General features: G+C 40.0%; 2 protein-coding genes across 3 annotated transcripts in view; both read right to left on the bottom strand.

The window, feature by feature from the left end:
• Nucleotides 1-3,733: 3,733 nt before the first annotated feature.
• Nucleotides 3,734-56,041, bottom strand: LOC119426975 (collagen alpha-1(XII) chain). Of its 2 annotated transcripts, XM_037694547.1 has the most exons (66): nt 55,879-56,041; nt 54,905-55,011; nt 51,788-51,904; nt 51,568-51,711; nt 49,434-49,487; nt 48,042-48,305; nt 47,781-47,945; nt 47,384-47,557; nt 46,999-47,289; nt 46,307-46,909; nt 45,095-45,373; nt 44,742-45,017; nt 44,384-44,656; nt 39,842-40,111; nt 38,499-38,765; nt 38,173-38,365; nt 37,948-38,072; nt 35,951-36,100; nt 35,748-35,867; nt 35,489-35,653; nt 35,267-35,413; nt 34,242-34,381; nt 33,119-33,248; nt 31,630-31,775; nt 30,381-30,510; nt 30,152-30,288; nt 29,242-29,371; nt 29,023-29,162; nt 28,752-28,884; nt 28,540-28,572; nt 27,705-27,844; nt 25,652-25,781; nt 25,403-25,542; nt 25,182-25,311; nt 23,615-23,757; nt 22,267-22,396; nt 22,030-22,172; nt 21,780-21,909; nt 21,517-21,636; nt 21,265-21,411; nt 21,069-21,185; nt 20,820-20,972; nt 20,580-20,654; nt 20,358-20,497; nt 20,123-20,246; nt 19,887-20,030; nt 19,503-19,667; nt 19,318-19,356; nt 19,093-19,231; nt 17,123-17,265; nt 15,793-15,902; nt 11,811-11,969; nt 11,528-11,605; nt 10,822-10,908; nt 10,333-10,386; nt 9,867-9,962; nt 9,487-9,540; nt 8,724-8,777; nt 8,389-8,442; nt 7,763-7,834; nt 7,634-7,669; nt 7,487-7,553; nt 7,217-7,399; nt 6,136-6,213; nt 4,495-4,665; nt 3,734-3,953 (listed from the first exon to the last, which is right to left on the bottom strand). In XM_037694547.1, the coding sequence occupies exons 2-66, from the start codon at nt 54,972-54,974 to the stop codon at nt 3,943-3,945; spliced, it is 9,222 nt and encodes a 3,073-aa protein (XP_037550475.1). In that variant the 5' UTR covers nt 54,975-55,011; nt 55,879-56,041; the 3' UTR covers nt 3,734-3,942. The 2 variants fall into 2 exon arrangements, with proteins under 2 accessions (XP_037550475.1, XP_037550476.1); XM_037694548.1 differs by lacking the exons at nt 28,540-28,572; nt 37,948-38,072; nt 38,173-38,365; ... (11 more) ...; nt 51,568-51,711; nt 51,788-51,904.
• A 4,716-nt stretch (nt 56,042-60,757) lies between these two features.
• Nucleotides 60,758-72,089, bottom strand: part of ldlrap1b (low density lipoprotein receptor adaptor protein 1b) — a 24,303-nt gene continuing 12,971 nt past the window's right edge. Inside the window, exons 4-9 of the mRNA XM_037695288.1 lie at nt 69,941-70,055; nt 69,093-69,165; nt 65,863-65,958; nt 64,142-64,275; nt 63,833-63,867; nt 60,758-62,000 (exon numbers count right to left, since the gene is read on the bottom strand). Coding sequence (XP_037551216.1) covers nt 61,853-62,000; nt 63,833-63,867; nt 64,142-64,275; nt 65,863-65,958; nt 69,093-69,165; nt 69,941-70,055 — 601 coding nt within the window. The 3' untranslated portion in view covers nt 60,758-61,852. The remainder of the gene's footprint in view (nt 62,001-63,832; nt 63,868-64,141; nt 64,276-65,862; nt 65,959-69,092; nt 69,166-69,940; nt 70,056-72,089) is intronic.

Raw genomic sequence — 72,089 nt, forward strand, 5'->3', positions numbered from 1 at the left:
CTGGTTTGTGTTAAGACTTCTACATTCTTTGTATCATCAAGTACCAAGTTTGAAGGTCCTTTTTCTAGGTTATGTTACTTCCTTGCCAAGGATCTAGTTGTAAGATTTCAAGTTTCCAGAGCCACCATGTTATCGTTTCAACACTCTGATAGCGCACATTAATCTTTCATGTGTTTTGGGTCAAATCTGAATCATTGCAACTTATTTCAAATAAGTTGGGTAATTTATTTTAAATAGGAGCAAGGCTTTCCAACAACTACAGGAAAGGTACAAGTAGTTATAAATTCTTTAGTTTTTAGGGTGCTTGAAAAGATATGTTACCTTTGGAAGGTTCTGTGTTCAGTCTGACCTTGGTTAGAGTATTAAAAAGCCCGTGTATTTATCCCAAACCACTAATTTGAGCCCTTGGCATGTTTGCCTCACTACAAAATGTGATAGTAGATAGATGTGAAAGTGGCATGTGTTTTCTTTTATAACATTCAGCCTTGACTAAAATGTCAATCTTTTCTCAATTCTTTTTTCTTTGTGGTGGGAAGTAAAGTCTTCATATAATCCCTAACAGCTTAATCCACTGCTGCAGACGATAACGCGTCACCACTGTTTCATAACGACTGGAGATGAAGCAGAAACTAAATTAGGTCTGCAACAACTGAAGTCTAGCAACCTACTTGAAACTCTTAATACAAAGTGAACGCAGATGCACCCGGAATTGTTCTTGAATAAATATTCCTATATTGAAACCAGACATCAGTACATAAAGAATGGTGTCGGGTATCAATAGACATTTTTCTGTGGCTTTGAAAAGCATTACTTGATTTGGCTCCAGAGGGAAAAAAAATACTTATGGGCCTCACTGCCTTAGGTAACTCCATATTGACATTTCAGCAAAAATCAGAGCCTGATGTTGAGACATATGAACAGCCTTTCACATATTTCAACAGGGTCAATAAGTCTAAAAGAAGAGAAGAGTGGGGTTTTAAGTATTTTTTTAAGCTGGCTAGGCTTTACAGAAAAAAAAAAAAATCATAAAATATGTACCAAGTCTAAGATAGTGGATTTATGTACTCCTATACTGGAATGTACTTCTCTCACACTCAGACCCATTCTATCTCTTTGATGATTGACATATACCAGCTGCTCACGCACTCATCTCCTACTTTTTCAAACTTCAATGAATGAACTTTGATTTGTTTTCTATGGGTGCTTCACAATTTCTTTGTGGACATCAAGATATAAGGATAAAACATTAAAGTGTTTTTTTTTTCTCAAAAGGAGTTTGTGCACGTCTTCTTGTTGTAGTGATCTTGACCTCAGTGCCTCACTCCCAGCTGTAATCTCTGGCATTTGTGCAGAACTCCTCAAAAATCTTTTGCTTTCATCAAAATAAACAGTTTGTATTGCTTTTATTGCACCATTAGACATGCTCAATGAGTGCAAATATCTATGCAATGCTAGCATCGGCTCAAATGCATATGCTATCTTTGGATAATCAAAACTTGATGGGACAAATTCCAAGTGGTTGTTATGTAAAAGTCTTGATGTTGAAGTTGTTCTCAGACTCCCTACTGTTCCCCTGTTTGAAACAAAATGGCTTTCAGCAGAGCACACATGTATTTAGCTGTCAAAATAAATAAAAGTTAGGACTTCAAAGCATTTTTCTCCCAGACGTGTTGAGAAGAGTTGGTTTTGTCGCTCGTCACGAATCAAACTCGTCTGTTGGCGTTTAGATCTGCAGCTGGAGGTTTAACATTGTGATGGTCCTGCTTACAGAGCTTCGGCTCTACACACAAAATGCTATGCGCATAACAGTTTAGTTCATCATTCCACGATAAATTTAAAAAAAACAAAATACAAAGCAAACATTTTCAGTAGTTTTATTGAAAAATGCCTCTTCCGTTTCAGAAATAAATAAGAAAATAAGGCTGTGTGTAATTCACAAATTGTGCAGTTGAAACATGAGAAAAGCAATCCTACATCAATAGTTTTGCCACCAAATCCAAACTGCTTTGATAGAAAACAACAACTATATTCTGACTTCAGTAAATATACAACACAATCATGCAATTTAACCTTTGGTAACAAAGCTAAAACAAATGTGATTTGTTACAGATAGTCAGATTACCATATTGCTTACAGGCAGCACAATGAAGAAATATTTAGGCATGAAATTGTTTGTTTGTAACCAATAAAGAAACAGACTAACATTTTGAAACAGGACAAAAAAAAAACACCATTTTGTTACTCTTAGGGAACACACATATTGTACTGGTTTGCACATATGCTTTGCTGGTTTTCACATGATTGGTTCTTTACAAACTGGAGCCTGATAAACACCTGCAGTTATATTACAAGCAGACACTGAAGGGAAACATTTAGCAAACACACAGGTTTGTAACAAAGCGTTCTATTCATCTTGCTAAACTTTCTCATGTCAAAAATATATAAATGTTCAATAGAGCCAGAGGTATCAAACCCATATAAGTAATAATTTTGTTCTGATTATCATCTCAAGTGTTAAAGTCCTATTTTAATAGGAGAGCTTCTGATTGTAGCTATGATGCTAGTCTTCCTGTATTGTCTTGCAGTGATCGTTTTCTTCGCTGGCCTCTTGATTGCAATGGCTCAACCTCTCCCACTGGCTCCACAGGTATAGATGCTACATCAGGTTCAGGCAGGTAGTGGGTGGCTAAAAACGTATTTGGCCAATCAAAAAAATGGTTTGCTTCAACATCTATTCTTGTGTACAATAGACATATAGTTGCACTGTAGGCTAAAACTTCTTACAGGTTTTTTTATGAGGTTTTGTGGAAATGTAATACTGATAGCTCTTAGTTTAAAAAATGGTTTGATTTTGTCTGAACTGATCAGCTAATGGCTATTTTGAGCAAAGCCAAGATCAAAATGTATTCCAGCCATCTAAAAACAACTCCATTCTCCATAATTTCATAGCGGTTGCTGCAAACACTATCTTATAAACGTTTATGTCATTCTTATTGTATTATGCACTTATACTGGCTGGCAATGTATCCTATTTTTGCGGGAAATGCAGTTTTCTTTTTTAAATTGGAGTCATTTTAATGCTAGTAAATCCACGTTGGTCTTGGCCCTGCAGGCCAAGCATTAGCTTGTCATACCTGTCAAAACAGTTTATTTCTCCAAACAGATATTGTTTAAAGAGCTATAGTGTATTATTCGTTCATAATCTTTCCACAGAAGCCCACTTTAAAAGAGCTGAAATATTGCATTAAGTTCCAAAACTCCCTACAGGTAATTTTGATATAACATTTAATAAGCTGAAGTAAAAATTGATCAATTGATAACATAAAAAAAACATGACAAGGGAAAAAATTGCACTGATTTAGCCAATGTAATCAAAGACCATAACTAAAAGTACAAATGAAACATGCTTCAGTCTGGACCAGAGCTGTATGAGTCACTTAGGTGTTGTAAAAAAAGAGGTTATGCTGATGGTAAGTAAGCAGTGAGTTATGAGGCACAAGCTCAATAAAGATGTTAACATGATTTTTAGTGAAACATCCTGGTTTGGTCATTTACAAGGCAAAAAAAAATTAGTTTTATTTACACATATCACCTCAACATTAATGTACTGAGATCCTCTCTGTTAGTAGTTGTGTTGGCTGGTGTTTGTACATGCTGCTTCCTTTGTAGAAATGCTCAGTCTCTGTTTTATTATTTCCCAACGGTTTGTGGTTCAAGATGCAAACAGGCCAGCAGGTTGCCATCATTGTAGCTTGTAGCTGTGATATATTAGTGCCAGTACGCTCCATTCCATTTTTTTTTTCTTTTTTGGCTTTCAAAATGTTTGTTTTAATGTTCAGCAATTATGTCCATGGTGATTATCCATATAAGCCCCAAAGCAAACGGGCAAACATCTCAGAAACAGGACTTCAGAGTGTAAAGCGGCACAGATGACAAGGTTTACTATGCCAAACCTGGAAACAGTTCAAAAAGAGTGTGAGATTTCACTGTGGGAAAAAGTTATTAGCTTTTTAATGAATGTGAAGCATCATACATTAATAGCTAGAATGTCTTCATGCAACTTTCAAAACTTTAACGTCAAATGTATGGAGGTGTTAAATGATAGTTGTCCATGAAGTCAAACACACCATCCCCAAAACAGCTGCTGTGAAATTTCGCCAAGGCTTGACCTTATTCACATTTCGAAATCGCACATGGATTCCGGTTTAACCTTGTCCAAAAACGTACATTTGGTGTAAAATATTGATTAAACTTTATACGAGGTGCATTTGTTCCCTTTTTTAAGTCCTTTTTGGTGAGGACTTACGCATTTGCACTGTGTCTGAAAAGATTGAAACAACTCTGTCCAATACTAAGTAGGAAAACCTACATTAACATCTCCATACATTATCAATAACCTTAAGCAATGAGTTGAACATACATGTAATTAGTGTGCATACATTTAGTCTATTTTCTCATGTCAACCATGCAGGACTTGGATATTGTTGAGTATACCTGTGTATCCCTGTCCATTGTAAGGAATGCCAACACACTGAGAGGAGTCGCAATATCCTGGGGGTCCTGGTGGTCCTCTCACACCTGGAGTACCCTGACGACCTGGTGGGCCACGAGGCCCAGCGGAGCCAGAAGGACCTGGGGGACCACTTCTTGACTCTCCTGCTGGTCCTGCAAATGAGAGTGAGCCCAGTTGAGGAGGGGAGACCCTTGGAGTTCAGCTGACATCACTTGTATTCCACTTCTGTGGAAACAGCTGGGGTCATCAAGCAGCAACTTCAATTTTTCAATGGCTCAATTAAAGAGCTTGACTAAGACCAAAAAAAGGAGATGCAGTCTGTGGTTGTGTAGAGTTACCCCCGGCCCGTCTGTCTAGACGGCACAAACTCAGGATGGAATTTCCCCCCAACCCTCCACCGCCTGTTTTTTTTTTCTTCTCCCCTTAAGTGAGTCCATGTGTCGTCAATGAAGCCACCAGAGAAAGCTCATTCTACAACCGTCTGAATCTCACACACAAACACACACTTAGTCAGGAGAATGGACTTCCTCCCACTGGTACTGGTTTTTTCACTTCATTGAGAAACAGACTTGTCAGTGTTTGGTGTTGTGGAGCAGAAGCTTCCTGTTGCTCTGTCATCAGTTCCCAAAGAAAATGAAATCTTTAGACAAAACGCTTTAGAAGCTGCTTAAATATCAGCATTATGGCTTTGAGTCATGATGGATAGAAGGCTCTTAACTCTACTTCCGAATGACCATAAATGCCTCAGAGTTTCAGGCAGTATTAGTTAAAAGCGGGACAAACAGCTGACATAAATCTTTGAGAAAGAAAAACAAATGGGACTTGCTTGGAATCATGCCAAAGCATTTATGTTGTGCAGCTGCTCAAATTAATGTAATTGAGTCCCATATAGTGCAGGAAAACTAAAGCCCAGGCTGGAACGTGTCATTTCTAATTGGACTAATAGGACTCTGCATCACTATGAGCACCACAAAAGGTGAATAGGAAGTCAAACTTTAAATCACTTCTTGGTCTGCTGCCTTCATACATCTCCTCGTAAATGTCTCTGCGTGAGTGCAGCTACAGCGTGCGCTCTCAGGACATTATTACATGGTGTTTCCTCAATGCGGACTGAACTTGGCAAAAGGGCCTTCTCCTACTCTGCTCCTGTTTCCTGGAATATCTTGCAAAAAGATCTTGACCTTGACCTCTCTAAGTGACTTTAAAAATCTGTTGGACTCCAGGCAAGAACCAATGCTATCATGTTCCTGTTTTTAGCTTTCTACAGTCGCCTTTTAATCTAGCTGTTTTTGCTACTTTTTTTGCCATCTTATTTTAATTTGTAAAAATAATAATAAAAATCTGTATCCCTCTTTTATGATTGTCTATTGTTTTCATTGTTGTCCACTGTTGTCATCATTCTTTGTTGAAATCAGGTCTCTCTTGTAAATGAGTCCTCGAGGCTCAATGGGATTAACCTGTCTAAATAAAGGTTGATTGTTATAGTGTGTGGATAAAATCTTATGACAGGAGTTGGATATTACTGGATCTTGCTGCTGGAAGGCAAGATTTATCACAGAACTTTAATTTGATTGAGTTATTGGGCCTGTTGCAATTGAATAACCAGCTATAAAATGTGTTACCTGGTGGTCCAGGTGGGCCTCTTTGTCCTCTGATACTATCCCCGGAAGATCCTCTCTCTCCCTTATCTCCTGGCAAACCTGAAAATTCAGAAAATTGGAAAATCAGTCAAAAAAATTAGGTTTTAGCATTAAATATTAATATCTATAAATAAATAAACATCTAATGAGTAAGTTGGTTTACTAAGTGTATTTGTTTTTGTTTGTTTGACATCTCTACCCATTTTCTCTCAACAATTACATTTTTCTAGTTCATGATCAATGTGTAACAATGACATGGTCAGGACTAAGCTATCCAAGGATGGAAAAATAAAACAAATAAATAAAAAAGCATAATTTCTGTTGTTTCTAGTGCAAGTACCATTTTGCAAAGCAATTGTTCAGAAATAAGCTGCAATTTTGTTTCCCTCCAAGTAGGAAAGTGTTATGTTCAAGGTTCAAGGTTCTTTATTGTCATTTGCATCACATGTAATACATGAGGTGGAATGATATTGTGTACACAGGGTCCCCTATGTGTTGTCATCATTGTATACATACAATGATGAAATTGGTTCTCTGCATTTAACTCATCACACCTGGGATGCAACCAGGTGGAGCCGTGGGCAGCTATTAAGCGCTCAGGGAGCAATTAGGGATTGGGTATCTTGCTCAGAGACACCACAATGTGGGAATGGCTGGGAGTCAAACCTTGACTTTCTGGTCCCAGGTCGGCTGCCCTACCTCTATCCCCATCCCCGCCCCATAATCTCCATTTGTAAAGTACATCAGAATCTTTGATGTATTCTTAATTTATTGTTAATTATTTTTTGTTTGTTTGTTTGTTTGTTTGTTTTTACCAAAATATCACTTGCATGGTAAGGTCAAGTGTAAATGTAGCAAAAAGTTTATGTTTAGTAAAATACCTTTGTTAGCATGAAAAGGGCCTGAATAATGTTTAAAACCTAAAGTTTAAGTATTTTGTATACAGTATTGACTTTGCTTTAGATTTTATGGATTTTTTTACATATAGATTTATTTCTTACATTCCTGCCAGCTGAATTTTAACCCTACCAAACATTTCGTAGATGAGGGGAAAAAAATGTACCTCTTTCTCCTTGACTTCCAGGTAATCCTGGGTTTCCAGGGAAACCGGGCCTACCGGTTTGGCCAGGCTCTCCTCGGGCTCCCTGGGAACCAGGGGGACCAGGAGGACCAGGTTGCCCTGGAGTGTTACTGCGATATCCAGAAGGTATCTGGTTGAGCAGAACATCAATTCTGCTCATTTGGCCTGCAATCACAGAATCAACAGATTTGGGTTATCTGTCTGTTTCAAGGACATTAAGATGTCCAGAGGCTCAAAAAATGTTTTTCTCACTGTTCACAAGCTGTTCACAAACTTGTCTGGCAATGGAACGCATCATGTTCTGGGATGCGAAGTCTCCCTGGGAATCAAAGACAGTTTCATGAGGAGATTAATCATTTTCTCATTCTTGATATACGTAAAAGTCTCATTACAACATACCCTCTCTCCTTTTTCTCCTTTAGGGCCAGTAGGTCCCTGTTGACAAGACAAAAATGGTTAGATCCAGTTTTGACTTTTTTAAACATTGTTATGATCTTATAGCCCTGCTCCTCATAATTTAATACATACTGGGTTTCCGGTGTCCCCTGGTTTCCCTGGTTTTCCAGTAATTCCGGGTACACCCGGATTTCCAGGGCTTCCCTAAAAAAAAGGAACAAAATTCTCAGAATACATTCTGTTTATGCAATTAGCACTCAGGGAGAAAAAGTAACTGCAGTGTTTGACTCCTGTTCTCAGTTAATAGTTGTAAAACAAGCATCGACGTTTGGATTTGTGCTTTGACATCTGCAGAGGAGGGGGGGCCAAACGCTGCCAAGAACAGTAGAACAAAGATGGAAACACATGCACAACAGCAGTACAAGCAGGATGCATGTACACTCCAACACAAACCATCACTCTAATGGCTCCTGTAGCAATCATGAAGCTATAGACTACCCATTCTCTATACTGGCAGGTTGCCTGTTAACATGATGGCTGGCTTAAACAGAGTCAGACCTCCGCAAACCACAGAAAAAGGAAAATGAGGGATGCATGCATCATTTTCGCAACTGTGGGGGACCCGGTCTGGTTTTTATATGCCGTTCCAGTAGAGTGGAAATGTGGAGCCAGAGGAGTTACTGTTGCAGATATAATGTATCAGAAAAATAAAGCACACTTTTTTTTAGCATATTTCTTTAGTGCTCATAGACACTCACCATGGGCCCTGGTGGGCCTCTGGGTCCAGCTTGTCCCTCCTTTCCTGGTGGCCCCTAAGTAGAAACAACATGCTGTCAAACATGAGTTAAAGCTCCCAGGAGACTATGTTAGAGCAATATATCATTGTCAATACTTAAGTTTGGTTTTGCCTTAATTCTGTCTTTTCAAATTAAGCAATAGCACCATTACTGAGGCTGATAAAACAATAAAACATCCAAACCAAGATAGCTGTATTTTCAAAAGGAAAATCCCATTTAAGACATGAGCTGGATCCATTTTAATGGCTTTGAAGTTTATGGTATGTACTTTGTGCAAGTCTAGAGTTAGAGCTTACCCGTGCTCCGCTTGGTCCAACAGGACCCAGTGGACCGCGTGGCCCAGGAGAACCCTGGGAAAAAAGCACACATACTTTATCAAATAGAGAGCATCAAGAACTGGACATTTATGTAGTTCCCTAAAGCCTCTATTGACTTTAAACATACAGAAAATAATTTCCAACCTTTTTGGCCAAATATATTAACAAAGCTTGCTTGTAAAAACTGGACAAAAGGTCTCTTGTGTCTCATATGTTTTAAATATTATTGCATTTTTCCATATTTGATCATTCTGAGCTCAGAGTAATCAGCTGGTGCTGATCCAGCTGAATGGTGGGAGTTGGGTGAATGACATCAGCGAGATAGCTTTGTAATACCCTCCCACATCAAAAAATAAAAAAAATTCCTTCCACCAAATAATTCCCACACATCGTAAAATTGTTCTGCTTCATTTGAGACACTGATACCAAGAAAGTGAAAAATAAATCGAATAGAAAGTGAATGATGTATTTTGTGATGGAAGTCAAAAACTTTAGTCTTCTTTGTGGATTCATCAGTGACATGAGTCCATGGTTTATAACAATTTAACTGCATCAGTGCCTTTCTATCGTTTGTCAATCAACAGGGTGGTTTTGGAGTGTGGGTCCCCCGATGATGTTAAACGACCAACCCCCCAGTCTGAGTGTGGTTTCAGTCTGGTTATTGGACTCAGTTCAGGTTCCAGAAGTAACACTGCTCTTCCATTTCCTGATCATAAACCACAAATGAGAGAGGGGTACGTACTTGCAGACCAGGAATGCCAGAGTCTCCACGATCTCCCTTTGGTCCTGGGTGCCCCTGAGAATAAAAATAGAGGTTTGGTCTTCTGTTTTATCATTCTCACATTGTTATTATGATTGATGCCATATTTTCACAAGCAATATAAAGAAACAATGATAGAGTCTAGTCGGCTTTTTGAAGGAAAAGGGGAGTGAAATTTGTTTTGACGTTAGTTATAAATCACACTCGATGGTGTAGCAGAGATTAAATAATCCATTCTAAAACTTTCAGACAAACGACACTCCCACATCAGCACATATAAGCACTAATCAGAAGGCCAGACAGGGGACTGTGTCTGTAGCATCAAAATTAGTTGAACACTGATGGTATACATTTTTACTTACAGCTGGTCCAGGCAGAGATAGTCCATTAGGGCCTTGGGGACCCGGTGGTCCTATTGAGCCTGGAAGTCCTGGTTCACCACGTGGACCCATTCCACCCTACAGCATTGAACAAATCATGAGCAAGGTGTTACAAAGCTACAACTTTTAGAGAAAATGGAACAACAAAAAATAAACCTAATCAATCCTTTGTAGAAACATCTTTTCACAGTAAAGGTTTTGGGAATAGAGCCTTTTGAAGCATTTGGCATGAGCCTCCTCTAAATCTGGTTGTGGGAAAATATACAGTCAATAACTGATTTCAGATGTGTGCAATTTGCAAACAGAGCAGCAATAGCTGCTGTCATACCTAAATCCCAGAGTTGGACCTTTATCATTATCTAATTACTCATAATAGATTATAAGAACTTGTGAAAACAAAGCCTGTCATAGTTAGAGCAAGATATAAGTGATAAGATATTTGACTCACAGGGTTGCCCTGTGCTCCTCTATCTCCTCGAGGTCCTTTAGATCCTGGTGAGCCCTGGAAAAGAAAGAAATGGAGTAAACATAACATAAACAGAGCCAAAAAACCCTAAACCTCCATAAATAATAAATCCCAGCAAACCTATGTGAATTTTCTAAGTATGCATATTCCAGACTTCGTCTTTTTATTGTTGTTTTTCAACAGGTATGGACTTCTTGTTATGTCTCCCCAAGCCCATATTTCTGTGCAGGATGTTGGTTTGATCCGTAACTGCTCTTTCCACATGGGGAAAAATAAACTCTTCCTTTTCAAGGATCATCTTCTGCCTCTTTAAGTTCAAACTGCACAGCAACGGTAAAACCGTGGCTTCACTGTAACTCTAGACTACAACAACATGGCTTTATCATTATCTTCTTCATTTTATCCAAGGCCACTGATAAAACAGTTTTATTAGGTGAAGACAGACAGTAGGCGCTGATATCTGTATTTTACCGAAGGTCCAGCGGGTCCCTGGGGGCCAATACTGTCCTGTGTGCAAGTACAGGAGTGGGGAAGGGATGGACACTTGGCTTCATCTCTCTGAAAAGGAAAAAAATATGATAAATTTACATCAATGTAAATGCAAAGTTCAGTATTTTTGTTACCATTGCAAAAATCCCAGGGGAACAAAAACAGTCTAAAATGTGATTGCAATAAGACGGAGTAGCTGCAGACCTCAACCACATTTCCAAACAAGACTGATTACCATAATGAGATACAATACACTGCAATCATTAATGTGATGTATTCATATCTGCAGCAAATTACAGATGAATTGCTTGTAATTGGCTAAATTAGCTGGCATCCTGTATTTATCATACAGAACTTGAATGAATGATGTTTACTGTCTGCCTTCGGAGCACGAAAAAAGACGTATTCATGCTGAAAATGGACATATTAGCAAAATTACTCCAGAAACAGGATTCTTTTCAGTTCATTTGAGATAAGATTTTATGAATCCATTGTCTTGTTTTCACTTAATAACCACATACCAGCACATGAACTACAGGTTGAAGTGCAGTCATAGCTATTTTAAATAACAACTAAAAACTTTAACCTTTTTTTTTTTATATAGGTAAAGAATGTGGTATGCATCCGGTTAAAACATCCCAGTGCTGAATCTATTCTGGCTAGTCTTTCAGTCTGAGGAGAAACTTACTGTGGCTGGCAGCTCGCAGCATTTGTCCCGGCTGATCCAGCTCAGGCTGCAGACAATATCGAACATCTGGAGCTGGAACTACACAGTGGAAAACGAGAAAACGTTGAAAAGTGCCACAAACCGATTCTCATTTAACATGAAAATGTGCAGAGTTGAAAATAGGAGCCTTGAAGTTTTCTAACTTTCATTCTTGCAGCAGATTTAATTGTCAAGAGGCTTTAGATGTTCGTTTCATTCATTTTCTACAAGCATTTTCAACAGGTTTGACTTCTCTGATGCTTACTGTTGCAGATGTCTTCTTTGAACCTGCAGATTTGACCATCTTGCCAAGTACTTCATAGCCCTCCACCGTGATGTTGTTGGCCTCCTTGATGGGCTTCTCTGCCACCTCTTGGCAGTCCATGTAGAGCTTGACTTTCTCAGGAGAGACAGTAATGTGCATCTGGAGGAGGGAGATAATGGGGAGAGGGGTGCTTTTAACAAAACATTCTTCCATTTCTGCCAAATTTATTGCAGCACAGTTGTCTGGCAAACGGTGCAGAGAACATAGAAAACTTTGAAAAGATGTGTTTGGTACACAGAAGAGGAATGCTTGCACTTACAAAGAGAAATAGTTATTTTTAAAAGTGAAGCTATATGCAGAGTTTCTTTTATGTCCAAGAGCTCAGAAGTGTTAAGCTTTGGCGATATTAGTTAAGTACAGACTTTAATATAACTCAAGTGATGGCTGATTTGGCAAGTGATCATTTTTATCTCGCTACAGATGCTGAACCATAAAAACGGAAATATGCAACAGTTGTCTTTCCAAGGTAGTTGGTGATTATATAACAACAAAATCCAAAAGGGCCAAATTCTTAGCTTTCCTGTGAAAAGAACCCCATTCCACATCTTGAAATAATATCTTTTGTGGCTTGCCATCAAACGTCCTATACTTTCCATACTTTCCTTTTGCAGTTGCAAATTTTCCTCTGCTCAACAGTCAAACAAACTTTTCTTTATGTCAGGAAAAAGCAAGCTACCATTTTTTTTTCTTTCTAAAAGTCTCCACCAACCACAGACTAGGCCATAGTTCCTGGCAACCATTCACAAAATTACAGTCTACTTCCTTGGCAACAGAACAAACTATCTGGTGGACCACAAATGAAAAGGGTGCCATTTATCAGAGGGTCCTGGCAAAGATGTCAAATAAGATGATGCTCTTGAGGGCTTACCGAAACAACTTTGGATGATACATTGGGGTGGTAAATTATGATTGTGTATATATTACTTCACTGACCAGTAAGTAAACCCAATAAAAACACTTAAGTCAGTGGAAAATAAAGCTTTGGGAAAACTAGCTTTAAGAAACTACTGTTCCCTGGTTGTTATGTTGGAGCTGATCCAAAGTGTTGACAATATACAACTTTTATTAATCATATTGGTGCACTCTACAAGGTTAACACCATCGTTTGAAGTATTTGAAATCTTTGTATGATTTTAATTTAGTAACATTTCATTGACTCGTCCTGCCTTTCTAATAACCCTGATCCTCGAAAGACTTGGAGCCTAAATAAGGTGGATTTCAACAATTAGATTCAGGCCTTTCTACAATAAATTTGCAAAAACATTGAAGATTTATTTTGTTTTTGTTAAGGGGAAAGAGAAATGAATGATGAGAATGGAATCCGAGTTATATTAATATTAGAGCAATGAAAACAGATAAGTTCTGAAATTTCAGCCTCATTTATTTCCTTGAAAGGGAAGCTTGTGTTTCTAATACGACACGTGCAAACAGACAAGACAATTGGTAGGAAAAATAAATGTATAATTTCTTGTATTATCATCATAAATTGTAGCTACAAAGAGTACCGGTACTTGACTAAGCTAAAAAAAGGTGATTTAAGTATTGATTAAGTTGCCAAGATAAAGAGTAGGAGTGTGGTCAGTGAGCAAATTGGCTACAGAACCATTAAAACAAAAATAACTGAAAGCGATCGTCTTCAAGAAAGCACTTCACTATCTGCTTTCATCTCCCCCCTTTGACCTAATTGAACTCTTTTTAAAACTTGAGATAAGTAAAATATTGTTTTTTTTTGTCATTCTGCTAAATATAAGTGGAACTGACTTGGTCAGACTTTCTGCAAATGTCTATCTCTGAACAAAGCAAGCAAGTCATCGTAAGAACATTTCTTGTCATTTTGGTTTACAGGAATGGGAGAGGATTCCCCATTTGGTCAGTGATTAGGCAGCAGCAGACACATCTGAGAGCTTTCCAACATGTCATAAGTGGCTGTAAACCACAAACTTTCCAGCCTTGGTCACTCTAACTAGTGATGGAGGGAAAATGTATCTAGATGTCCTCTCTGACCTTACATTTTGTAATATTTAAACAGATATTTGTTAGAAGTTATTTCAGGGTTAGCCATCAGAGAAAGCATTAACTTCAGATACTTTCCGTGCAATAGAATTCTTTCTTTAGCAGAAACTTCTGTTTTGGACACCGCTCATCCATATCGGTGAGATCTCAGCACAGACACAACACTGAGGTCACTCACAAAGTTTCAGAAAACCACTGACAACATGTAAACTCACACCATCACCGCAGGCAGCGGCGGCACTTACTGAGCAGACCAACAAATAAGCAGCTAGGTAGACCACTGCGGACTCGCCAGCTCAACTACCGCACCACAAAGTAGCCACCCAGAGCACATTCAGACTACAGTCTCCACGGTGGCCGCAAGCTGGTGGAACACAAACACACCAAGATCTGCTCTCCAACTAGATCAGCATAAACAAAATGATGTCATTTACATCTAATGCTGAGTCAAAGTCTTCCAAAGGCTTTTGAATTCATGCAATGACCTCAAAATTAGCTGTGCAGACGTTAAATGGTCAAACTGGAAACGTGGTCTGGTTTGTTAACCAGTACTCTAAAATCAGCAAGAGACAGAGCTTTGATGTTGCTGATTAAAAAAGGGGTCATTCATTTCAATAACCATGGAATTCGAGACCAAAATGGTAGCTGTTCTTGGTGTCAAACCTTAAATATAGTTTTGTGAAATATTATTTTACCACAAGACATTCCAAGCCTGTTTGAAATATACTGAGCTCTATTGTTCTACAGTCCTCACCCCGCTGGTTGATACAAAACAAAAGATGTTTTATACTCTCTGCCTCTTTGCATTGTACATGAAGACATTTGATGACTCAGTTTACATCTAGTGGGAAACCACAGTGCTGCAGATTATGAACTGGGCATAAGGGTCTAATAAAGTGATTTAAAGGACAATGAGAAACAGAAGTCTTTAAAAGAAATCAATACAAGCAGAGGCGAATGACCAGTAATATTTGTTATGAATATCGCTTCTAAAAATTAACATAGCATTCCTTGATGAAATGCATATTGCTTACTTTGTGTGCCAATGTTTTAAACAAAGATCTTGTACTGTTTGTTTGTGCTCAAATTATGTTTTGAGGATGTCTTAACCACTACCAAAACCAGGTTTTAGCTCAACATTGGTAAAAAAAAAAAAAAATGGCTGAGTTAAAGCCCTTTTTGTGTTTGCTAAGGTCACCAAGCTGCAGTGGCATCCTTAATCAGGTGGACTTTAAAAAGTAATCAGTTGTGGAGCATGCATCCTGTTAAAACTTCAGCGTTGCATTCACATCTGTCCAGTGGTTTGGAGATATTTTGATAATAGGCACACATTCAGACAATTACATGATGCAAATACCTGCATTCAATATTTAAATTTATTAGGAGGAACAGTTTCTCTCTTTTTGACATGAAAGATGTGAGATTTGAAATGAATGCAGGATTTTTTTTACGACCATTTTGATTTTTAATTCACTAAATAGCTACCAGAGCAGTATGCTGTCTTCAATCAAACCATCATACCAACGAGGCATTGGTTTTCCTCCCATCGCTCTTTAAATTTATTTATGACCTTTAAAGCTCATTTATCACATTAAGTGCCTGAACTAAACAAAAAAAACCTTAAATGTCAAATCATCAGGCTGACACTAAGACTGAAAGCAGAGACCGGTGAAAAGAAATGTAATACAGCCTCATAGGAGTGTTTGTCAGAAGTTCACTTTAAAGGATAAGTCAGACGGATTAAATGAGGCGGAAGAGCCACACAGAAACATATCAAAGAAAGTAAAAGAAGCATATGTGAAAGAAGGAAAAATGTAAGCAGGATATAAAATCCTTCAATTGTCCACAGAGAGTGAACCTTTAAAAATATCAAATAATAGACCCTTTATTAGTCATGCAGTTTGTTTACCTTGTGGAAGCTGCCATGGAAAACTCGCTTCACTTGCGCTTCATTAAACACAGCTTTCTGAATCTCTCCTCGGGTGTCCTTGTTGTAGAACGTGACTGTTTGACTGGAAGCTGAAAGAAGAAATATTTGATGAATCCCCGACAGCGTCTAAAGATGCACACAAAGTTCAGCCCTATAGGGAACATATACAGTACTTCTACATAAAGGGGGTGCTTGCAGACTTTAGGACTAGTTACATAAAGTTTTTTTCCAACCAGCTCCTCTGTGTGGAAGCACAGACTTTAAACAAACATTTATTTAAGGATTGCTACAAAAGGATAGTCAAAGAATATTATATTTTAAACTGACAGCAGTGGATTAAAGTCAGTCATTGTAGGAGTTCTGCTCTGCCAGCTCCTGCACCCACAGCCAGACTCTAATCAGCTGCACCTGTGGACTTTATGAACACGAGGTTCATAAAAGGCTGCAGAAGACATTCAGCCAGTGCTGGAGCATTACCGCCGTAGTCTTGTTATAACCTTTTACTTGTGTCTAAAAGCAAGTATTAACTATTTGTATTTCTTTCTGTAACTCCAGTGAGTTACTCTTGATGTCCTCCTGTTTCTTGAATCCTCCTCTGTAGACATCGAGCTCCTCTGTGCCTCATCAGCTGCATCCACGCCTTCCTACTACTTGCCTAACCTGCACCTCCCTTGCCTGGAACCATTTGGGTCAACCCTCCTCACGTCTGACCCCGACCTCCATTGTAAAGAAAATCAGCAACAACATTATCACCCTTGACTACAAGAACTCTAACCCTCTTTGCTCCTCAGGGTTCCAGTTCCCTCCCGGCTTATTGAACTATTTCTCACTTTGTGAATAAACACTAAATTTCATTCTGAGTACTGGTCTCTGTTCTCATTGGTCCTTATCTCTGGGAATAGCCACAGTCATTACAGTTATGTTTCCTTTTTTAATCCACTAACAATACAACTGACAAATGACCATTAGATAGTGCTTTTTTGTACATTAAGGGCTAGTATTTTTTTCAAGGAATGCATATCGTCTGCCGCCTTTCATGCCAGAGTTTTAAACATGGATCACTTTATGCTGGGAAATGACAGAGTTGTAGCCATTTTGATAAAGTTGTGAAAATAACCTTTGTGCACAAACTCAAGTCACAAGATGTCATGTATGTTTTCCAAATTATGCTCATCTTCTACAACATGATAGCACAATATCTTTAAAACTGATTGTGTTTTAGCCATTGTTGCAATATGTAATTTAAGAAATGGTGTTCGTGTTGACTCCCCTTTACAAATTTACCCGTTAGCTAATGAAGGAAACTTACGGTTCATAGTAACCCCAACCTCAGGGTTGTTGTTTTTATCAGCAATCTGCCAGATATCAAACGATTCAGACGGTGTATCAGGCAGGAGGCGGAAGAGCAGGATGATGGTGTAAGATGGTGGAAGACCATCTGGATGGATCTCCCTATTAACATTAGAAACATATGGTCAAAACAAAGATCTCATCACATTATTAGCTGTAACATTTTATTACAGGACAAACATTAGATCAAACATTGCTGCAAAGGACATAATTCAGTTAGTCACACAGGCTGAAAACAATTCCTACTCGACTGCCTAAATTGCACCCATACGGGAAAAGTTTTCTACCTCCTGCGGATTTTAGTTGTCCAAGTGTTTCCATTTGTGCATTTGATCAACTGCTTCACTCACACATGCTAAATTTGCATCAATATAAACAAAACAGTTCAGCTTTGTCAGCAGCATATGACATCATTTGAATGTGAGACAAAAAAAAAAAAAAAGAGGCAAAATCTTTTTTTGTGTCCAGTAAGAAAAATATGTGTGCATGTTTCAAAAAAAAGAAATATACAGTAGTCCCTCGTTACTTCGCAGTTCGACTTTTGCGGACTCGCTCAATCGCAGTTTGTCAACGCACATTAACTTTTTGTTTTTATTGTACAGGACGCATGATTGTCAACTTTAATATTACTCACCTGATTGGTACAGTACTGGATACAGTATGGTACAGAAAAAACAGAAAAATAAAATACTTGGGACAGGCACCACCATTTTGTAGTTTTCTCTCAGTAAGCCAATAATACACTGTATTCCCACTCAAATGACCACATTTCCCAGAAGCCTACAGGGCCCCACCCAGAAGCCTTATTTCCTTCTGCTGAAAAACTAGAGGGAAAGTTTTGATCTAATCAGAAAAAGTTTGGCACTTATCATAGTGACTTTGGTGTCCAGCGGATGCAGAGAGCCGCATGGAACCCACAGAACCACATTAGAACCAGAGCAGAACCAGACCTCCAGACCCATCGGTGAATCTTGAGAGTTCCTATCCAGCCTACGAGAACTTCCGAGCTGGACACGTGCTGCCGAAGGTCTGGCGCTGTTTCCGAAGCTCATTGGGACTGTTTTCATCCAGACTTGGACTCAATCGACCACCTCTGGAACATGCCGGCCACCTGAAGGCATGCCCCCCAAAATGCACTTCAGCGCTCAAGAGCTGCACTGAACCAGACCAGAACCGGACCCCCAGATTCAGTGGTGAACCTGAGAGTTCCTAGATGGCCCACAAGGACTTCCAAGTAGGACGCGCACTGCCGATTGCCTGGCGCTCCATCTGGAGCCCACCGGGACTTTTTTCATCTTTTTCAACTGGCCCACATGGACCTCCGAGCGGGGAAGTGCTGGTCAATAAAATTTAATAGCTAAATAAAAGTAGGTTGTTAAAATTAGCAGGTTTAAGAGTTGGGAACATTGATTGTGGCTTCATCGCTGCAGGTACGTCTGCAGAAACGAAACCAGAGTCAGACCGGAACCGAGAGCTGTTGCTGTGTTCTGCAGAGCCTGGTAAGTAAAATTTAGTAGCTATACTTATACAATACTGTGAATCTGTTGTTAAAATTATAGATTTAAGAGTTTAGAGCATTGCAAGAGTGTGGGAAGGGTTTCTAAAGCCTTAAAATATATAAAAATACTGAAATAAATATAACGTCGCTACTTCATGGATTTTCACTTGTTGGGCGGGGGGGGGGGGGTGGAACTAACGCCCACAATAAGCGAGGGACTACTGTAAATACTACTGATTCTTTTGTTTTCCTGCAAAAAGCCTTATTTTCTATATGCTTCAACAACAAACTGAGCTGTGGGCTTGGTGCCACAATATAAATCCCTCTCAAGAGAAAACTTCTGTGGCATGAGGAAATGGAGAGTATGCACAATGCCAAAGTCGCACTCCTTTAATTTTCCCCTACAAATACAATTTGGCCTCCATTCTTACTTGGTGGGCTGGTTCAGGAAGGAATCCTTGTGCAGCCTGTAGGCAATGTAGCTGTTAAAGGAACCAGTTTCCATGGACACACCATTCATTCCAGCGAATGTTCGGTCTGTGATGTTGAAAGCATCCAGCATTCTGACACCTAAAAGGAATAAACAAGAGTCAAACCGAAACGAAAAAGGACAAAATCCTTTGAGTGAAATCCATATAATGAAGTCATGTGCTTACCAGGTGTGGTGAATCCATTCATGTAGATTAAAGGACAAGCTGGAAGAAATTTGGAAGGGTTGGAAAAACATTAGGCTTTGAATAAAGTGACTCACGTCTGTTTAATCTTGAGAAGTTCAGTAAGCTTCCTCTAATAAACCAGTCGCTAAATGACAAAATCCAACCCATATTAGCGTCTGTCTTACTGGATGTGGCCGTTTCACAGATGAAAGTGATCAGGTTGTCCTGGATTTTGTCAAAAGCGTCGTAGTCGTCGACGACAAACACGTGTCTCTCACTGGGTTTGCTGCCAATAACTGTCAGCTCTCTCATGTCGACGTCAGCCACGCCGACTACAAACACGCTATAGCCTGGAGGCAAAAAAATACAAAATAAGCTAAATAAACAAGGACTACTGTTGAGCCAGAAAATCACAGAAGGTTTGATTAAAAATTTGAATGGGTTTAACAAATAATCAGCTTCAAGCTTCAACTCTAATGTAGACGAGAAGTTGGAAGCTATTTTTTATTGTTATACTGAGCCATGGGCACAAGGCAAAGGCAAATAAATATGCATAATTCCACACACACCAGAGTGCTGCAGTTTCTCTGCACTCTTCTTGACATCATCTTGGGACCGTCCGTCTGTGACAACAACCAGCACTTTGGGGACGTTTTTCCTCATGCCAGCATCTGACGTGAACACCTTCTCGTAGACGTGTTTCAGAGCAACACCTGGATGAAGGATGAAGACCGAGAACCGTAAATCAGATCAAACAGCTTATTGCATTCATTTGCTAAGATGCTAAGCATACAAAGCGGATTACCGGTCTTGGTGTTGCCTCCTCTGTAGCGGATTGATTTCACAGCTGAGAGGACGACGCCCTTGTCGTGGTACGTGTTTAGTTTGAACTCAGTCTTGGCGTCGTCGCTGTATTGCACAAATGCAGCCTATTTATTAAAAACAAAAATAATAAAAGAAGGATTATAGGTAAATATCACATACACTGAAAAATGTATAGGTAAAGAAACATTATTATTGTCTCAAAGCAGTATCCTGACCTGCATGCCACTTGGACTGATTACATCAAATGCTGAAGTCATGCTTGTAACAAACTGGATGACTTTGTTGAAGCTATCATCTCCAATACTCCAGGAGCCATCAATGAGGAAGACCACGTCTGCCTTGGCACCTTTACAAACTGTTGTACAGATATCAGCGTTACCGGATGATCTTGTCTGGGTGATTAGAAATGGAAATAAATAAATAAAAATTCTCTTCACCATCCAAAGCAGGTGGGACTGAAGCTGGAGGTGGAGGGGCGGGAGGCTCAGTCGGCTCCATGGTAGGTTGGATCACTGCAGTACCAAATCAGATGCAGTAAGTACAAAATACATTTTGAACATGAGAAATGGATAGTTACTTCAGAAATTTTAGGATTTGTCTGCTTTTTTTAAATAAAATTAATTGTCTGAAAAGGTCTTGTAAATTAGTACTGAACATCCCAGAGGATATTTTCTTACATGTTCTCTCCTTGACGCTAACTCCAGGCCCCTCCATGCTGGGGGTTTGGGTGTACACGGTGGCATTGTAAAGGGTGTCGGGACTCAAACCATCAAAGCAATAAGTATTCTCTGAGCCTCTCACTGTGACCTCTTGAGCTCCTCTCTTGGAAACTTCAAACGAACGAATAAGAGAAACAACATCAGGACTAAACGGATCTATGAAAGAGAAATTAAGCACTAAATTGTGAAAATGAGTAAAGCTCTTACCGTCAAAAGGATTGACTTTGAGCCTGTAGGAGGTGGCTGCTCGGTGAGGGGCCCATCGCAGGCAGAAAGAGTCGAAGCCAACGTTGTAGGTGGTCAAGTCGGTCACATTTAGGTACACTAGATTTAAATAAGAGCTCCATCAGTACATCTTTTTTCTTGCTTCCAACATGAGCAGGTTATAAGGTTACCAACTTACGTGTGGTTCCTTGACCAATCAGAGGTGCGCTGACTCCTGTGCTGTACTGAGCCAGCACCTTCACGTCATAGGTCGTTCCAGGGTTCAGGTTGTTCAGCTGGTGCGAGGTCACATCTCCAACGAACACCTCCATAGATTCATCAGAACCTGAAAAGGCCCAGGAAAATAATTAAAAAAGTCAAGTCTTTGAATAAATTATGATCCTAGAATATTTAAAGAAACTTAAAAAGCTAAACAAAATCTTGTTCATACCCTCAGGCTGGTAGATAAGCTTGTATCCATCAACTCTGGAGGGGGCAGGGTCCCAGGCCACCTTGAAACGAGTGTACCACTCATCAGAAACACGCAAGTTTCTAGGTCCGAGCATTCCCACTGCAGGAAACAAGTCAGGACAGTCAACACAGTGTTGTCTATAGTTAAGAGCTCTTTCTGACAATTGAAATGTGTGATATTGGTGCCATGGTATGGTGATAAGATGTGCAAATATTTAGTTTGAAAAGCAAAATTAGGCATACATGTGCGTCCATCCCTCTCCAGCTCTCCTCCTAGCCCGCCATCATAGAGTGCAGCCACGTTGACATAATAATCTGTGTCTGGATCCAGGTTTTGCAGGATCAGGTTGGTCTGGGAGCTTGGCACTACAAGCTGCAAGGTATTTGACATTGTGCCATTAGAAATTGGGTTGTTCCCATTGTTCAGGGCTGGAAAATGGCTCTTAGTTGGATAACTTCTACTCTAAAAGGAGAATATTTATAAAATGCTCACGTATTTCTCTTCCTCATATCCATTCTTTGGCCTCCATCTAATGCGATATTGCCTGACAGGACCCTGTGCAGGTTCCCAGTTAACGGAGAGAGTGGTGGTAGTGGGATCGTATACACGCATGTCCCTTGGGCCACCACGAGGCACTGAGAATAAAAATATGTAAAAACATACATCATTATAATTTACAGTCTGTCTCAGTCGAACACTGTCTTTAAGCACTCCATCTCAGAAACTTACATGTCTTCCCAGCATCACTAGCTGTGGGTCCTTCTCCATCGCTGTACAGGGCAATAACTCCAACGTTGTAATCAGTGTCTGGGACCAGTTCTTTCAGCAGAGCGGTGGTAGTGGTGCCTGGTACCAAAATCTGTGGAGACAACAAACATAACAGCATTTTTATTTATTTTTTTACTTTCATTGTGGAAAATGTGCAATTAAACACTTGTGGAACATACAAACTCCAACAGCAGAAATTGCTTTTTTCACTGATAGCACAAGCTTGACGCAAAACGCTTCTGCGTTCCTGTTTCTCTGCTAAGGTTGCTTGGATTGTGACTCTCTTTACCTCAACAACCTGTTGCTGCGTGAAAGGGAAAGCCAAATATTCCTTTGATGTTAAAGGGTGTGGTGGTATAATGGGAACCTGGTGTGTAATTTAACTTGCTTTGACAGGTACAGACAATGATCCAGACTGTGTTTGGGTTCATTAGCTGGACAGAGCAGAGTCAGAGTTCCTGGAGGCTTCTGGCCCTGATGACAACCAGTCACAGAAGTGAAGGAACCCAGAGGATATTTATGGTTAGGAAGAAAAATATAGATGGGAGAAAGAACCATATGTAAATGCAGGACTGTTTCAAGTTTAAATCTGCTCGTCGATTGCAAATAAAACAATGGAGTCTTGATTCATTTCCTATCCAATTGTTTCACTGACTTGCATCTCTTCTGAAGTGATTGGAAGCATCAGGTTATCAATAATGTCATTGAAACCAGTGAAGCTGATCTAACTCTTCAACTGGTGTTAAATTTAAAGGAGCTGACTAAAAAAATAGCACTTTGCCACTGATACAAACCACTGGCTCTGGCAATGACGTAAACATGACGCAAATGAACATGGAAAATGGAAACAGTTAGCTCTCTACTAATCCACTAAAGTAAGCTTAATTTTTAAAACTATTTTTACAGACCAGAAAACAGAGCGATCTATCGTCCAGGAGCTGATGCTTATGGTCGGAGGTTACGTTTTTATGGAGTCTTTACATGTGAAGATGTGGGCGCTCTGGTGGCATCCGGCACATGTTGTGCAGAAGTTGCTGTTAAAGAACTTTTACTTTAATGAACATGTTTTAGTCTAACCCTTTTGGCAGTAAAGATGCAAAAAAGAATTTGGTGGGCGGTAATTACAAACATGCATGCCTAAAAACACACAATGGTCCATATGATGAGCAGAACTATTGTATCTAACAATCATATGGTGTGATGAAATAATGTCAATGACTGTGTGGCTATACTTTATGATTAAACTACATTTTTTGTGCAACAAGACTTGATGAGCTTACTTTGTCCCATCCAGATGATGTAAACTCACCGACTCAGCAGGCTTGGTACCAGTCAGAGGAGCGTAGACCACCCGGTACTGTTGGACTGGGCCTGTGGCTGGCTCCCAGCGAACATTCAGAGTGTTGATAGTGGGGTTGAAGACTTGAATGTTTCTGACAGGGCTTCGTGGCACTGCCAAAATGTAAACAATGGATGGTAAGAAGGTGATTTGGATAAGAAACAGGAGTATGAATAGAAAAAGGTGAGGCATCTTTTTCCTTATCTTACAGTCCAGAGCTACTCAGTTACAAAATGTTTGAGGATTTCAATAAAATGGAAACAATCATCCCAAGAAACCAACAGAGGCTTGTATAAGACACTTTTTAATGCTATCAGTGGGACACTTCCTGTCAGGGCCCTGAAGGTTAATGGAAAGTGCAGCTCTGTGTGACGCTTGCCTTCCATTTAACCAAAGCAGATGTTTAAGGGGCTCTGTGTTGCGCCACATAATAACCTCATAAATCCAGTTTAAAACACGGTGGATGGAACAGACAGAAGAAGCTTCTGTAGATTTATTTTGCACTGATACACGTTTGTTGCTTAAGAAGCAGCTTTGAATTGTGAGACATAGTCAGTTCTCTCGGCATTACAATGTCAAATTGTGAACACCGGTTCTTCATATATGTAAGCAAATTTAAAATAAGTTGTAGACTTGTCCCTACACAGACAAGAAAAGTTCAAAAACTAGCAATTAAAGACTTTGCGGCTGTATGAGATGATAATTTGTACATGCCATGTAAGAGTTTGGTTAATATGCCTGAGAAAAAAAGAAAGAAAAAAAGCCACAAAACATGAGCGGCCATTGCTTGAGGAACTAAAAAGGGGGTGAAAGTGGCACACATGAACCATGACCCAAGCCAAGTGAGCTGAGAGCCATAAAACATATAATACACCCTTTCATTTCTAACCTTGTTAGTGTTTTTTTCCCAAAAGGGGAGCCAGCTACTCAACATGTCCCTTCCCACATTCTCCATTCTTTCCTTTAGCCTGACCACTGCCCTTTTCTTCCAGGCTATAAATTATTATTATTACGGTAAAGACAGAGGAGACCCCTTTATAATGCTGCCAGCCTCGAGGAATTCCTTCCTATGCAATCGCACCACAAAATGCTGACTCATTCCGAGCATATTTTGGTGGTTGAACTGTTGGACCAACAGGAAAAAACTGTGTTCTTAGTCAAACTCAGCTGAACACTGTCATTTTAAATTTCTTTGAATGTTATATTGTGCATGGAAAATGAATTTAATGCGTTTATCCACTTTCGGGAAACGTAATTGCTTTTGATTAGATTGGCTTAGCTAACAAGACTTGGATGATGAAAGTAGTTGCTGAACTTTTAAGAGGAGCGAGCTGGTAGCAATGAGTTCACTCTGGACAGACATGAATGGATCCCTGACTCGGGAAAACAATCCCACTGGCATTATGAAGTATGTAACTCACATAAACCCATGGGATTTTCTCAACCCTGAATGAAGTCTTTAAAGTAGCTCATATCTTCTTAATGCTCCTGCATGAATCTCTATTGCAACGTATGATCAGTACCATGTGTTTCTTACATGTTTTTCCATTCTCTGACATGCGTTGTCCCTCTCCGGTGGAATAAACTGGAACCACAGTTACAGTGTAGGGTGTGTCAGACTGTAGGTCCTTCAGCACAGTGTTGTAGGTGCTTCCTGCTACCTGGACCTACACAGAGGAGCAGCACAACAGATTTGGTCAGCCTGGGAGACTATGTTGCAGTACATGTAATGCTTTTTTAACATTATTGTCCATTTACCATTTCTTCTTCTCCTCCAGCTGCAGGGACATAGAAGATCCTGTACTGACGCACGCTGCCTTCAGCAGGCTCCCATTTCACATTCAAGGTGCTGGTGGTGGGATCTGTTACCCTCAAGTTTCTCACACCACCCAAAGGCTCTGTCATTTAAAAACAGGTATTATACATTTACAGAAAATATGCTAATATACCTATAGGCTTTCATTCGTGAATTATTTATCGAGCGCCCCAAGTATATACTTTACTTACTGGTCTTTCCGAGCCCGTTCAGGTCTGGGCTGACTCCATTGGCATACACTGCAGCCACGCTGATTGAGTACTCGGTATCAGGGGTCAGCTTGGGAAGCAGGACAGAGGTCTTTTTTCCTCCAACCTGAGTCTAGTGGAGGAAGATAAATATGAATCAAATCTGCTGTCATATGAATGTGAAAAGAAACAAAAGCCACTGGTTTAAGTAGCAAAATGTTAACTCAGCAGTTTTTTTTAAGAGTTAAAAGTTTGGAAATAACCATTTTAAAATTAATCTTGTGTAGAGGAAAATATATTTGATATGTGTTTGGATGGGCTAAAAGAAGATTATCCATGGATTTCTGAAATCGATACCATCGTGGAAAGAATTCTACCTGAAAACTAGAAGGTAGTCATTGTGCCCGAGGGGTGATGCTTTGAGTGTTTTTGGACCTAATTGGTCCACAGTGCTTCAGCCAAGGTAAATCTCTGAGCTGATGCTTGGAACAGCTGTTTGACAAGACTGATGATGAAGTTACTATGCTGCTTTTGGCTTTCTGTGAGCAAGAGTCAATTCAAAGACAGCATCTTGGTGTGTGGAAATGTGGATGTTAATCTGAGTGCACGCAATTAACTTCTTCCTTAGAGGACTTCTTTGTGTCTTTTTGTGTCTGCATTTTTCATCAGCAAAGAGTGAAAACAGGCTACTTCTATTATTAGGAATTAAAGGAGTTTTCTTGAACGCTAATGCACAATTATGGAAAGGCGCTCCTAAGAAGAAAACAGTTTTACAACAAAACTAAATTCTTTAACTCTTTCATATTGTCACATTTATTAAACTAAGACAATTTAGCCAATCTAAGTGCATTATCTTGTATTTTTTCTTTAACAAACAACCCTTAAGCAAAGTTGTGGAGGGCTGATGATTTGGGCTTGTTTTGCAGCTGAGCATCTTGAGCATCTTACATTCATGTAGGTGATATAGCTTATATATCTTTGTATTTAAAAAAGTACTCTTGCGTCAAATGTGAGGACATCTGTCCAACAGCTGAAGTTTAGGTCAAACTTGTGCAGCTGGAGTATAATTCTGAACACAGACACAAAGCTACAGCAGGATGGCCAAAAAGAATCAAGATGTTGCAATGACCCAGTCTAAGTCCAGGCCTTGCCTGCAGCAGCAGGATCTTAAGACATCTGTGGATGAATGCTTGTCATGAACTGAAGCAACCTTCTAAAGACAAGTTGGCCAAAATTCCTCCTGGACAACGCGAGACAAAGGTCATCCAGAACACACCTTGCTTACACGAGGTGTATTTAGTTTATCGCACACTGGTGCATTTGTCTTTGCTGTTCTTCCAAGGTTGCATTTTACTAATTTTGAGACTTAATAAAGATAATTATTTAAAATATCCAAATGTGTAAATCCTTTAAATAGAGACTGCTTACTTTTAACCATCTCTTGCACAGGCTCGAGAAAAAGCAAGAAGTGAAGATAAAAAAAATATTTCAACCAAAGTTAGATTTGTTTACTTCACGTGAAATTCACGTGTCTATCAGTCTGTAGACTGGTGCGTGAGCACGTGCACAAACAAACCTCTAGCTTTGAAATTCAATGACAAATGCGACAGAAAATTGAAGCAAAGTCAGTGTTCACCTTCCAAAAAAGACTTTTGCACATTTGATAAAGCGGTCAAAAATTCATGACCAGCAGGAGAGCTTCAGCTGTTTTTGAATTTATTAGAAAAAAGCAAAAAACAGAAGATTAATGCATCAAGATCCATGAATCAGGATAAATTAAAATGCTGAATACTATTGGCAGTTTTGTGCATATTTTTTCCACATTGAGAGTCATAAAATAAAATGTTAAAAACCACTGAGTAGGTCTGAAAAACCATGAGAAACAGTTTGTCGAGTTGCTCCTGGGAGCCGCTCAAAGTCCAATAAAAAAGGAACAAAAGTAAGATTTGGATGTTCATTTCTTCTCTTTTTTTGTTGTAGTTTTTCACCATCTAGCACTATTATTTTTTTTTTTCAAACATCCTGGTAATGATTCTGTAACTGCGGTGTGACTTACAGTCTGAGTCCTGCCTCCAGATGTGGGAACGTAGCTGATCTTGTAGGTCTGGACTCGGCCCGAAGGTGGAGTCCATCTGGCGTTCAGGGTGGTGGTGGTTTCATTGTACACAACTAAGTCAGTGGGAGGTGCGTTTGGTACTGAAAAGGCACACAACAGGCACATTTAGCACTGCTACGGACAAATCTGTTCTATTACATGTAGTGCAGGCATTTGTTTAATGGAAGGCTTTAAAATGTCCTTTAAAGACACAGTCCTTCACCTTTAAATCTGCTCATCTTCAATATGTCTGATTTTGTCTTATCTTCTAGATAAAATGTTATTTTCCAGTAAAATGAAAATGGACTGCAGCTTTAAAGAGGAAAAGACACTCCTGGTGGACTTGTCTTTTCCAAAGCAGGCATGGATTCTCACAATTTGCAATGGATTGATGATGATGATGATGATGATAGATGGACTTATTTCATAGATTAATGCAATGGAGAAATAGAGAGGTGGATGGATGAATGGATGGATGGATGAGAAGATGATTATTCATGGAATGACACCAAAAACAACAGTTTAAACCCATAACTTGGCAGGCATGCATGGTGAAAATCCACCGTTAGCCATTTATTTCCAAGTTGTGAAGACTTAGGCGGAACGACATGGACAATCACAAACAAGGACAGACACAGTACAACTGAGCTGGGTCAGCTGCAGCATCATTAGAGAAGTGGATGATGGGTTAAAGGCCTTTCTTGATGATGAAACCACTGTTGTCCCATAAACAACAGCTCTGATGACTACATGCTTTCGTCACAAAGAAAAAGCATCCTTTTGCTTCACCACAAACCTTTCTCACTTGGTCTACCACCATCACTGGGCACTACAGAGGCAAAAATAAAAAGATATAATGGCCGTAGCCTTCACCGAACATTTTAGACAACATTTAAGTTACGTCTTTAGCCTTTGAAGATCCAGTACAGAGATTTGGACAGGTAGCTTTAAGCAAAACAGTTTTAAATGAATTCATTCTCAATGCAGCGGCTAGATTAAGCATCTTACATGTCCTCTCTGTGCCCATCAGATCCTCGCTCTCCGACTCATCTGGGTAGATTGCTGTCACATGCACGTTATAAGGCGTGTCCGGTTCCAAGTCATCCAGAACATGGGAGGTCTCATCATGGTTCAGAATGGCCTGATTTGAAAATGCACACAGTCTGTGAGAAGAAACGTTCTAATCGAAGAGACGCAGGTAAATTTTAAAGAATTCTGTTAGAACAGTAGCGTGTTTTGTTACAGATGCAACCATCTTTCATAGCTGATTATCTCTTACATATCGGAAGTTGTTTTCTCCTTTCTTGGTCCATCCAATGCGGTACAGAGCCACGTCAGGGGCCCCGTGGTCCCAGGTTGCTCTGAAACTGGTCTGGGTGGTTTCTGAGAACTGCAGGTTCTTAGGAGCTGGAACCACATCTATAGACCAGAAACAGGAAGTAAATGTTTGGTGCTCTTAGCACAGTGTCATCACGGATATGATTTTCCTTTTTAGTACCGGTGATTGCAGAACCCAACATCGGCTGTCCGGGTCCCTCATCGTAGACCGGAGTAACAGCTAAAGCATACTCAGTCTGTGAGATCAGGTTGTCAAGTTGTCTCTCGGTTACTCTTCCTCCCACTTCCAGCTGTAGAGGAACAGAAAGAAATCATTATTTGAGGGTTTTCAAATGTCATTTCAGAAGACAACTCAATGAAAGAACTACTTTTGTGATGTATTTGCTTGAACTTGCGCTGTTTGTTTCTCAAGACCAAAGAAAGAAACCAATGCTAAAGGATTCACCTGGGAACAATTTGTCCTGCGGTTAGTTTTTTCAGGAGCACGCTGTCACTGGCTTCTATCACAAACATCCTCAGCCCTCGACTCACTTTCACATGTGTGCTTCCTCCCTGGAGTTTTGAGGATCACCTCTGTCTGATTTATGGCAAAGGATGCAGCAAAACTCCAGATTCTGTTGCTCTTGCCCAATAACTCCCAAATGGAGAAGCGCGACTATAAAATATTAATCCATGGTAACCACGCAAAAACCCTTGCACAAGCTTATCTTGATGTTTTCATAATACTTCCTCTGGATCCCAGAATGTTCCTGAATGTCCAACCAACCAGCTGCAGGATCCATTATGTGGTCTGAGCCAGGATAATAAAGTATCCATCAGAAGTATTGAAATAAATGCATCACTATTCAACAAAATGATTTCCACAGAAAGAAGTAAGGCATACAGAGTTTTAAATGAGTTTGCTTGCATGCCTTTATCTAAACAAGAGTAAAGACAAAAAAAAAAAGAGATGTGGGAACAGCATGAACCTTTTCATCTGTGTGGTAAACGCCCTAAAAGCCAAAACATCTGGCCGCCACATGAGATTTTATTGTAAATTTAGTGATGTGGGGAAAATTAGACAAGCTCACTTCTTTCGCTTCTCCCTCCTCAGGCTGGTAGGTGATGATGTAACTACGAACAGGACCGGGAGCAGCGTCCCAGTTGAGCACCATGGTGCTGTGGGTGACATCACGGACCCTCAGCTCACCTGCTGGTGGCATGGGCACTAAATAAGAGACAGAGGTTTAGGATTAGGAGAATTAATATGTTATATCCGTTGTCGCCACAATGCAATAAAAGTATGATTAATAAACATACAGGTGACTCCCTGCTTGGTCAGTGGTTCGCTGGCTGATTCGCCGTAGAGGGCGAAGAGAGACAGCGAGTAGGCGGTGTTGGGGAGTAACTTCACCAGCTGGACATCAGTTGTACCTCCTCCCACTCTCACCTGGAGGCGATCGAACCAAACAACAAAATGGTCAGAATGGTGCCATAAAGCTAACAACAGACAACAGGTCGAAATTGAACAGAATAAAGCCAGTGAGCATGATGCACTACTGTGCAAAAGTCTTGAGTCATCCCTTTGTTCTCTAAATTTTCTTTCCATGCACCTAAACCATCCCACAGTCCTTTAAGGTGGTGCTGAGAATAAGTTTATATAATGTTAAAGCCAGTCTTGAAACACATGAAGGAGGTGCTATTTATAAGACAGATCTGGGTTGGCAGGCCTCGGACTGATGAAGATGAAACATTTCTCCCTAAAAGAAACTTGTCCAGATGACGTCATTTAACCTTTTTTATATTTATCTACCTGGATGATTGAGCTTACAAGCCCTAATTTATTCAAGCTTTATGAAGATCTAAACTTTTTCTTTGGATTATGGATGCTTCTTCACTTATTTTTAGTCTAGTACAACTTTCCTTAAAAAATAAAAAATAAATTCTCAGCAACTGACAGCAGTTTGGTGAAACTGATGTCATGGAATCAAAATCAAATTTGGCAAAAAAAATGTTCGGTTCAAGAAAGCCAAAAAAAAAAAAAAAACACTTAGAAATTGACTTTCTGAAAGTCTGGAGAACTATTGATCGAGACCACTGTTGAAGATTAGAGGAGAATCTGGCTTTTTGAAATTAAAAACAAAATAGAAATAGGAGTTGGTTTGAAACTTGCGCACAGAGCAGGAAGTCTCCAAAAGAAAACCGCATCTACGGGCAGGAGAACGTTTAGCTTTAAGCACATCTGCTGAATCGGATGTTGTTTTTTTAATTTCTCAAAGGGTTTAACACTTCATGAACAAATGATGTTCTCATAGTGAACTCATAGTTCATACAACCTCTTATGACCAACAACGTCCCTTCTGTATTCTTTTAAAATTTAATGACTAGTGAGAAAAAAAGGTTTCTGTATTTAGTCAGAAACTGTGAGAAACATTGTTCTAGTAGTTTAGCAACATGTTTGTGCATCTGCTGCATGTAAATGTGCATTTTTCCATATTTATTACTATACATTTTAATCTAAGTTTGTCACATTAGTTGAGTGGCAGCGCTCAGGCGGTGTTGGTGTTACCTCCTGCTCGACGGTGGGCTGGGTGGCGTTGATGGCGCTGTAAAGCAGCATGTAACCCGTGGCTCCTTGCGCCGCTTCCCACTTCACTCGCATGGTGGTCGTTTGTTCATCGTATACGGTCATCTTCCTCACCGCACCCAGAGGCACTAGGACAAATTAAGTCAAAGTTAGATTAGAATTTACCTGATCGTGCACGGATGCACACGTTACCCTTACAATTTAAAGTATTCAACTGGTAGTCACTCTGCATAAAAGTGTACTTTCAGACGTGCCTCTATATAAACTATTAAATATTTGCCGTTCTCTAACAGAGCCAATAAAATAGCAATTAGAAGCTTGATAGAAAATGGAAAAATTAGTCGAACTTGTCCCTGAAAGTGAACCCAATCCTCTAAATTCCCTCTGAATCTTCACCCAATTGGGATTTATCGCTGCCATCCCTTTGCAGACATTTATAGCTTTTTAAACAAGCCGTGATTTAAATACTACCTTTTGAACATTTTAGTAGAGGAGACCACACAGGAAACCAGTCACTGTGTGTGAAACCAGTGCAGCCGAGCCAGAGAGGTCCAGAGACACTGGCTGACTCAAGAAACATTTAAGGAAGTATCGTAATGGCAGGACAAGTTATGGGTGATCTAAAAAGTGGGATTATTTTTCAACACGAGCATCATGAATCAGAATATTCAGACTACGCTGAGTTTTGAATAAATTTGAAAGTACCAGTAGCAGTAGAATATTTTTGCAAACATCAGCACTTTAAGCTTATTTTTTATGTAAAGCCCAACAAAGTGCAATTTCCACTTAGTCTTATTCATGTAACATTTTGTTAGGGAATTTTTAGACATGGGTGTTTTTATCACTATGACTGGGAACGTTAACTCTGCCCATGAACCATGTGTTTGGATTAGAAGAGAGCTGGATGAGGCGGCTGTCGCTTCAAGGATGCTCCGAGTCTGTGAGCTTGGCTGAACTGATGTGTATAGAAACAAGCGTCGCACACTGCACGTGGCAGATTCTCATCACTGGTTTTCATGTCCGGAATATCTGTGTAGTCTGTCCTGATAATCTGACCTTGCAAGTAAAGTACCAGTTAAAAATCTCCTGCTGTCGAGTGTGGCTCCTTTTGAGTAAGTAAGATAAGCGAGAATATTTAACTGCAACACATTTCCACAGGCAAGTTGTCTTACACATATTGTATTTTAACGAATACATTTCATATAAGCTTTAACATGATGCAGCCTCATACGTATTATACAGCAACCATGTGTTTAAAAATGGAATGGCAGTTTGTTGCTGTTCATTTCTGCTACAAAGTTGGTTAAATCTGTGTCAGTGATTACCTTTCAAAAAGTTTGCTTTTTTATTCTGAAAGTCTTTTTGTCCACGTTGCTTCATTAAATTAAACATATCCTTATGAATGTGTTAACCTGGTAGGCTTGAGTTTATTGTGGAAGATGGGTTAGTTGTTTGGAAAAGACAAACTCACACGTGGTCTCAGTTCCTTTCAGCGGCTCACTGCTCTCCTCTCCAACAACAGAGTAAACGTTGACCAGGTACTTTGTCAGAGGGTCGAGGCCCTTCAGAACCACAGTGGTTGTAGTTCCATCCACATAGACCTTTTAAAAATAAAATAGTCACATAATCATAAATCATTTTTTTAAAACAAAACTTTTTTCTTTTTTTTTTTTTGGCACGGCTGTTTAACAACATTCAAAAGAATTATTGCTCCAGCTTCAAGTTTGTTGCCATATTTTTAATCCCATCTTTTTTATGACATGCATATGTCATTTAAAAAAACTGAATAAAAAATTGGCTTTTATTTTTGCATGTTTAACTACAAAAAAATTCATGCAGAGTGTTTGTAAATACCAGGTTAACAGCAAAATAGTTAAACATTTACAGTACTAGAATAATGTTATTAGCATTTCATAAACCTCTCCAAAATCTTTGCATATTCTATTAGGGATCAGAGTATGTGTTCAGGATGACTCTCAGCTACCACCACACCAAATTAGAGCTCAATATCTGTCAGCTGTGCCAAATGTGAATCAGTTGTGGATGTGCAGCCAGTAATACTATACTATTACTACTAGTACTACTATACAATACTTTGCTAACAGACACACAAACACACATGCAGAGAGACAACTAGGCATTTATGTGATCCCCTGCCTTTTAATCTTTTAGTCAGGGGGCAATAATAATAATAAAAACCTCATGATAAAATTTAACAACAAAACCCTGAGAGCTGGATTAAAAACAAACAGTGTCATTAAATTCAGACACCAGTCATTCCCACACGATGTGGGGGGGGGGGGGGCAACAATCTGCTGGCCAGCAGAGCTATTTCTTGTAAATTTATCATTTGGTTTTTAATTATCCAAGCCCAGAGCTGTGTGTTTATGTTCCTTTGCCCCATATCAGACTGTGCACACTAACACGGAGGCCAACACAAACAGGAGAGTGGAAAAATTGAAATTGAGTGGAGTTTAATATCAAAACCAGTCATCACAGTAAAATGATTCCAACATCCCATCTGCAGCTTCACCGGCACCGTTTAACATGATTATTATTATTATTATCTGCAGTATTTAGAAGCGGCAGCGTACCTGTTCTGGCTCTCCAGAAACAGTCATATACTCCACTCTGTACTGCTCCACCGGGCCCTCGGGCCCAGTCCAGGTGGCTCTGAAGGAGTGGTGAGTCACCTCTGATGTCACCAGATTAGTGGGGGAATCCGGAGCTCCTCCTGTTGATACAGAAAACCGTGCGACGATGAGCATAAAGAACATCAAAAGAATTTCTGTTAACTTTAACGCCTGAAACATTCTAGTGCATCATGGGCGTTAGCAAAGATGTTTTATAAAAAGGAACGCAAACCACATCTCTGCAAGTCCTAACATCACTTTTTTCCACAACATGGTACTCATTAAGCTCATAAAGGGCTTCTTTCCCAAGCAGCTGTTTTATTTCATTAAGACGCAGATGATTTCTCTAATAAACGAGGCCAAGGAATTATTAGGGGAAGCAGAAAATAATAAACCTGCAGGAACTTCCAAAAGTTTAGACGCTTCTCTGCATCCTGTGCTTGTTTTGTTTTTTCCACATTAAGCCAAACTTGTAACCATCTGTATGTCGGGGCTCGTGTAACACGTACTCTTTACAGTGCTTATGAAATATCTGCGCACTAAGCTGGTGGTTTTGGACCCTGTAAATCTGAACGGTTTTTAAACAAAGCACATATTATTTCTTAAGGATTTTTACTACTCGTCCATGAAGGTTTCTCAACTCAAACTGGAAAACAAGGTGCTCCAAGCTTAAACTGCAACGAGTTGCTCAGTTTATGGGAACTGAACTTACATGCAACTCACTCCATCGAAGACCCCTTTCTAACTTCTAACAGACACTGAAACATTTTGACTCAGGTCTCACTGGAACACAACGACTAAACAAGACATTGATTATTCTTCAAACTAAATAACACTGTAGTTTCATTTGCAAGCCTCTACAGAACCCTCAGCAGGGAAGGAAGGGATCTGCATGTGAGTTTAGCTCACGTAAATAAACAACTGACTGTAGTTTTAAAGTCTGGAACGCCTTTCATTGGTCAGAGATGAGCTGAGCTCAGACATACCTGGCCCTTTGACACTGTTACAGAGGTTATCGCTGAGATTGTCCACAATTTCCAACAGGAAGGAGAAATCAGCCACGTTGAACATGTGGATGTCATCCGGATCAGAGGCGATGGACCTCAACTCATTCTCATCTGCATTCTTCACACCTATAACAATTGACGGTTGTTTAGAATTCGATTCATACAAGGAGCTTAAAGTTCTCCGAAATGGGATTTGCTTACCGATGGCATAGAGCTCAATGTCCTGATCACGCAGGTTCTGGGAGGAGATGACGACTTCATCCTGGGATTTACCATCGGTAATCAAGACGGCGATCTTACGGGCACTGGGCCGCATCCCGACACTCTCTTTAAAATTGTTTTGGAGGATGTGGTTCAAAGCCATTCCTGCAAATACAACATGGACCCGCGTTTATCGCTCAACTTTTTGAGTCTTAAAATCAACAACAAAAAAATGAATGGATGGCCGTGATTAAAGTACCGGTCATTGTGTTTCCTCCTTTGTAGGGCAGGTTGCTCACAGCTTGCAGGAGCGAGTCACGAGTGTTATGTGCATTCAAGTGCCATTCAGTCTTTGGGTCTCCACTGTACTGTGCAAGGCCTGAAGATACGACAAACTGCTGTCAGAACAACGCTGTGCACATTCATTTCATAACTGCGGTTGTATATGTACGGTGGACCCACCAATTTGGACCCGCTCCGGACCAATCTCGAAGACTCCCACCATGCGGCTGATGAAGGCCCGGATAGTCCTGAAATTAAGACGCCCGATACTCCAGGAGCCGTCCACCAGCAGCACGATGTCAGCCTGTGCAGTGGTCTTACACACAACATCTGGCAAGGCAGGAGGACGAAGGGTTTATGATGGAACAGGTGCGGGAATTTCAAATAAGATGCAAGAGAACCACAATGCAAAAAATGTGTTGGGATAAAATACATCATCGAAAGAAGGATTGAAGGAAATTTAAGAAGAAAGATGAAAAGAAAAGTTAGAGACGTGACTTGAACATTTTTAGGAAACAAAACTGAACGTTCACAAAACATTATTTTTGAAACGTCCATCTCTTTGCTGATAACTTTATGACCAGGTGGTCAAATTATCTTCTTTCCTGCAGCGTGTTGAAAGAATTTCTGTCACAGTTGTGCTTCCAGATCCACAAAGGAGTTCCACAGGAAGATTGTGCCTTTCATGGCCCGTCAGATATCAAAGGTCTCCACTGGAGAGACTAACTCCAAGGTAATATTTACATCCTGTTTGTCAAACACAAACATGATGACAAGGAAGACGTCCAGTCCTCTGTACCTGAAGGAGAGCTGCAGGTGTGCTGCCTTGACGGGCAGATGTTGCACTAACTGTTGCTGCAACTAAAAACAGATTACAGTACATTTGATTTACAGATGAGTTAGCTCATAAAAATACTCATACTTGCAGAGATACATTTGCCAACATAAAGTATTTCCAACAGATTAATCTAGTATTGATACACAGCCAAAATAGCAAGTCAATAAGATTAATTACTTCACCGTTTTAGATTGCATTAACTTTAAAAAAAAATATGAAACTTCAGCAATATTTAAACATGCACAATAACTTTCTACCTGCCTTTTATTATTATTATATTTATTTGTCATCATTCATTTTGTATTCAGTCAAAGCTTGCAAAAGTAAAAGTTTTTTCTCCAAACAGTAAATTATAAACATGAGTGAGCCGAGTGAGGGACGAGCAAAGTAATTTCTCACCGTTTGGAGCAAATAAAACGTAGCTTTGCATAAACTAACCGGTGATTTGTGGCTTTGCTTTTCTAAACTATGACAGTGAAATGTTGAGCCGCTCGCCTGAAAGCAGAACTCGCTGGAGCTGTGGCTTGTTGCGCAACAAACATACAAAAAGATGTTTTACAGGAAATCGTGTTTGCTGTCAACATTTTGACCAGGATGGTTAAAATGTTCAATGTTCTCCTCTGCCAAGTAGAACCAACTCGTAGTTTCTCTAAGTGTGAGGCTGTGATCGCCAAAATAAATGGTCATGCATGAATAGAAGTGACTCTCCCTGCAAGAACTAAGCTGCAGGCAGCAGGTGATAAAATGAGAGGTATTCTCTCCTGTCTTCATTTCATTCTGCAGCGCAGCAATCTGTCTCCTTATTAGGAGCAAACAGTCAAACTGACCTTTAAAGTTCCTTCCAACAAACACATTTTTCCTCCTCTCACATTCATTATCTATGCACCGTGTTCCGATACACCGGGTAATAAAGCATTTTAAACCTGCAAACAAATTGTCCCTGCATGGCTTGTATTTATAGAGCCTCCATATGGACTGGAAAAAAAGTTAAAACCCCTTAAAGACACCAGGATGAAAACAGGAAAAGGGCAAACATATGGAACTGCCATTACAGCCGTTAATGCGCGAGGCTTAGCTTTGAAGAAAGAACGTTTTTTTGTCTTTTATAGGATGTACGTTTAGAGTATTTTCCTGAACGCAAATTTACAGTGTGACACAGACTCATGTTTGACTGATGCTGCTGAGAGAACAAACCCAAAACTCTACTTTACAGATGATTACAGACATAAAAACAGAAACATAAAACTGCTCAGTTTTAAATTCCAACATATAATTTGGTTGTTTTGTAGTTCAATTCACATGGGATTGCATTTTAAGCTAAAATCTTAAGCAACTTTACTTTGTTCTGTGATAAATGGACCATCAGGATCATCAGAGTAAGTGGTGTTCTCCTCCCCAGCCAGCGGCATACTCTCTCCTCCTTCAAACATACCGAACACGCTCACTGTGTATTTGGTACCAGCTCTGTAGAACCAAAGGAGAAAGAGATTGTCTTTTGTGTTCATTCCACAAAAAAATACAGTGAACTGAAATGACTGAAAAGGAAAAAGAGCTTAAGACGCACCTGAGCTCCTCCAGCACTATGGTGTTGTCATACTGACTGACCATGAGTTCTCTCAGGTCCACATCATCCTCAGCAGGGTGGAAAGTGACTTTGTAGCCCTTAACATCACCGGGGGCTGGGTCCCAGGTAACTCTGAAACTAGTTTTTGTTGGTTCTGAAGTCTGAAGGTTCCTTGGACCTTTGAAAGGCGACACTGAAGTGGACAGAAATGCAGACACCATACGTTAGCTGGTACGCTTTAAGCATGTTATGTGAAGGAGCTTTTTTCCAAAACTGGCAACAGAAGAAGCAACATTTGTGATGAGGGGACTGGTAAACCAACGTACGTGTCGTTCCTTCTCCTTGCCTTGCTTTGCCTTCTCCGGAACGGTACACCGGCACAACCGAGATGTCGTAGGTTGTGAGTGGACTAAGGCGTCTTAGCACTGTAGAGGTGGTCCCTCCGGGTACTTTGGCTGCTAGCTGCCGTCCTCCTGACTGTGGTTTGTAAGTGACGCGGTAGTTGACTACGTTTCCAGGGGCAGGCTGCCATGCTACCTTCATGCTCTTCTCTGTCTCTTCTGATACAACGATGGCTCTTCCAGAGGCTGAGACTGCAAAGAAAGAAAGAAAACTTCAGATATGATGATTTTCAGATGGACTTCTGTGCTAAATATGTGCTAAAACACCCATGTTTCTAATATACCGTTGGAAATATAAGCAGCATGGATTTCCTCCTTTAAGTAAACTAAACAGATCTGAACACCTCAGGGTTGGTTCCATATGTGTGTGAATGTGGATCTACTTAAATACTTTAAATTTCCAGAAATATACATCAAAGGTCACATTTTCAGGACTGATCATGTTTAGATTATAGCTATAGAAGCACAGCTTTAGATAACTTTAGCAAACCTGTAATGTAGCTCTTACATTTTCCATCTTGGGTTCATAAAACCATTTTTTAGAGATGGAAAAGCAAGTCTAAAAAATGAAAGATTTTGAAATGAGCTGAGGACAATTTTTTTTAAGAATGCTCCACTTCAGAAGTAGGACTTTTACAAAGGGAAAAAACGAAGCACATCCAAGTTTGCCATGTGGCGCAGCCTGATGAGACCTGTGATTTATATCAAGCAGAGGAAAAGAAAGCAACAGATAGACGTGCAATGTCAAAGAACGAGAATATTTGAGATGACAAAGCTGTTTGTATTTGGTGTGTATACCACATTTCTAGCTGGAAAGATTTAATAAACACTAAAGATTGGAAATTTATTTGGTTACATTCCATTTCACCAAGTGGTTGATAAATCCCTCCACAATGGTGCAAGTTTCCATTCAATGTGCTTCCCATCCAAGCATGAGTATAGTCTGACAAGGAGAGAGGCCAGTTTCTGATCTCCTGTGAAAACTACGCACATGTGCCTTGGACATTACATCACTTCTACTTTTTATATGTATTTATATTTGAACAGTTTTTTTTATGTGCATGCGAGCCATTCATAATCTTTAAACACCAACAAGTGGCATTATTTTAAAATGCCAACAAGGATTATTTCCTCAAGAAACGCCAAAATGTACTTGAAAAGCTTTAGATTTGCTGTTTGTAGCACAAAGTGAGTGACATTTATATGTTACGTATGGAAGAAAATAAAAAAATTACCAAAATGAAAAAAGAGGGTTTATAATAACTTACTATCTGTGGTTTCCTCTCCAATCAATGGCTGTCCTTCTCCGTGACCATAGATGGCGTACACAGACACTTGATAAAGTGTCTCTGGAGTGAGGCCATCCAGAACAGTGTCTGTGGTGTCCCCTTGTATTGTCTTTTCTCCAGCCTCATCACTGAACAGAGACTTCCAGGTGATCCGGTACTGGCGAACATTACCCGGGGCCGCAGTCCAAGACGCTCCAAAACTGGTGTCTGTGACGTCACTGGTCACCAAGTCTCTGGGTGAGCCGAGCTCTGTGGATAAATAAAACCAACAGTGTAAGACAATGAAAGAACACAGAGACACATTTAGACATAAAGAAAACTGATATCATGTTGTTTATTTTTTGAGACATATCCAAAATTTTTCTTATTTTGATATATTTCAGTGTGTAACAGCGTAAAACAGATGTACTGTATGTATTAATCTATAAAATACTTCTGTCTTGTCTAAGTGGTGCCAATTTTTAACAAAGACTTATGTGGATCAAAGAAAGTGAGCAAGATGCAAAAAGAGCAAGAGAATTAGCTCTAGCAATAAACCACTGCCGCTCACTCATCTGTCTCCACTTCAACCCCTCGGGATCTGTCTGTGCAACTTGATTTTCAGCAAGCCTCCTGGAAAAAGCTCTGCAAAACCCATCGCAAATCATAGACCCTCTCCCAGCACAACGCGAGTTTCCAATGGAGCAGAGGAAACCAGATCTGCAAAGTGCGTTTTCTACACTTGCAGATGTCGAGCTTCCCCACTTTTCTTTCCACTCACTTTTCCTGGGGGAATTATTGTGAAAGATGGCATACAAAGAAATGAAGGGGATGGAATTTAATGGTTGTGTTTTGTGACGGACAGGCAGCAGATGCTAGGCTTAGAGGGAAAGCCAGTGTTGAGGTGGGCTCTCCAGCCTAGATGCCCTAATAGAGCTGGATGGTTTACAGGAAGATGGACACAGATCCTAACACACAACCTCATGAACTCCAAACCTCTAACCTAATTAAACACGTAAAGAATGTCCTGAAGCATTAATATGGATCAATGAGATGCACAATTATTCAGAGATCTCACAAGGCAACCATTGTTCCTGTCATTCATCCAGTGAGTTTTCTGAAATGTCTATTCTGCTCTGAAACTGGTCTCAAGAAGAAAAAGCTTGCAGCAGCAAATCTGCTCCTTGAAAGCAAAGGCCATTTTTCAAGTGCAATGAAGAGTTCCAGGTTTTGGAGAACCAAGAAAGCAGAGCAGCCTGCTCACACAACTATCCAGATCGTCCCATGCTGAGGAGAAAGAGGTGGATGAACTTGACTGACTTTTCCAGCTGTGTGGGTGAAGCACAGGTGAAAAGATCACAAGGTAACGACTTCTGCAGACAGTGGCTCACTTTTCAGACGAACCAAAGAGAAGGCGCCCCTCCAAAAGAAGCAAAGCAAGAAACACATGGCACGCAGTCCGGCTAAAAGTTTACAGCCAAGCAATAAATATTTGGTCTTTTTTTGTCAGTTTTCCAATTGTGTTTAGTTACAAAAATACGTTTACATGTTGCATGATTATTTACAGCTATAATTACAACAGAGAAAGGATTACAGCCACCTCTTTGTAGGAGCCCACACTCCATCATCCTGTATCAAGGCAAGAGACTCTTAAAATAAGATCTGAGATTCCAGCTGTTTGTACGTCTGCAGAAAACCACATATGTCACAATAAATATCCTCTTCTGCAGGGATTACATAAGCTTCACATCTGCAGCCAAAAATGTCTCAACTAAATGAGAGTCGAGGGGAAAAAAGACATCAAACCTCAGCATATCGTGGCAAGGTCCTAATGGTTTAAAAGGCTGCATTGTATCTTTCACAAAAGGTTTTTTTGTTTCTTTACAACTTCAAAATTACTCCTGGGAAATATCACCAAGCCACCTCAGCACTGGCACCCATGTTCAAACGTTATTTCTCTTGGTTGCTTTTCTACATACACATGAGCTGAACACATGAAGTTCACAGTGTCTGCCAGCAAAAACTTCTTATACCACACAGGATCTTTATAATCTTCGTAGAAAACCAATCTGACAATACCACCAACAAAGTCTAATATGACTGAAAGTCATTGATTAAAGACAAAAACATAAATGATGAACTCTTTCACAGCATATTTGAGAACTTGGACAGGTAAGTATAATCACTTGGCAAAGTGGGTACAACTTAGGAACATATGACTCTTTTTATTTGGGACAACTTCAGGTATTGTATTGCACATCTTAAAGAACCATTTTTTTCCACTCATCCTGATGTTTTGTCTATGCCTGCCCTTTGCACCACTTTCCAGGAAGACGAGCAGACAGTTCTCCTTGAGACAAAACAGACAGCACACCCACAACTCAATTTAATCTTAGGCAACACCTTCCACCTGCTGACTCAAGCTCCCCGCTCTAAAGTAAATCATTTCACCATGTTTGTGTATAATATCCAGATTTGGTTGGTGCATTTGAGCCCTCCAAGTCATTTCAGGATGTTTCTGTCTTCCTCAAGGCTTCTGTGTTGGCTAGCACCTCTTGCGAGTCATAAGGGAGCTCTTTGTGCAAAAAACCCACTTTCTTCCAGTTTTTGCCTACACGGACTTCACAAAGTGGGAAACTCAAAATGAATGGCATCGAGCACAATCAGATTACTGTTGTGGCCAGACGACTTTGCAGCTTTAGATGGTTAAAAAAAAAAAAAGTGCTTTGTCATTGAGGCTTTTTCCTGAGTGGGTGTGTGTCTGATGACAGTTCAGATCTGACCTATTCTGTAATCAAAACTAGACCCTTTAATCAGTTTGGGGAAGACAAAAACGGAAGTAAGCTAAGAAAATGCCCTTTCTTGCAACAAAGTATTGTATGTATTATTAAAATAGGCAAAGATTAGCTTTAAATGTAAAATACATATATATTAATTTGAAGAGGAAAATGCATTCATCTCTCCATGAGCTGAGCAGATGTCCTATTATTTGTTAATTAGAACTGTGTGGTCTCTAATACATATTAAATTTAAACATGTTTAGCACCAAGTACCTAATTACTCCTTGCTTTCTGGAAGGGAAACAAAATTGTTAAAGACAAAATACTGTTTTATATTTTCGTACGAGAAAGGGCCCAAGCTGCTTTCAGACCGGAGTCCAATTTAATCTGAACAAACTGTGGGTATAATTAAAGACAGCCGCAGGACTGTTTCCATCTCAGCATTTAAAACGATAAATGAAACACAGTCCAACATGTTCCTATTATTGCAAAGTCAGTATCTGATCTTTAAGCACCCAAAGAAGGAAGACATAACTGAAAACAGACAATCCTGATTTCCTCTTTGCCCTTTGAGTTGAGCCAAAACAATAATCCAGTTTGCAATACCATGGCATTGATTACAAAGCAAAGCAAATTATTTTATTCTGCAACCAAATTAAAAGACTAACATTTATCCCAAAACGTCATAGTCGAGTTAGCTCCCTAGTTCTTGAACTTTGGAAAATGAAACTGGCAAAAAGGGATATTCTTCTCTGCCAAACAAAGTGTCTTTGTTCTTGACTTCTCAGACCTTGCCCCTCCTTAGCGCTCTGTCTCCAACTTTCTTTCCTGTGGTGTGATACTACAACAAACTTCCTGCTCTGTGTGAGATGAACAGAAGACAAGGCCACCTTTAGCTGTGCACTCTGCAACACAACCCACAGCTGGCCTGCAGCTGCTGATCGTTGAGTTTAGTCGTATAGACTGGGTTTAAATGAAGGAAATCAGCAGCGATTACTTACATCAAAAGAAAAAAATAATATGAGATGAGAAAATATTTAATTACATACTTGTAATTAAATAAATCATACACCCAGTACAGACTAAGATAGCAAAGTGTTAACAAATAGGCATAAAGCCTGCTCCAAGCTGTTCCATATGTTTTGAAAGTTTACAAGCATTTTGTTTCCAGTTTCCATCTCCCTGCCATCATGGGCAGCCTAAACCCACCATCGCTTCCAACAGAATTACTTCATGTGCCACGTTCGCTCTTCTTTTCACAAACCACAACCCTGACAATATAACAAACATGCAAAATGAAAGTGCAACTCTTCAATTATAATGAAGAACAACAGATGATACGGTCTTGGAGCACCCAAACGAAAGAGATAATTTTAAACTGAGCTAGATTCAAAGAAGTACCTTCTTACTAACTCTACTGATACAGAGCAAAAACACTGGTAATTAAACCATTCATAGCAGTTGTCCTCCAATAGGAAAGTTGGGGGTTTGATTCCACCAGAAGTCACATGCTGAAGTGTCCCTGTGCAAGACACTGAACCCCTCATTACCTCCGATGTGTATCCCATTGGTATGATAAAGCACTGGTTAGTCTTTGTAAATATATAGTAGAGTGCTGTATGAATGGGTAAATGAGGGCACAGGTTGTGATGTAAAGTGTTTTGAGTATCTTGATAAGATAGAAAGGCACTTTATAAGTACAGTCCATGTACCATTTAGCCAGCTTTAAAAGTTTCAAATTAGCAATGTGACTTGTTCTTACCTTCTAAAGTGGTCCCTGTACCCAGAAGAGGATCCCCCAGGCCACTTGCATAGCGTGCAGTAACAAACAGTTCATATTCAGTGGCTGGTTGGAGGTTCTTCAGCACAGCCTGGGTGGTATCTCCTTTCACAGATATCTCCTTCCTCTCACCTCCCTTTGCAGGCTTAAAGGCAATGCGGTACTGTTGGACATTCCCTGGAGCAGGTTGCCATGCCAGTTTCATTGTAGAAATTGTTTCATCAAAGACACGAAGGTCACGAGGAGCGCCACGAACTGAAAGGAAAACAAAACTGGATAAGAAAACTATATTCATTAGTCGCTTCTTCTTTTTTTTTTGAACAGTAGTCTGCAGACTCACCTTCCTTGGTGGTACCATCCACCTGCATCTCGTCTCCAATGCCAGTTGAATATTCAGCAGAGACAGACACACGGTAGGTGGTGATTGGGAACAACTCCTGGAGAACTATGGTAGTTTCTGGTCCAAGAGTTTGAGCCTCCAATATTTCTCCTGTACCGCTGAGTGGAACATAGGACAGGCGGTATCTGATCACCGGACCAGGAGCAGCCTGCCATGACACCCTGAAACTGTTTGTCGTCTCCTCTGTGACTCGTAGATTCCGTACCGTGCCTTGCTCTGAAAGAAAAATATAAAATAAATGTCAAATTCTTTTCTTTCACTGTTTTTACGTCCAATCAAAGCAAAACTCTTACCTTCAAGAGTGGTCTCTTCACCGGTCAAAGAGAAACTGTCTCCTTTGTCATACTGAGAAAAGACGTTGACTTCATAGGTGGTGATGGGATACAGGTTGGGAAGAATGGATGTGGGGGTATCACCAGGCACAATCAGGGAAATGTAGTCTCCAGAGACATCTTCAGCCTTGCGGAAACGCACCAAGTAAGACAAAACAGCAGCAGGGGGTGGGGTCCAGGTAGCACGGAAACTTCGGGAAGTGATCTCTGAGAACCGCAAGTCAGAGGGAGGAAGCAGATCTGCAAAAGTAAAATGATTTTTTGAGAATTTCTGTCAATGAAAGAAAGCTTAAAGACAAAAATCATGCCAGATTCAATAACAAGTATAGTGTAACAAGGGAGGGCATTTTGTCACTCTTTCAAATAACCCGTGACACCGTTTTTCCTCCAACCTGCAATGGTGTTGGAAATAAAAAGAACAGCTATAAATATGACCATTTATTGCATTTAAACAAAAACATTATGCCAAATAGTGCAATAGATCTTGTTATGCGTACGGTGGATATGGTGCAAGTATATAGTGCGTGGAGTTTAATGGTGGGACTGGGATCCAAACTTTTTTTAAGTGCTGTCCTTAGAGAAAGAACTCCAACTTGAAAAGTTAGAGCTTCCTCAACAGCTTCAAGGAATAACTCCACCATGGCTGCTTGGTCCATAAAAAGTGTTAAAAACCTGCATTAGCGAACTCTTTGAACTTCAGTCTGATTGTATCATTAGCAGCTCACATAGTACTGTACAGTTTATATTAATGAACATGTTGCTAAAGTCTTAAAATGCATGAAACATGGCATATTTTTGTTGTGTTTAACTAGTATTGCTAATAAAGTCTACCCTGGCCATGGAGCACAAGAATTAGAAAATCCTACTTGTTTTTTGACTTGCAGCTAGATCTCAGATGAGTTGCAAATGATACAGATCCCAGATCTGAGATCTGACTTTTGAGGAAAATGGAACTCATCACTATTTTGTTTAGCTTTTTCTTAACATTTCTAATTCTTTGCTACTGCACTTATTCTTTGCCATCTGGAAAACACAGATTATTTGATGGGTAATACATCTTTGGATGAACCCTCATAAATCCTTAAGCACATTTTAGTCATTCTCTAAAAATAAAAAAACAGATGCTGAGAAGTTAAAAAATAAAAAAAAACACTGAGGCATTTGTCTACGTACTTCTTTTTTTGATTTTCAGCAGCTCCTGTTCAATCCTCAGACAGATGGACTGAGTCAGCTCCTTGGAAATCCTCTGGAAGGCGTCAAAGTCCTCCACCTCATAGACGTGAGTTTCCACTGGTGTATTAGCAATGGCCTCCAATTCTGACCTCACCGCATCCTTCACACCAACGGCAAAAATCTCCACATCAGTATTCCTCAACTTGGTGGCAGCATCCTTGAAGGAGTCTGATGACTTTCCATCTGTGATCAGGACCATGATGCGGGGGACGTTGTCTCTGGCTCCTCGGGAGCTGACAAAGATCCTCTCCCTGACGTAGGTCATTGCTTTGCCAGTATTAGTGGAACCGCCTCGGTAAGGGAAGGTTTGCACTGCTCTGACAACCGCATTAATGTCATGATGAGTGTTGAGGGCGAACTCAGTGTGTGGATCACGACTGTACTGGACCAAGCTAATCTGGATTTTGTTGGGTCCGATGTCAAAGGAATTGACCAGAACCTCAAGGAAGGCACGGACTTTAGCAAAGTTGTTTAATCCAATACTGTATGAGCCGTCGACCAGTAGGACCACATCAGCCTGCACATCCACCCCCAGAGAGCACTCTTAAGAAAGACAAGAAACCACTGATTACTAAACAAAATGGCACGACTGTGAATGAGAGAGACAATCCATAAACAACAAGTCTTATTACCTGTTAAAACCTTGACTGGTTGGGTCTTTGCCAGATCCAGAATGGGTTCGCTTGGTGTCAGACCTTTGAGGGCGTACAAGGTGATCTCATACTCAGTCTCAGGAGAAAGGTCCCGAACATTGATGGATGTCTGTGTGGGTCCTATGTACAGCTCTTGGCGCTTCATTCCAGGTACCATGGGATTAAGGGTGAGCTTGTAGCCTGTGATTTCACCAATGGAAGGATCCCATGTCACCCTCATTGATTTTGATGCAATTTCTGTGACTTGTAAGTTATAAGCTGGCTCCACCACTGGGAAGGAAAACAAAACAATTGACAACCATTATCCAAAAGAAATAACACAAAAAGTATAGAACCTGCACAGATTAAATAAAACATGACTTACTTTCTTCCCCACTGACCAGGGAGCTGAGCTGCTCATCAACACCAGAGCAAACTTCAGTGATGATCTTTTTCTGGACCTCTTGGATCAGGTCAAAGTTGGGCACATTGTACACATGTTTGCTATGAGGGGTGGATGCAATTTCCCTGAGCTCATCCTCATCTGCTCCTTTGATACCTGCATGGAAACATGTATGACACCAGTAACTCATGTGTTCCTCCTGCAGCTTTGGAACAGCACGTCAGTCAGAAAAAATGCAAAACTATTTTAGTTTTCTGAGGCAAATATGAATCAAGACGAACAACCAATGGAAAACTGAAACGTTTCCAAGAACAGGAAGACATTCACGTAGCAGTGCACCATTTCACAGAACACTAAATAAAAATAAAAAAAAACATACCTAGGACAAAAATTTCCACTCCAATGTTCCTAAGCTTTTGAGCATGCCCCTCCACTGCATCCTGGGATTTTCCATCGGTGATGATCATGGCGACTTTTGGAAAACTTTTCCTTGATCCACCAGCCTCAGTGAAGATGTTTTTTATCAGATAATCTATGGCATCACCTTTAAAAAACAAGGTTACATGTATTTCATTCATATTTTACATTTTTGCTTCAACGTATCTTGTTTGATTTTATCTCATACCGATGAGCACCATACCAGTCATTGTGTTCCCTCCTTTGTACGGCAGTGAGTTGATGGCTTGGAGCAGGTCTCCTCTCCTGGTGTAACGGGTGAGGGGGAACTCTGTGCGGGTGTCGGTGCTGTACTGGACCACAGCCACTCGGGTCTTGTCTGCTCCAATGTCAAAGGCCCCTGCCATGGCGCTAATGAAACTACGGATGTGTTTGAAGTTTTCTCTGCCCACGCTCCAAGAGCCGTCCACCAGAAAAACTAAATCTGCTATTGCACTGACAGAACACTCTGTGAGAAATAAAAAGGTACAGTAGAATTTTTTTTTTGATTTCCATTCAAGGGAGAAACGTTTAGTTTTTATGTACCAAGTTTTGATTGATCTGGATCAGTAAAAGTTCACTTTACTGATAAATAGCGACTATGAGAAAAGTCAAAGAGCAGAAAACCAAATATTTTGTTCCTCACAGTAAATCAGCTCCAAATCCAAATAAATTGCCAATGACTTCACGTTTGAACGATTTGTCACGCTGACTCATTTGTTTGTGGATGTCTAATTTAAATCAACCCTTGGATGAGTAAGATTCGTCCAGACATCAAAGTAAAAACCAGCCGGTGCCAAACGGTGGAGCTGCTTTGGTTTTCCCAGCAGATGGAAGCTGAATGTGGCTCCACAGACTAAATATTTAGCAGAGGTTCCACCAGCAATGCTCATGTTTCAGTTTCAAACAACCACAGATAAATTAAATTTTCTGCAACATTTGAGATTAATCTTTTCTAAATAAACCAGTAAGGGTTACTTTTAACCCTCATTCTCTTTGGTCTCATTTGATTCAATTCCATTCCTTCTTTCTCTGAAAGGACATTTTTGAGTCAGTTTAATACATTTAGCATGCATGACTATAACTTGGCATTGTAGTTAATGTTTCTGTGGTTGGCATTACTTTTCTGCACCCCTTTAGTCCTTCACTCAAAGCAAATAAGCTACTTCCTCATAAGGCAATGGTTCCCAACAGTGGCCCTTGAGGAACACCAACCTGCATGTTTTAGTTGTTTCTCTGTTTTAACACACCTGATTCAGTGATTTATTTACTTCAAGTTCAGCAGAATCACCCATTCATTCAAATCAGGTGTGTTGGAGCAGAGAAGCAACTAAACCATGCAGGATGGTGTTCCTCAAGGACCAGGGTTGGGAACTCCTTTTTCTGGACGAACCCCTTGGTTTGAATTAAATTAACCGATGTGTACCTTCCCAAAGTGTCAGAAACCTGTATGTTTACCCAGCAGCAGCCGCACGTCAAACTAACCATTATAATGACAATGAAAAAGGGAAACAATGCATCTAATGGTTCTGGAGAGGCGAGTAGTGGGTCTGGTTCTGCTCATTTTTTTGGTTGACACCACAGTAAACATACTTACTGATTGCATCTGACTGCGGCCTCCTGACTCGTCCACTGGTGTTACTCGACTGGACTGAAACAAAGAAAAAACACTGGGTGACTCGCCTGACTGTGTTCTTTTTCACAGAATGGAGTAAAGTCAAAAAAATTCAACACATCATAAAAGCCAGTCCGCCGGATCAAAACCGCATTCATAAGCTGTGAAACGGGAACAACTGGAGACGGTAAACAGATGTTATTTTGTTCTACTTTCCAACCTTTTCTGCAGCTAGATGGAAACGGCATCGTTTCACTTTTTCCATATTTCTGAGCTTTGTGGAAAAACAAAAAGGCTTTTAATTTCTAAAGTTGTATTTCTATTAATTTACCAGCAATGTTTACAAAGAAACTTCTGACTGCAAAGAAGTTATCTTACGAAACTACCTAACTAAGCATGTAATAAGCACAAATTAACATCCTCATAAAGCAGTTTTTAAAGCCACAACATCTGTCAAGACAAGTGATCCATCAATGTTTTTGATTAGATTTTTTTGGTATGTCTATCATCTTTAATTTAAAAATTACTAAATACACATAATTCACTAATGAAAGTCTACAACTTAATTTGTAATAAATGAGCAAAATGAGTAGAGTCGTATTTTGTTGCCAACAGTTACGACTCGTTTGTTTACATTCGAACAATGACTTTGTAAAGTGTCTGCACGAGACAGATGTTGAGTGAGTAAAATAATCCCCGGATGTTAAATAATGGAATCAGAGGCATCATGTCGACAGTGAAAACATGATGTTCTTCTCTCTTCTTCAGAAAAGAAACAGCAATGAAAAGCCGTGAGGACGAGAGTCGACAGAAGTAGAGTCATTTTGGAGGAGGAGCATTAAAGCAAATGTTACAGCTAAGATCAAATGCTAAATAGCTGTACAAACATATTCTAAACTCTTTAATAAACAATCATAACTGATTGCCCAGTTTAGTTGTAAACTACTCCTGGTGAGTTCAAGTTACATGGATTATGTAGAAATTGTTAGCAGCATAAACTTTCATATATATGTATGTATATATCAAAAACATTGAAAAGTTGCATAATTTGACTGCTATTATGACTTTAAAAATACATACATACATGAATGGGCAGTTTCTTTATAATCTCCTTCCAATATGCCAGACTTTCTTCTAGTGTTTAAAATTGTGTTAATCAAAAGTTTTTATGACAGTTTTTTTAGCCTTTTTTTTTTTACTCATATTCAATCCAGTCCTTGAACAAGACACTAACATTATATTGTGTAATGTGTGGAAAGCAGAGTGGGCAAAGTGAGGACAAAAAGCATAAATTAGATGTACTGGGAAAAAAGGAAGAAATCCAGTAAAGTTCTGACAAAAGGCCTGAGAAAAAGAGAGAAAGAGAGAGAGAGATGGATGGATGGATGGATGGATGGATGGATGGATGGATGGATGGATGGATGGATGGATGGATGGATGGATAGATGGATAGATAGATAGATAGATAGATAGATAGATAGATAGATAGATAGATAGATAGATAGATAGATAGATAGATAGATAGATAGATAGATAGATAGATAGATAGATAGATAGATAGATAGATAGATAGATAGATAGATAGATAGATAGATAGATAGATAGATAGATAGATAGATGGGATTAGAGGCCAAGGTGTGCAGTCCTTCAGCTGATTATCAGCCGAATGACAAGTTTTCAGCTAATAACTCTTCAGGAATCACAGTAATGCTAAAATGCTTTTTTATGTGTCAAACTCTATCTCTGGCATTTTTCAGACATTGCATTGAAGAAATGGGAACATTTTTTTTGTTTGTTTTTATGACAGGCTAAACAAAAAGAAAAGATGCAAATTAATTTAGTTTTTTGGTTATGAGTCACTACAACATCGGTTCATCTCTTGAGTTTGAGTGAACTCAGAGATAAGTGGCCTAACGTCAAACACTATAAAGGACTGACAATGAGAGGAAAAGTAGCCAAAGTTAAAAAGAAACTCTTCAGAAAACCTTGGAGGTTTATGTGCTTTCAAAGAAAATCTGAAGAAATAGTCGAGTTTTGTTCAGTTGTTCTCCTTAAAGTTGTTGTATCGACTATTAGAGCAGGAACAACCCTTCACAAATAAATCACATGTACGTACTTGTCAGTTGTCCATAGATAGGGATGCTCTCCTCTGATCCATCATAGGAGTTTATGGTCACTGTGTAGTCCAAGTCAGGAGTCAGGTTGGCGATGGAGGTTGTTGTTGTGTCTGCACTCAGGGTAAAATCTCTGGCTGGTTCATCTGGAAAAGAAAATCGTGAACTTACAAGAACGTTGTAGAGCTTTACGTATTAAACGAGTACCGGCTTCATGCTTACCTGCATCTGATACAACTTGTATTCTGAAGCCCTCTATCGTTACCGAGGGTCTTATCCATGACATTTCCACTGTGTTTTCATTTAGTATTTTAAATTTCAAATCTGAGGGTGGTTCCACTGCAAGCAAAAGACAAGACGCTGTTAAATCCCACCTCAGGTGTGCGGCGTGTATGAAAGGAGGTACAGTCAAATGTATTCCAGCTTTCACGTGAATCCCAACTACAAACGCTTCATGACTGAAGCACACATTGTTCGTTGTTGGGGGCAGGCACACGGAACTGACATTAACATGTGAGACGGACAGGTACAGAACATGGAACAACAATAAAAATATAAATGTAAAGAAGGAAGCCATTTTTGTGTGTTTTCGGAGGAAAATGGCGCTTGTTTGAGTTGCCCAGCCGGGACGGCCTGCAACTCAAGCACTGGCAAACACATCATGTGCACAACTCCACATAAAATCTACCAAAGTGAGTGAACAATACAACACATGCTAAGTGCAGTCATTACATGGCATGCCTCGACCACAAACTGAACGTCTTTTATGACAAGGTTGAGCTCAGTGTTACAAAAACAACAACGATGACATCATTCACGAGTTTATACAACGGGATAGACTGCCATACAGTTACTGAAGTAATTCTTGTCAGAGCGGAACACCATATGTTATATATACTTTGTATATAAACATATTTCAGAGACAAAAACAAGTGGTTTGTTGTTTATTGGGTTTGAACAAGTGAGAAACAAGCATCCACCTTTCAAAAGAATACACAATTCGTCGCAGGAGACTCTTGTGTACTTTTTCTCTTGCAGCGAAATGCTCGAGAAAACGTTTTCACATATTATGTGACAACAGAGACAGAGTGTACATGAGTACGAGGAGAAGGAAACGTGTGACGCGTGGTCACACCGAGCTGGGTCCATGGCAGCGTCATGCATCGTGTACATGAGAAAGTTGTTTTTAACTCAACAACTTTGGACGAGTGGGACAGTGAGGAGGTTTCCATGTACAAGTCGGGACCACACAGACAGAGATGACAAACGTATTTTAGAATGATATTCTCTTTTTTTAATTATTATTTCTAACCATCTGAAAGGAAATCACTCGTTAGTCTGAGCGCGTCCATGTTTAGTACGAGTTTGCATGCGTTAAAAAAAAAAAACACATCGGATAAACTGAAAGCTATCAGAATCTGTGAGTTAGGCTACTTTTTACCATTTAATGTGTAGTTTTGAGATGATTCATTCAGCGTTAATCATTTTTTAATATATTTAATGGAAAACGTGCACACAAAAACAATACATTACCATGCTTTATTTCTTGTTTAAATGTCTTAAGAAGTGCAAGACCTGGGCTCTAAATGATCCATATTGGTGTTGTGATGCAAAGATGCTAGAAAAATGAACATGCACTACACGGTTGGATGATTAATACATGTTAATAACAGAATATCATTGTAAAATACACTATGAGGAGAAGGCCATAGCTTGGGACACAATGAATGCACAGGCAGATGACAAACAGGGGCCTGCCGAGTACGTAAAATCATGAATAAACTTTGGATTGGAGGATCACCAACCTGGTGCTTCAACTCAAGGAGTCCCGATGGACAGGGTTCGCCCTGATTTCTTCATCGCCAGCATCAAATGGGGGTATGTGTTGTAGGAGGGAGGGTGTGTGTGCAGCGAATGGAGGGTTGTACATTTCCAGGAAGTTGTTCAAAGTGGGCGCACCACTCTCCAGTCACTTCCACATGTATTCTCGGAGAAACGGTTATCATAATTTCTTACAGCTGCTTTGACCATGTGTGCTTCTGGTTTTTAAAACGGAAAATTCTTGAGGAACAAATGTGGTTTGGTTGAAATAATCTTTGCTGTGTTGTTTAGGCTTTGTGGTTGCTCTTCTTGTTTGAGCATCGGGCCTCTCAGTTCCTAATAAGAAACCCCTCTGGCTCCCGGGGGCCCAGAGTCTGGCTACTGTGGCATTACCTCAGCCTCCGTTCAGTCAAGCCGTCAGCGGTCCTGACCTGAGCAGAGACCAGGAGGAGGAGGAAAGAACACCAACTCGTCCCAAAGAGGCAGGGACGGATGCCAAAGTAACTCCGCAACATGTGCTGACGTTAAACATCAGTGCAGATTAACTTTCCATATGTTCTGCAACTCAGCGTTTCTGTGGACGGCCACAGAAAAAAAAAGAAAAAGCCTCAGAATGGCTCTTTGTCTTTGCGCTGTCGGAGGATTCATTTGCTCCTCTCCTATTTCATCTTTCCATTCTGTTAGTGGAGATATCCGAGGGGAGACAAGAGACGGAGTGGGGAGGGGAGAGTTTCCATACTATTAATCTATACTTGCTATTGGACCGAACTGTTTGCAATAAGGGATCAATAAGTCGTGCGATGACTAAAATACTCCAACTGCATCGTGATTTTTAACCTTCCATGACTAAAACAGTCGTGTTGAAGCTCTAAACTGGAGTCCAGGAGTAAAAAGTACCTTTTAATTCATCTCAAATTCTCTGCTCTTTTATTCTTTGTTCTAAAAGCTTGCGTTTTAAATGATTTAACGTTTATGATTTTCATGTTCCTGCTAGAGGCATAGAAATAAATTAATATCATCGTAACAAACGTGCCGTGGCTTAATTGCCAAGGATTTTGGGGCCTTTTGCTCCATTTTGCTTTGGGATACGTGCAGCCATAAAACTTTGAAAAAAGCAGCAACCTTGTTCCAGCATTTATTGGGAAACTCATAAAAAAAAGTTTTTAGCCGTAGTCTTGAAGAGCTCTTGCAGTTACGTGAGAAACTAACTTTCATTTGCGTTGTGTCTCGGATAAAATTGCATATTCGTTACAAGAAACCTAGATCTGGATTCAAATGGAAGTTTGCAGCAGCACAGAGGGAGATAAAAGCAGTAAGTCATCAAGGATTCACTCACATCATGAAATCACAGCAACTTTTATTCAGTTTATCATGAACAGATCATTTTTCTGACATTAGAGCTAAACCCTGGAGCATTTAAAACCAGCGGAGAGCAAAAAATAAAAGGAGAAAAGAAGAGATGAAGGGCCAGAGTAGGACAGTTATGTAAAAGGAGAGAGTCCAGGTGGTTTCGTTTACCTTGAGCTTCTATGGAGGACAGCAGGGCTGCGAGGAGGGCAGCCGTGGCCAGAGACAGCCTTATCTTCATGTTTCACCCTGAAGGATCAGCAGCGCATCAATCAAACCTGGAGACGGAGGAAGGAGGCTGAGCTGCGGATTGCTGTGTGGTGTGCTTGAAAACCAAACGGACAGCATCATAAACTGATCCGACAAATTGCTTCACAGCTTTCTTTGGAGTTAGGAGAGCATTGCACGATCAAAGACAATGGGGCCACACCTGGCTGCCATCGCTTCACACCCATACCCCGAGGGGCAGAATCAGCACTGAATGACAGACTTTAATAATAGGCATTTTGAAAAAATAATTACTCAAACCCATTTGGATTTTTGTAAGATGGAAAACTGATTGCTTTCTGGCTGCTTTGATCACCTTGAGTGCAGATCTCTACATGCAGCTGTGGTTCTCACTTCTCTGAGCCCTGCAGGGATGTCTGCTTGTTCTTTTAGGAAAACCAAAATAAATAAAAAAAACTCAGTCTGAGCGTTGACTCACAACACATATTAAATAATTTGCATTTGGGATGGAAATAGCAGCCATTTCTGCTGAAAACTTGAGTTTGAGTTTAAAAGGAGAAATAGGTTTTTTTTTGTATTTGGTTATATTTTTGTTCAAAGCAAAAAGAACCACAGGCTCTGCACCCCGCCTGGTGCGCAAGTAACAACACTGCACATAAAAAAATATTTTTAAATCATTTAAAACAATTTTAAAATGAGCTGCGTTAAATGTGTAGTCCTTGTTTTAGGTTCATCTTTCTGCATTTTGGGTTTCGTTGAACATCTAAAATAAGCAACAGGTTTCTTTTACGAAGCAGCAAATAGACAAGATGAATTAAGTGTAAAGAATTGTCTTAGATCTTGTGCAAAATAAATCAATGTCATTTGTTTAAAAATGTCTGAGAGCCAATCGGTGAAGATAAAGGATGTGTACTCACCTGATAAGAGTCCCCTGGAAAAATAGAAGGGGCTTAATTTGAGGTCAGTCCTCCCTGAGAGTGAGCAGAGAAATGGCAGCAGCTTCTGATGGAGCCCTCTCTCCTCCGTCAGCCGTCTGGAGGCTCCACCAGCAGATGTCCAAGAAGGAAAAGCCTCTTTCTAAGTGGGAAGAGTCCTGTCAACCATCAGCTACTTAACATGGGGGGGCAGTTCCAAGTTCTCATTTTACCGTCAGATGGACTTCTTGCGAAAGTTCTGCCTCTGAGTTGATAGATTTCCCCCACTAAGACCCAGGCTTTGGAAATTAGATTTTTTTTTTTCCTCTGCATTCCTTTGGTCTGTCGATTTAATGTGTCTGTGGGCCAGTATGACTTCACAGCAGTTTTCCAGGTTGTGTGTGTGTGGGGGGGGGGGGGGGGGGGGGGGGTGTCTTTTATTTCATGCAGATTATAAACTCAGAGAGCAAATGAAAACTTTTATTTTTACGAGATTCCAAATTATTCCTAAAGAGACTAAAAGCTGAGTTTTTATTCTAACATTGTACTCAGTTAAAATGTGGAAAACTAATGGAAAAGTGTCTTTGTTCAGAGAGGCAGCACATCATCCATTCAACAGTGACGTCTCCTGACTCACAGGTTTGTTGCGCCCTCTAGTGTTCAATTTGAAGCATTGCTGCTTTTTCATTCAGCCTTTATTTATACAGCTTAGACTCATTGGACTCATTTTCAAGAGAGACCTGTTTCAGACAAACCACAGATAAGGTACACACAACAATAAACAGTCATAAAACGCATATTAAATAAATTTAAATAAAAGTAGTGATATATACACCTAATCCCTAATTGCTCCACGGGCGTTTACATAGCTGCCCACTGCTCCACCTGGGTGTATCCCAGGTGCAATGGGTTAAATACAGAGAACCAATTTCACCATTGTCTGGGAACATACAATGATGACAAGACATAGCACTTATTTTATCTTATAAAACAAAATAAAATCAAACTACATTATGAAACGAGGTAAAATATTAAAAACAGGAACAGGTCTGCGTTGATTTTTACATTGAACTTAACAGTTGTTTGAAATCCCTTAGAAAGATCAAAGTTGACATCTTCAGATCTTTTTGTACTGTGTTCCAGGTTACAAGAGCACCTGTATGAGGTGCGGTGAGCAAAAGAAAGAAAAGCCTTTTTTTGCCCAGTTCAGTTCGCACTGAGGGGACGCTGCAGGTAATTATGTCTAGAGAGTGCACTGCAACTGCATTGATGACGTGACATATGGAGACATATGAAGGCAGCAGACCAAGGAGTGATTTCAAGATGAAAATGTACCAGTGTGAGAGTCTGCGTGAAGTTAATGATGACCAACTGAATACAGGGTGCAGTGATGGTTATAGTAGTTACAGCCAGTTATGAATCTTAGTGCACCGTGATAGACAGTGTCCAACATCTGCAAGGTACAGGCAGGAGCATTCATGTAAATAATGTCACCGTAACCAATGGCCGGAAGAAAAGTAGCAGCCACAGGGCATTTCCTAGCATTTTGAGTTAGACAGGATATTTTTCTAAAAAAAGAAACCAAATTGCAATTTCAGTTTCTTTATGGTGACATGCGGCTTAAAAGAGAGATGCGTATTGACCAAGATACCCAAGTATTTGTAAGAATCCACAAACTCAATAAGCACATCATTCATAGATAATATAGGAGGAAGGACTGCTGGTACCAACTTCCTGTTTGAAAACAACATCCCTTTGGTTTTATCAGTATTTAGTACCAGTTTGAGACGGAACAAATCTGACTGGATGATGTCGAAAACAGACAGTAAAAGCTGGAAAACCTCATAGCGACTGTTCTAGCTCGACAATAAATAACAGTGTCGTCCGCATAGAAATGTAAGGATGCATCAGGAATGTTCTGACCTACATTACTTATGTAGATTGTAAAGAGAGTGCGTCCTAAGACTGAGCCTTGTGGTACACCATTATTGACAATTAAATACCTAGAAGTACCATTGTGTTGAACACATTGCTTTCGGCCTGAGAGATACAGCAATTAGAAAAACAACCGATAGTGTGGTCTGAGAAACCAATATCTGAGCTTATGATATAAGATGTCATGGTCTACAGTATAAGTATCAAGGTTCAAGGTTCTTTATTGTAATTTGCAGCACATGTCAATGGTAAATGTACTGTACTCATATGGTGCCTTTATCTTTATTAATCTATTTATCTTTATCTGAGTATCTTATCAAGATACTCAAAGCACTTCACACTTCAATCTGTGTCCTCATTTACCCATTCATACAGCACTCTACTCATAATCACTGCTTTATCACATTCATACGCCGATGGGAAACACATCGGAGGCAATGAGGGATTCAATGTCTGGCCCAGGGACACTTCGGCATGTGGCTGCTGGTGGAATCGAACCCCCCAACTCTTGAACTGGAGGACAACTGCTCTAACCACTCATCCACAGCCGCCATACATGTGGTACACGAGCTGGAACGAAATTGTGTACTCAAGGTCCCAGTTAAACCCAAAAATAGCAAAACTATAAAGTATAAAAAGAAACAGTATAGGATCTAAGATATACATTAAGATATACGCTAAACACGAATAATGTAAAATAATACAATATATTAAACAGCAGCATGAGTCTGTAGTGAGCAGATGGTATGAAACAGCAGCATAAAGGCAAAAGATCAGCAGCATGTATAATCAGCAGCACAGTGACATATCATATGATATCACATATAGTAATTAAAGTGGCACTACAGTGATTCTTTTTTTATTATTATTTTCCTTACAGTGATTATTCTGGTTATGGATTTATGAGTCTAACAGCTTCAGAGTATGTATTCACTTTTATGATTTATGAGAAAAAAATTACATATGCAACAAAAGTTTAGGTTTATATGGTGGTGAAATTTCACAATATATGTTTTTATTTGCAGTACATGAATGAAACAACCAAAGAATAAGGATTTTAAATATGAAATAGGTGCAACAAGCTTGAACTACAGATGACTTATATATGTATTTTTTAAATAGTCTAGCTCAACTGTTTCACAGTAAAAAAAAAATTGGACTTGATCTGTTTTTTCAGTTGTTTTTTATTCAAGAACATGATCGTGTTTTTAGATGATTGTTATTTTTATTAGATAAGCCACCTTACACTGACCTATGATTCATTCGGGTGTAAAAAGGACCCTAAAAGCAAGAAGTGGACCTGTTTTATGTTGATCGATAACCGAGAACAAAAGAAAAATCATTTATAATAACTATTGTTACCAGCAGCAAGTCACAGAAACACAAACGTATTTATATTTATTTAATTAACTTATTAAAAAAAAAAACTTAGCTAGACAAACAGAAAATAGTATTTTAGTATATTTATGAGATCACCGTGTCCAGAAGCATATCCCTCTTCTACAGAGACTTTTAGGGGAAAACTTTTTTTTGGTTAAGAATTAAAACCTGTAAGATATGAGTCTATTCTCCAACATACTCTGTTTTCTGGACCTCAAGCAACAACTAAAGGTGAATTACCATTTCCCAGTCATGTTATGGCATATGTTTTATATGATCCGTTTTCTTTCCCAACAGCATGTTTATAATTAAAGCGCTCTTCTCTGCTGGACCACAAATAAATCCTGCAACAAAGCAACTGCTTCCTCTGTGATTTATAAGCCGATGACGTCATGGCTCAAATAAAACTACAATCGTTTCTTGCACAATGCAATAACAATGATTTTAGAATATTTTGTAAACATAAGTCATTCAACTCCATAATTAAATTATGTCCCCAGAACTAGTAGAGTCACAACATGTCATACATACTTTAATGTATTTAAATGATCACGAATAAAATCAGCACTGAAATGTTTTGTCATTTACAAGCGGAAGATGAGCAAAAATAGTGAAAAATTACTCATGTCAGCTATCTTTAACAGCAACATTGTTTAAAAAAAACTAAATTAAAAGAATAAACATGTGTCAAACATGCTGAGATTATAAGAATTTAAAGCCACCTCCACCAATCAGAAACAAGTTTATATTTCCTTTCAGTTCGTCTGTGAGCTCTGAAGGTGATGATCCACCTGGAGAGCTGCTGAGAAAATAATAATTATTAAAAATGGCAACAAATGGTCCTTATACACAGATTTATACACAGTGAGGGTTTCAACAAGTTGACATTGAGCATTGATCGTGAACATTTCAGTTTCAGAGCCTGTAGGGAAAACAGTGACATCTGCTGGACACTAATGTGAACTGCAGCGGCACTAATGAGACGTTCACATTTTTGGGATGTTTTCTATTTCAGGTAAATTATATCCTCCAATTTTTAATTGTTTTGAAAGCACTTGTAAAAATACTTTATATAGAGCGAAAATATAAATAATTAAGTAAAGTAAAGTACTTTTTGTTGTTTATTTCTGGGAATATCTTGTCTTTGAAAGTCTACAAAAAATATCTATGACAATATTTTTAAATTCCTTAAAGCAGCCAGAAAATAATGAAAAAGTAACAGGAACACAAACTGTGTCAGAGTAGATGATCACCGAGAGGCTCCTATGATGAGGAAAAACATTGAAACTCGTGAAAACGTCTTCAGAAATGCTAATTATTGCTTTTATTATAATCAATTTGTTGGTCTGAATATTTGAATGACAGAAGCAATTTATATATATATATATATATATATATATATATTTTTTTTTTTTTTTTTTTTTTTTCCTGAAGACAAAATCAAACCAAACTAGAAGTAAATCCTCACCGCACTTAAAAAATATAAATTAAAAAAATTGTTACGCAGACAAAAACAATTACATTTTTTTTATTGACAATTATGCAAATTAAATAAAATTCCTGTTGAAAAAAATAACACTGGGAACAATCTTAGAAGGGGAAAAAAACGTAAACCAGCAATTCCACTGTAACAAACTGTGCCTTTAAAACATCCTCATCCTCTTGGACTTCATGATCTGCGAGTGTACGATGAATTGTAAGAGTTTTAGTTCGAATAAGCAACAGATGGACCGACTTTCTGCTTTCTAATCCGAGTCTCGGCCTTCCGCCTGAGAGATAATTGTGACTGACGTAACTGTGCCGTGCTCTGGAGCTGTTCAGTCCCACACATTTAAAAAAAAGCAACATTGATACAACTTTGGATCCAGTGACTCAGAGCGGCGAAGCGCTTTCTTTAAAAATTCATGAAGACTAAAAACAGGTAAACGAGTTGGATGCATGTGACAATAAAAGACCTCGCATGAAGGTTTGTGTGCTTTTCAACATAAACACAATGTTTAGTGCAAAAATAAATTTTGCAATTAAAAAAAATAAGATTGTCACTTGTTCTCCTCGTTAAAAACTCCAGTCAACACACACATACACACGCACACACATTTTAAAGCTTTTGTTGCCCAGCAGAAGGCTGAAGTCTTGAAGCACATGGGTAGTAACTCCCGCGCAGGGAGCTGGTGCATCGGCTGCTAGTTTCCCTCAGACCTGCTACATTTTTACATTTCTTAAGAAAGATAAAAACTAACGACGCCCTTTTTGTCCCATCAAACGTAACTCGTGGTTCTCACATCTGTAATTTATATCAAACATCCACCACAAACTTTCTGTAACACAAACACACGACCAACAGAGAACGGGTCAACACTAAAGAACTGGAAAACAGACCGACTGTAACAAACATGAAGCAACTGCATGTGCCTCGTAAAAAAAAAAAGGGTTTCTACTAGTTTGTATTGCTTTGGCCTGTTCTGTGAGCCATCAGCTCGTGTTGTCCTCCTCTGGACGTGTGTGCAGGTCCACCACAGGTCCACAGGTCTGAGACGGTACAGGGACGTGGCAGCAGGAAGGAGGTAGGAAACCATAATGATGACACCAGCGTCAGTTTTTGTTTCCACACAGTTTCTTCCTCGTCTTTCCCTGGTTTTCCCTTCTCGGTAGAGGCTTCGTGTTAAAAGCCCAAAGTGTCGTTTTGTGCAGTCAAGTCTTCGTCGTCTTGGTCCCATTGGACTGGGGCGGGCAGGCACTCTTCTTTGTTGAAGTCCTGAGGGTTTACCCCAATGTCCAGGACCTGGGGGTTAGTGCGAGACTCAGCGAGTCTAAGAGAGCAAAGAAAAACAGGAAAACTTTATTGTTGAAACGATTCAACACAAACCGGTTACGGTTGATCCAGTTCACACATGAAACATGACGGGTACGGTGTTGATTTAATGCATGAACATAAAAATGGATGGAAAGAAAAACAGGTACAAACGGCCGAGCTAAAACTAACCATGACAGTCCACGATGAGTTCATGCCATCATACAGTACACAAAGGCTCCTTTTACACAGTAAACACACCACATCTCACATTCAGAGTGCAAAGCTGATGGGTGTGACACTGACAAAGCTAAATATCTGTGAAGACATGGTGGATGATGAACTGAAGGAGAATTTTGTTGAACTTTGAAACAGTTAAGAGATCATTTATTCCCCTAATTGTGTCTAAGAGTCAGCTGGAAAGAGTTTCTATGTTAATGTTTGCTACTCTACGTGTTTACTGAACACCGAGACCCACACAGACGAGCAGGCTTGAACTGTGGCTTGACGTGGCGGGAATGAAGTGGAAGTCGTAATATCCGGTGAATGATATTCAGATTGTTACCTGAGTAGGACTCAAAGCTATCCAGACTGCGGCTGAGGGTGCAAAGAAAACATCACAAATCAGCTCAAAACTCTGAAGTGCCTCGTCACAACGTAAACGGGTACATTTCTGTGGCCACAGTGTGACTTTGCTTTAAAATCTCTACCTAAAAGAACTCCTTTTGTCCTCAAAATACATAATCAGCTACAAATGACTAACAGCAGATGGCAGCGAAGACTCAAATGGGAGCAAATGTGATTCTGTAGCATTTGCAGAGGAATCTTTTGTTTATGATTCATGATGAAAAGGTTCATCGTAGAGAAACAAAACATATTTTTTAAATCTAGTTTTAAAAAGCACAAACAAAAAGAGTTTGCTGTCTTGATACAAATATTAACTACACGACTTTCATGGTCCTAATATTAATAATTAAGCTACCTCAAAACTAAATACAGCAATTAAGGATTTTATGAGCAATCCATTAATCTGTATCAGATTTAAATCCTCACATAAAGCTATAACACACATATTAACCATTGATCAACAGTGGGACTATCTTTAATGTTCTCTTCCTTTCTGAGCTCAACATCAACAAACACAATCGGCCTCTAACAGACGTCGAACCGCTCGTCTCTGCAAACGCTACGGAGCATCGTCATTAATCAGAGAGCGGGAGTTCCAAGTCTAATTACAGTCTGCGCAGACAAATAATTGTTGGAGAACACGTCCAAAATGGCCTCTTGGTGCTTGATTACAAAGTCTGTGGAGCCGGTTGCCCCTGCGCTCAGTGAAAGTGAGAGAATAAAAACGAGAGGCAGGGCCAGAGGAAAATATCCAGTAATAAAGAGCTGGATGAGTCTGTGTGGCAGTCCAAAGCAAACGGAGCAACCTGACAGCAGAGCAACGGGTTTAACTGACTGACCGCAGTCAACGTTGGGTTGGTTATCCTGTTGGCTGCACAACGATGGAAGATTTGAGATGCACAAACTCTAAACCTGTTTTTCTTATTCCACCAGAATAATAACACCATGCTCGCTCAACGTGGCAAAGCTTGTAATCAGAGGCTGTTTGTGGTCCTCGCATAATGGCACACAGATCCTAGAAATGCAGCGTGACTCGGGTCAGGCGTCAGCTACACCAGAGCCTGTAAGCTGAGCCCGTCTCCTGTCTGCTGCTTTACTGCACCGAACCGAGCCAGAGGACAAACAGGATTATTTATGGGTCTATTTTACTCCCAGAATAGAAGCTGGTGTGGCCGTTTTAGTCCAGACTTGCAGGAAAAATCCAAATTCCACAACTGTCCTCACCTTGAGAAAGCCTCGTCCAGACCGTCCTCCAGCTCCTGCCACACAGAAAGCACATCAAATATGTTTTACACCGTGAGAACAGTCATTTGTAGCTCTTTCCTTTAAATGATCTTAGAAGTTATGCCCGTCCTTGACATGTAATCTTTAGATAAGGTCCGTTGTGCTCAATAGGCTTTTGTCTACATTGCTGTGGCAGCACAGTAACAGGTGCAGTACATTTATTCAGCGTTTCCTCACAGCATTCTCCACTTTTCTCCTCATCGAGGCCGAACAGATGAAATGTACTGTCCAGACAGACTCTCGTCTTACCCACACGGTGTTGTTGTTCTCTGCTGCGTGATTGTGCACCGCAAAGGGTTCAGAGTCCGTCTGCTTCGTTCCTGAGCGGGCCAGTGCTGCGTTAGCTCCCTCTGCGAAGTCCAGGAGGGTTTCTGTGGCTACATCTAAAAACCAAAAGAGAAACCGGCGGTTTACTTTGCACAACTGCCACAGAGCTACCCTCAGATTAATAACGTGAACGTATAGAGCCGTTACCCCTGTAATGTCTGTCGTCAAGTCAACCATCTCACGTCATAAAGCAGCACAGAGTAACCTCCTGTGACATCTCCAGGCTTTAGTGAGATTGGTTTCTAATGATCTCACTGATGATTAATGCATGTGAACACAGGTCAAATGTGCAGGTCAGGGTATTTTTAATATCCGCATCCACTGGATCCAATTGGAGACGATCTGTTGAGCTCCAACGGCAAAAATACACCTGCTGCTGCGAGGCGAGGTCAGAACTGGGACATCACCAAGTCATCTTTTTCTTCGCGCGAGACCATTTACACCGAGTGAGTAAATATTAACTCGAACATGCAGAATATTGAGCATTCTGTATGTTTTTGAGAGAACATGAAAGATACTTTGAAAAGATTTCCAATTTTAATCAGACAAGACTAAAATAACGACAACACCTTTTTTTTCCCCCCAGCAGAAGAAACCTCCCATCGGTTGGAGCAATACAGGAAGTGGCAGCGGGAGAGAATTGAAGGGATCATGTCACGTCCATAAAGCTGACTCACTGTTCACAGCTCCACTAATCCTGAAGGACTTTCCATTTGTGTGACATGCCATTTGATCAGCCACAGCATGAACGTAACCTTATGAGAGCTCTAAAGCTCTGCCCTCTCCAATCTCCACTTTAGCTGAGGATTACCTTTTCCAAAAAGCACTCAAAAGCTTCCATTACTTATGCAATTATGCCAATTTGCCTTTAGGAAATCCAATCCACTGGCAGCTAAATGACCCACTGGGTCCAAACGCGTTGACACAGAGCACGATCTGAGTCCAAGTCCTTCTCAGGAGATCATCCTGAAAACCTACGCACTGTGAAACACTAAACATTCAGAGCCACAGACTCAGAAAGTGTCAGAGGAGATTCAGAAGAAACAAAAAAAGATATCCCTCTCTGGCTGGAGTCCACCTGGCTGAGCAGAAGGAGAAGCTCTCTACAAAGAAATATCCAACTCTCCCAAACAAATCAAAAAAAGGCGTTTTGAAAAAAGAGCAAAGTGGACGTTTAGAATATCACTTGTGCTTCTCATCGTATACATTTTTAAATTTGAGACGATACTAAAAATGTCGGAAGTTTGCCTGGATCAGTGGATGTTTATGAATCTGTTCAAACAAACGTTTTGTTAAACAATGTGGGCCGTAATTGTGTTTCCATAATGTGATTTCACAGTGTGAGATTAGTTCTGTTGTTGAAGAATGTTAAGGGAATTATTGAAGAAAGATTCATTATTATTGGATCACAGCACTGCCGCTGGCTTTAATGGTTCCAGTTTAAGGAGACCGTCATCAGTAGACTCGTGCATATTTACCTCGGTATGTCATTTGTGATGATGGCGGTGAAACATTAATACAGCGAGCGTCCAGACTGAAGTGCAGCTTTAATACAAGAGACTGAACACTCTCCATGCCCCTGAGGCTACGATTGGTGTGACAGAGAGGGAGGAAAAGATGTGGTGACGGGTGACGTGACTCACCTCCTCCCTTCAGGCTGCCCACGCTGACCGAGCTGTCCGACTGAGGGTTGCAGGCTCCTTCCCTATCCGACCCTGTCTTTACTCGCTTCTCTTTCTCTGTGATCAAGAGAGCAGCACAAAGACAAAATAAAAGAAGGTGGTGAAGATAACTACCTTTGCATTGTTCAAAGTGCTGGTTTTTTTCTAGCAGCTAAAATGAAGAGCATTAAGGAAGAAGAGGGTAAAGGCAATGGATGGATGGATGGATGAACAAATAATAAAACCAGCAGCATTTTGGCAGATGAGGCCGTTCATCGAGCTGCTAGTCAGCTAAAACCCACAGCGTGCTTCGTGCAGTGGTTAGGGCAGCGTTCAAACAGAGTGACATCTGGGTCAGAGGTGATAGGAGGCTTTGCTCGCTCCGTTATGTTGAGTTGGTTTACAAAAAACGTGCACGTCAGCCACGGCGGGCGACAACAGCCGTCATTCGACTTCCTGCACAGATCCAGTACCCAGCAGAGCACATTCAGGGCCTGTACCATAGTTTTTTTGTTTTTTTTTTACTACAAGTCGCATTAAGCGAAACAAAACAGTCAGACAAGTCAAACTTTATTCAACTCATTCACAATAACTCTCCACATTGTTCAGTTGTAACACATAAAATCGGTTCAAGGTCAGTAAGCACAACCAGAATTCATACATAAGGCTCACTGTCGATTCTTGAGAAAATTAAAGGATTTTAAGTGCGCCTTATAGTCCGAAAAATACGGTATTTATCAAACTTCTCCTAAATTATACCCAGTGAGGAGGAAGTTGGGACTTTTTCCTCAAACTTGAACCCAGACTCATTTACAAATCATGCTATGATCATATTTAGCGTGGATTAAATTCAGAGATTGTTTGTCGTTCGCACCACATGTGGTACATGAGGTGGAATTAAATTATGTACCCAGTTACAACCAACAATAAAATGTAAAAAAAAGTAATATGATCTAAGATATGAACCAAGAAAAACAAACTAAATATGCACTAAGCACTAGTAGCATAAAAACAATACGCCCAACAGCAGCACAAACATGAGTCTGTGTGAGCAGATGAGCACAGCAATATGAAACAGATCAGCAGATCAGATTACAGCAGATTACAAAGCGCATGAGCATTTTACAAATTTGAATAGTTACTTCACTGATTGTTGGGTTTGCTACATCATGACTGATGCCTTTTCTGTGGAATGTGGTAAACTTTAAGAGGAATGAAGTTTTGATGTGGATTACGTTTGCATTTCTGTAACTTAAAACCGTAATCCCACCCGCCGCTGAAGGTAAAAGGCCAGTATGAAGGTGTAGTAGTTGAACACATTCTTTGAGCACGACACATTGCGTGACATCTTTGGCTTTAAATCACTTATTGCACAAGTTTTTTTTTTATTACGTCAAAAGTGAAGCTGAAGAAAAAAATTCCACCTCAGTTCATCCTGAAGGGACTAGATACAGCAGATAAACATTGTTTTTAATTTCATCACAATTCTTGGTCTGGAAAAAAAAAAATCCAATTTCCCATGAGTCCTGGTAGCTTAGTGATGGGAGAGCAACAAAAAAAAATTTCCCCAGGCACCTTTTAGAGTTCTCCTGCTCCTCCTAAACATGGAACCAACTGAAACATATTCCAGTTCGCAGCTTGCTGCAGTGTTTACAGAGAATATTCTACAAAAAAACAGAGCTGGGTGCTGTAATATGCAGAGAAATGTGGGTCAGGCAGAACCACAGTGGGTGGTGAGAGACACAGTGGATCGCATCTTCCTGCAGTAATCCTGAAGGGACTTGTAACTTTCATGAAACAGACAGAAAATATTTTCTTTTCTCTTTTTCTTTAGTGTCTAAAGGGAACACCTGCACATCTAAAGATGAGAAAGGAATCTCTTATACAAACCACTACATGAGCTTAAAGCTAATCTTGTCAAATTAAATCAAATCTGTTACTTCGCCCACCTAAAAATCTCAAGGAGAAAAAGTGTTGAGAGCAGAAAAATGACAAGATGCTCGATAAGATAAAAAAACTGTCAGTAGTAAATTGCTTTTGAGTATTGAAAGATTAAATAAAAGCTTATGAAGAGACGCAAGATGACAAATCTATTGCTTTTAAAGTGGAAACGTGTTCGCAATAGAACGCCCCAAAGAAACGGGACAAAATGAAACAAGGTGGTTCTTTTTTCTGCACCAGGGCTGCATGCATAAGCACATCATGTGACACAGGATCAATGACAGCGACATCGAATCTGTGAGTGAGGCGAGCTTCCACACAATCATTGTCCTTTCCTCTCAACACATTCACCATTCCACCACCCCTCTGTGCCTACCCAGCCTTATACACTTTCTTGCCCCCATCCCCCCCCGTTGCCCCCCCCCCCCCTCATCTTCGGTCCTCACAATGAGCAGAAGCGAGTGCAGGGTGTGAAGATGAAGAAAAGGGAGAAAGAGGGCAGCAGGTGCGAAACAAAGCAGGGAGCAAATGGAAAATCGTGGAATGGAAAAGACCACCAACACATATAAAGATAAACTACTGTAAATGCTTCTTTTTGGGGGGGAGGGGGGTTTAATGCAAAAACTTATACTGTAACCTGCTTAGACACATTGGAGTCATGCATGCAGTAAATTATATGGGAGCTCAACTGAGCTTTACAGAAGTGTGAGCTGCTCGAGTTAAGACAATTATTACACAGCACTTTTGTCTGCTGTGTTTAAAAAACATACAACTTAACATTTATCTGGTATAAAAATGATGAAAATATTAAAATAGATGAAAGACTGACATAATAAGAAATAAATACGCGAGGAGTGAAAAGCAGGTGAAGAATGCGATAAAGAGAACAAATATTTTGCACACGTCTGAGTTCAGAAGATTTCCTCCAGTAAGAGGAGTCCCTGAACCCGTCTAAAACACAGGTGACTGCTATGGTGGCTGTAATAAAGAAGCGTTACTAAACTGAAACGGGTCACTCTGATTGATGGGTTAACCACCGCGGCTGTAACTGTGTAAACAGCAACTAGTCTCTTGTTACTTCTCATGACCTCTCAAATAGACGTTGAAGTTCAAATCAGCAAGACGCAAGAATTTTTGTGTTTTTGTGTTGATGGGTCACGATCAAAAGACAAAAGAAGGAAGATAAAAGATGCGTACAGTAATGAGAAAAAAGCACCAGCAGGTTGATGCTCATCTGTCACACACAAATTGTCAGGAGCAACCGTGCGTACCTTCCTTGGAAGCCTGCCAGAACTCAAATGCCACTCTGAAAGCCTGAGCCACCGTCAGGGTTACTGCCTGCGCCTGTTAGGAGACAGACAAGACAGAAAACACAGAGGGATGAATAATACCCGCATGAATCCCGTCAACAGGAAGGAAGAATCCAGGAAGGCAAGGGGGCTGTTGCTCGGACACAAACAGGAAGCGACCGCAAACGCGAGAAGTTTCTTTTTGGCATCCTTGAAGAAAGGGAGGAGAAACCAGTGGAGTTTACGATGAGCTGTTTATGTAGCTGCGAGAATACGTGGCCTTTTGGCCACAACTAAATTAGTGAGAGGAAGGAAGGAGAGGGAGTGGCTCGCTCATTCAGAAAACCTCCAGGGATGTGAGAATGCCAAGAGAGGGATCCGAGCCTCCACACCCTCCAGCCTCCTTTCTTTCTCCTGACAATACATTCACAGGTTTGCATATAGAACGGTGCTTAGTCGTGTATAAAGTGCTTTTCAATGACGGCAAGGAGCACAAATGGAACACTGTTACATGTGCACCTTCACCAATACGCATTTTTTCCACCTTTGTAAGTCTTTTTGCAACTAGAACAAACTCGTGGTCCTCCTGCACAACACAAAACTTGATTTTAACCATTTGTCTTATTACTATCAGGGAAAGGGCTTCAGTTTTCATACTGAGGCTTCAAAATGGTAAACTATCCTGATGGGCAGAAAATGTCCTTACTTCAATTGGGTCTTTACTCATTCGATTCACAGACAGGATGTGTGTTTGTTTATTTTATACGATTATTAATTAGACTATTTTCTTTAAACTTCTGCACGTTTAATTGCAAAACTTCATTACTCACCATCTTTTTCTTTGAGCAGAGGAAGGCATGGCACTGGAGAGTCTCGTTGTGTTGACTCTGGACAATGTAGGCAAACACTTTGTCGTGCATCTTGTCCGCAGTGCAGTACGATATTCTAAAACAAACAGACACCCAGTTTAATTACAAATCTAATTATTTAGGAAATAATTACAGATAAGGCAAATATCAAATCATAGCTCAGACTGGACCTCGCCTCTGTAAGGGACTCGCACACAGAGATGACGGTGTCATGACGGGTTATCTTCATGTCATGTGGAAGTTATTAATCCTGCTCGTCCGTCTCAGGTGCAGGGGAAGCTTTAAATCAACATGTAATGTTCTGCAAATGGCTTTTATCCATCATCTGACCGTCATGTCTTTAATACCAAAGCAATGAGCGCACTGGGCGGGTGGGGTGAGACAGGCAAAATGATGCAGGAAGATGAAAATGAATGCCTGCCGTGTGTCCTTTCTTTGTCCTTCCTTCAACGCTGTGCACTCTAACGTCAAACAAATAGATCAAATATATAGTTTGGAGAGGAGTCCCAGCTGTGGTCAGAACGCAACCACGATTTACAGCAAATGTTTGGTTGGGAGGGCAGTGAGGGAAATTTGATGTCCAGACAAATCCAATCTTTCTGTCTTCTTAACAGATGTTTATGGAGCAGAGGTGTGCTGGGGTTCAAGATACAAGCAGCTCCCCTATTTTTCTCTAACATATTAAGCTCACAGCTGGACTCAGTTCACACAGTCTGCTTTTTAGTTCTAATTTAAAAATGCTATACAGTAGACCCTCGTTTATCGCGGGGGATCCGTACCCCGAAGACCCGTGATAAGTGGAAAAACTGCAAAACTCCTGCTTCTCTTTGCCACCTGCAAGCGCGCTTGGCTACGCCCACTTCTCCGCTCTGCACAGTGAACAGCTGATCAGCTGCAGCAGGAAGTGTATACTGCAGTGTGTGCAGCAGGTGCTAAATAATTTTAAATAATTCATTTTAAATAAAAAATGACACGCCGATCGTGCGGTTCATCCATCAATCAGCCAGTTGTGTGTCATGTACAACCTTAGTTTGAAAAACTGCGATAAACGAACCGCGAAGTAGCGAGGGACTATTTGCAGGGAAATACAGGGAAAAAACATGGGTGCATTTGATACTTTTGGACACACAAGATAAAAAGCTGATCAGATAAAAGAGGTAAAGGTGGGCTGTTTTTGCATAAACAAATAAATAAATGAATGAATGAATGAATGAATGAATGAATGAATGAATGAATGAATGAATGCAGTTATTTTTTTCTTGCAGGCTTATTGAATTGTGTTTACAACCAAGTGACCAGCAAGAGTTGCACCCATATTTGAAACATTAAAACTTTGAAAATTCCAGATGATTTTTGTGTGCACGGCTTGAAAAACTGTATTCTACACGTGCACGTTAAAATGTTGTTCACCTCCGCCCACCTCAGCTTGCTTTGTATCCGCTATGACAGCCACCCACAAATTTATGATTGAATGCACTGGAGTGCACTTTTTGAAATGAAGATAGATTTTAACCTGTTTTTCGACTATTACTCTTTTTCTCCGAACAGAGTTTTTAGACCTGGGCACGGACTTGAACGTTTTTCTGTCAGAGGAGAACACGACGCATGCACGCGTCAACATACAGGTACAGGTCTAGATCTCTTGAGACTAATTTGAGATACTTGTGGCAACTCTGTGTCTATTTGGAGAGAAAAATTGTTGCACAAACATGTTCAAAATTGAAGTGACAAGATTGTGAGCCTCTGTGACTCACAAGGAAACTAAGAAACCTGTAAATGTTTGACAACTAGAAAACAATTTCATCTCAGAAAGATATTACCGTTAAAGAATTAGTCTAGAGGCTTTAAACTCTAAAAGTTAGGTTAAGATTAATGCCAAAAGGGATACTACGTGAGGCTGAAACGACAAATAATTATCAGTTTATGAAATTGATACGACAGATTTCGGTCCCATCCCATACAGGCACATGTAATGTGCACTGCACAGAGATAGATTTTTATTTCTGCTCCATTTTATGAACTGTCATGTGCTCAGTTTTTTGAAATTTGCACAAATCTTTGTACATCGTTTTATTTTTTTCTCCAAGCAATCCAGTTGCAGCTGTTTGTG

Source organism: Nematolebias whitei, chromosome 21, assembly GCF_014905685.2.
Source record: "Nematolebias whitei isolate Nwh7 chromosome 21, NemWhi1, whole genome shotgun sequence".
NCBI lineage: Eukaryota > Metazoa > Chordata > Actinopteri > Cyprinodontiformes > Rivulidae > Nematolebias > Nematolebias whitei.

What these genes read in the sequence shown, in the direction of transcription:
- LOC119426975 (XM_037694547.1), bottom strand. Translation starts at nt 54,974, where the DNA reads ATGAAGATAAGGCTGTCTCTGGCCACGGCTGCCCTCCTCGCAGCCCTG. An exon ending in GCTGAAAATCAAAAAAAGAA is followed by an intron (nt 45,374 to 46,306) that starts GTACGTAGACAA and finishes TTACTTTTGCAG; the next exon opens with ATCTGCTTCCTCCCTCTGAC. An exon ending in GAGGAGCACAGGGCAACCCT is followed by an intron (nt 9,963 to 10,332) that starts GTGAGTCAAATA and finishes TCAATGCTGTAG; the next exon opens with GGTGGAATGGGTCCACGTGG.